Raw genomic sequence first — 72,089 nt, 5'->3', positions numbered from 1 at the left:
ATTGTTCTCCTCCACTCCATCTCCTCCTCTCCTCCACCATACTCCCCTCCTCCTCTCCGGCGACCTCCTCCTCCTCCCTCCTCTCCTCCCCTCCCCTCACGGTTTCTCCTCCCTCCTCTCCGGTGAGCTCCTCCTCCCTCCTCTCCGGTGATCTCCTCCTCCCTCTTCTCTGGTGATCTCCTCCTCCCTCCTCTCCGGTGAGCTCCTCCTCCCTCCTCTCCTCCCCTCCCCTCACGGTTTCTCCTCCCTCCTCTCCGGCGACCTCCTCCTCCTCTCCGGCGATGTAGGTGAGCTCCTCTCCGGTGACCTCCTCCTCCTCCTCTCCGGTGACCTCGGCCCCTCCTCTCCGGCGAATTCCTCTCCGGCAAAAGAACGTACAAGATCCAAAAACGAGAACAAAATTTGAAAAAATGTCGTGCAAAAAAACGAGCAAAAAAAGAGCAAAAAAAGGGCAAAAAAATCGCGATCCAGATCTAAATTCAAAATTCAAAAATAGCAATGGCGCACGGTGGGGGTTAGAGGGTGCGCCACTACTATTTTCCCGCCTTCAAAATTTAGAAAAAAATCAAAAAAAAAGTTACCAATGGCGCACCTGTAGCAATAGTAATGGCGCACTACAAGGTGCGCCACTATTACCTGCAATACTAATGGCGCACCTCTTGTACTGATTGCTAGTGGCGCACCTATAGTGCGCCATTAATGGCCAAAACAGGTGCGCCACTAATTAGCCTTTTTCTAGTAATGACCATGGCGTATATAGGATACTCTTGTACTGATTGCTGCATGCTTCCTGGGATCTGTTTAGCAGATTTTGCCTTGGAGTTGGGTTCTACATGCGTTTCGTTCTTGCGCCCGATCTGATCTTGTAGTATCTTGATGATACCTACCTACTACTAATTCAGCGTGTTTGGTGAGAGGGAATGGGAATTTGTCAAGGATTAGACATGGAAAATTTATTTGAAGTCCCATTCTTCTGTTTGGCATGTAAAGGCAATTAAAGGTAAGAATTTAAGAGATACTTAACTGCCCCTATTTAGTTGATGGGATTAGGCTAAGAAATAACGAACTTTCAACATGAAACGCCACCCTCACGGACGTGCCAACTAACAAAACATTTTTTTTCCCTGTCAATTCCCAATCCCCCGTTAAATTACCGGGGGTCCCCTAGGGAAGAGATTTGAAGGAGTTGGTCCTCTTTATTCTCCTTTCCCTTCCCTTCTATAATTTCATGTCCCTGAGTCAATCAAAGGATTTAAAGTGTCACTTAACTTAAACTTCCATTCAATGTCTCCAACTTTCCCCAACCAAACACGCTGTATAGTGCTAGCAAATATGAACGGCCCTACACCCCCCACTTCTCCTAGCCCAGCGCGGCCACACCTAGGCCGAGCGGAGACAAGCCGCCCGCACGCGCATACCTCCCCTCCTGGATCTGGCGGAAAACCGACGCCTCATCCATCATCGTTGGTGGCGCCATGCCTCTGTCTCCCTCGCACCTCGCCGAAGCCGCGACCTACCTCCTAACCGCCCCTACCTCCTCCCCCTAAACCGGCGGGAGCCAAGCGCCGCCACGCCAAGACCGGGCATAGAGTAGCCGCCCGTGCGTGCCTGCCATTGGGTGACTTCACCGCCTGGCCACGCCACAGGGAGCCGCACTCGTCATTGGCCCGAGCAAGGAGGTCGTGCACACAGAATGCCGTCTCCATTGTGGACGCACCGACGTCAAACCCAAGGACGCCTGTAGCTCACTCCACCGGAGGCGGGGCCAGGAAGAGGTCGTCGTGTGGCTATAGCGATGACGACGTTGATATCGTCATCTCCGTGTGGCCGATTTTCGTGTTTTGACCCTTTTGGTAAAGTTTAGCCGGACTTGACCCCGTGGTGGTAGAGTATAATATTTCAGGGTCTGGCCCTTTTGCTACGGACAGGGTCGATGGCGGTAGAGTATAATAGGCGAGTTGAACACATGTGGGTCGTTGATCTGAGACGAGGAGAACCCGCAGGGGTTAGGGTTGGTTAGCCAGGGGGCGAGGGCGCCGACGAGTGTTAGGACGGAACAGGGCCATACGCGGGCGATGTTGATGAGGGCAGAGAAGTTGTCGACGAGACTGTCGACGTCGGCATCGGCCTTCTGGAGAGGAAGTTGGAAGGGTGGCTTGCTCATCGCGGGTGGGTGTGGTAGCCGCGGTCGGGGACCCTTCGCCGAAGTTCGAAGTGCGGCAGGGGAGCTGTGGCTGCGAGGGTAGTGGAGGCACACACGTCTTATTAGCAGTAATCGTCTGTGTTATTATCGATCTTCGCACACATTCTGATTATAGACCCGTTTACCGCGTATCACACACATCATGTTAAATTGAACCGTTTTTTGTTCTCTTGGCTCAACGCAAATAGTTCATCCGAGTGAACTGTTTGCCCTCTAACGCACACACCTTGATCTGGCTGACCGTTTCTTTTGTTCCCCCTAATCACAAACAGTTCATCCGAGTGAACTGTATGCCGTATATCGCACACACCTTCATCCGGTTGCCCGTTTCCGTTGTCCGCCTCATCACAAACAGTTTATCCGAGTGAACTGTATGCCGTATATCGCACACACCTTCATCTGGCTACCGGCTTCTGTTGTTCTGCCTCATCACAAACAGTTCATTGAACTTAACCGTATGCCCCGCGTCGCACACACAACTAAAATCTAAACCGTGTTTGATGTATCCGCCATCCTGCAGTAGTAATGACGCACCAGGGCGCACCAGGGGACAGTGCGCCATTACTAGTTTTAACTAGTAATGGCGCATCATTAGTGTCCATATTACTAGTTGGCGCACCACATACTCTGTGCGCCACTACTAACAATTTTTTTTTACTTTTTTTTTCAAAACTAGTAATGGCTCACCAGGGATAGTGCGCCATTACTAGTTTTAACTAGTAATGGCGCACTGACCCGTGATGCGCCATTACTAGTTTTTACAAACCACACGTCTGAGCTTTACAAAAAATTCACCAAATGCACCCCCCTGGACCGCCTTTTCAGTTTCAAAAAATAAAAGAAATAAGATTCCCATGTGATATGTGGTCTAGTTGTTAGCAAAATTTACAAACATGAATTTTCGATTTTTTTGCAAAATCTCTCGAGAATTTGTAAAATGGGCATAACTTTTGCATACGAACTCCGATGAAAAAGTTTTTTTATATGAAAAATCATCCAATCGAAAAGTTACATCCGATTTCAACTGGGGAGCCCTGTTGAACATTTTCAAAATCCCCAAAAATCTAACAGAAAAAAGTTATGGGGCTTTCAAGATCTGGAGAGGCAAAAAAATTCAAAAAAATTAAAAAAAATCAAACTCAGTAATGGCGCACCTGCCCATGGTGCGCCATTACTATCTTCCCGCCTTCAAAATTCAAACTATATCAAAAAATAAAAAAATAGTAATGACGCACCTGCCCACGGTGCGCCATTACTATCTTCCCGCCTTCAAAATTCAAAATAAATCAAAAAAATGAAGAAAAATAATTAGTAATGGCGCATCTGCCCACGGTGCGCCATTACTATGCCGTATATATGGCTGGGCGGGGTCCTCTCCTCCTTACCTCTTCATTGTTCTCCTCCACTCCATCTCCTCCTCTCCTCCACCATACTCCCCTCCTCCTCTCCGGCGACCTCCTCCTCCTCCCTCCTCTCCTCCCCTCCCCTCACGGTTTCTCCTCCCTCCTCTCCGGTGAGCTCCTCCTCCCTCCTCTCCGGTGATCTCCTCCTCCCTCTTCTCTGGTGATCTCCTCCTCCCTCCTCTCCGGTGAGCTCCTCCTCCCTCCTCTCCTCCCCTCCCCTCACGGTTTCTCCTCCCTCCTCTCCGGCGACCTCCTCCTCCTCTCCGGCGATGTAGGTGAGCTCCTCTCCGGTGACCTCCTCCTCCTCCTCTCCGGTGACCTCGGCCCCTCCTCTCCGGCGAATTCCTCTCCGGCAAAAGAACGTACAAGATCCAAAAACGAGAACAAAATTTGAAAAAATGTCGTGCAAAAAAACGAGCAAAAAAAAGAGCAAAAAAAGGGCAAAAAAATCGCGATCCAGATCTAAATTCAAAATTCAAAAATAGCAATGGCGCACGGTGGGGGTTAGAGGGTGCGCCACTACTATTTTCCCGCCTTCAAAATTTAGAAAAAAATCAAAAAAAAAGTTACCAATGGCGCACCTGTAGCAATAGTAATGGCGCACTACAAGGTGCGCCACTATTACCTGCAATACTAATGGCGCACCTCTTGTACTGATTGCTAGTGGCGCACCTATAGTGCGCCATTAATGGCCAAAACAGGTGCGCCACTAATTAGCCTTTTTCTAGTAATGACCATGGCGTATATAGGATACTCTTGTACTGATTGCTGCATGCTTCCTGGGATCTGTTTAGCAGATTTTGCCTTGGAGTTGGGTTCTACATGCGTTTCGTTCTTGCGCCCGATCTGATCTTGTAGTATCTTGATGATACCTACCTACTACTAATTCAGCGTGTTTGGTGAGAGGGAATGGGAATTTGTCAAGGATTAGACATGGAAAATTTATTTGAAGTCCCATTCTTCTGTTTGGCATGTAAAGGCAATTAAAGGTAAGAATTTAAGAGATACTTAACTGCCCCTATTTAGTTGATGGGATTAGGCTAAGAAATAACGAACTTTCAACATGAAACGCCACCCTCACGGACGTGCCAACTAACAAAACATTTTTTTTCCCTGTCAATTCCCAATCCCCCGTTAAATTACCGGGGGTCCCCTAGGGAAGAGATTTGAAGGAGTTGGTCCTCTTTATTCTCCTTTCCCTTCCCTTCTATAATTTCATGTCCCTGAGTCAATCAAAGGATTTAAAGTGTCACTTAACTTAAACTTCCATTCAATGTCTCCAACTTTCCCCAACCAAACACGCTGTATAGTGCTAGCAAATATGAACGGCCCTACACCCCCCACTTCTCCTAGCCCAGCGCGGCCACACCTAGGCCGAGCGGAGACAAGCCGCCCGCACGCGCATACCTCCCCTCCTGGATCTGGCGGAAAACCGACGCCTCATCCATCATCGTTGGTGGCGCCATGCCTCTGTCTCCCTCGCACCTCGCCGAAGCCGCGACCTACCTCCTAACCGCCCCTACCTCCTCCCCCTAAACCGGCGGGAGCCAAGCGCCGCCACGCCAAGACCGGGCATAGAGTAGCCGCCCGTGCGTGCCTGCCATTGGGTGACTTCACCGCCTGGCCACGCCACAGGGAGCCGCACTCGTCATTGGCCCGAGCAAGGAGGTCGTGCACACAGAATGCCGTCTCCATTGTGGACGCACCGACGTCAAACCCAAGGACGCCTGTAGCTCACTCCACCGGAGGCGGGGCCAGGAAGAGGTCGTCGTGTGGCTATAGCGATGACGACGTTGATATCGTCATCTCCGTGTGGCCGATTTTCGTGTTTTGACCCTTTTGGTAAAGTTTAGCCGGACTTGACCCCGTGGTGGTAGAGTATAATATTTCAGGGTCTGGCCCTTTTGCTACGGACAGGGTCGATGGCGGTAGAGTATAATAGGCGAGTTGAACACATGTGGGTCGTTGATCTGAGACGAGGAGAACCCGCAGGGGTTAGGGTTGGTTAGCCAGGGGGCGAGGGCGCCGACGAGTGTTAGGACGGAACAGGGCCATACGCGGGCGATGTTGATGAGGGCAGAGAAGTTGTCGACGAGACTGTCGACGTCGGCATCGGCCTTCTGGAGAGGAAGTTGGAAGGGTGGCTTGCTCATCGCGGGTGGGTGTGGTAGCCGCGGTCGGGGACCCTTCGCCGAAGTTCGAAGTGCGGCAGGGGAGCTGTGGCTGCGAGGGTAGTGGAGGCACACACGTCTTATTAGCAGTAATCGTCTGTGTTATTATCGATCTTCGCACACATTCTGATTATAGACCCGTTTACCGCGTATCACACACATCATGTTAAATTGAACCGTTTTTTGTTCTCTTGGCTCAACGCAAATAGTTCATCCGAGTGAACTGTTTGCCCTCTAACGCACACACCTTGATCTGGCTGACCGTTTCTTTTGTTCCCCCTAATCACAAACAGTTCATCCGAGTGAACTGTATGCCGTATATCGCACACACCTTCATCCGGTTGCCCGTTTCCGTTGTCCGCCTCATCACAAACAGTTTATCCGAGTGAACTGTATGCCGTATATCGCACACACCTTCATCTGGCTACCGGCTTCTGTTGTTCTGCCTCATCACAAACAGTTCATTGAACTTAACCGTATGCCCCGCGTCGCACACACAACTAAAATCTAAACCGTGTTTGATGTATCCGCCATCGCAAATGTTTTACATCTTATTTGATGTTTTTTTACATCACCGTTTGTGATTAATGCATCGCACATAGTTTCGTCGAAGTGTAGTGTCGCGTTAGCAGCATCCTGCAGTAGTGAGACCTTCACCACAAACACTCCTATGGAGAATTTCCTTCGTGACCTGATCCTTGATCAAAAAGAAAATGGGGTGAAATTCTAGAAACATAGTATTGTCAAGAGCAATACGGTGGGCAGATAGCAAATTTTTGGAATCATTAGGAACATACAAGATATCATTGAGTTCAAGATCTTGTGTGGGGTTTTGATAAAAGATTGACCAACATGACTTATCTCCATACCTGCACCGTTTGCTGTAGTGTAGGCTTGATAATGGCCACGGTATTTTTCATGCGTTGTCAACTTATCTAGTTCTGAGTGATGTGATTTGTGGCGCATTGTGACGCCCCCGATTCAATCGTACACTAATCATACACGCAAACGTGTACGATCAAGATCAGGGACTCACGGGAAGATATCACAACACAACTCTAAAAATAAAATAAGTCATACAAGCATCATAATATAAGCCAGAGGGCTCGAATACAAGTGCTCGATCATAGACGAGTCAGCGGAAGCAACAATATCTGAGTACAGACATAAGTTAAACAAGTTGCCATAAGATGGCTAGCACAAACTGGGATACAGATCGAAAGAGGCGCAGGCCTCCTGCCTGGGATCCTCCTAAACTACTCCTGACCGTCGTCAGTGGCCTGCACGTAGTAGTAGGCACCTCCAGTGTAGTAGGAGTCGTCGTCGACGGTGGCGTCTGGCTCCTGGGCTCCAGCATCTGGTTGCGACAACCAGGAAGAAAGGAAAGGGGGGAAAGAGGGAGAAAAGCAACCGTGAGTACTCATCCAAACTACTGGCAAGCAAGGATCTACACTACATATGCATGGGTATCTGTGTAACTGGGCAATATCGATGGACTGAACTGCAGAATGCCAGAATAAGAGGGGGATAGCTATTCCTATCGAAGGCTACGCTTCTGGCAGCCTCCATCTTGCAGCATGTAGAAGAGAGTAGATGGTAAGTTCATCAAGTATCATCGCATAGCATAATCCTACCCGGCGATCCTCTCCTCGTCGCCCTGTGTGAGAGCGATCACCGGGTTATATCTGGCACTTGGAAGGGTGTGTTTTATTAAGTATCCGGTTCTAGTTGTCATAAGGTCAAGGTACAACTCCGGGTCGTCCTTTTACCGAGGAAAACGGCTATTCGAATAGATAAACTTCCCTGCAGGGGTGCACCACATTACCCAACACGCTCGATCCCCTATGGCCGGACACACTTTCCTGGGTCATGCCCAGCCTCGGAAGATCAACATGTCGCAGCCCTACCTAGGCACAACAGAGAGGCCAGCACGCCGGTCTAAATCCTATGGCGCAGGGGTCTGGGCCCATCGCCCATTGCACACCTGCACGTTGCGTGGGCGGCCGGAAGCAGACCTAGCCCCCTTAATACAAGCGCAGGCTTACGGTCCAATCCGGCGCGTGCCGCTCAGTCGCTGACGTCACGAAGGCTTCGGCCGATACCACAACGTCGAGTGCCCATCACTGTTCCCGCGTAGCTGGTTAGTGCGTATAGGCCAGTGGCCAGACTCAGATCAAATGCCAAGATTTCATTAAGCGTGTTATTTTAAAGTAACCGCGGACGCCGACCAGGGCCAGGCCCACCTCTCTCCCAGGTGGTCTCAACCTGCCCCGTCGCTCCGCCACAAAGTAACAGTCGGGGGCCATCGGGAACCCAGGCCCACCTCTACCGGGATGGAGCCACCTGCCCCTTCAGCCCCCATCTCCGAACAGTATCATAAGCAATGTAACTGTATAAAGTATATAGCATATGCCCGTGATCACCTCCCGAAGTGATCACGGCCCAGTAGTATAGCATGGCAGACGGACAAGAGTGTAGGGCCACTGATGGAACACTAGCGTCCTATACTAAGCATTAGGATAGCAGGTAAGGGTAACAACTGTAGCAACAATGACAGGCTATGCAGCAGAATAGGATTAACCGAAAGCAGTAACATGCTACACTACTCTAATGCAAGCAGTAGAGAGAAGGAATAGGCGATATCTAGTGATCAAGGGGAGGGGGGCTTGCCTGGTTGCTTTGGCAAGAAGGAGGGGTCATCAACACCGTAGTCGATCGGGCAGCGGGGACGTCACTCTCGTAGTCTACCGGAGAAGAAGAGGGGGAAGAAAACAATAAATACGGAGCAAACATAGCATCACAAAACATAACAAGGCAATACGCGGTGCTAGGGGTGACCTAACGCAGTACTAGGTGCTACCGATGAAGGGGGGAACCATTCGGGAAAGTGTTCCCGGTGTTTGGCATTTTCGGACAAATGAAATGGAGGGGGGCGGTTGCATGTTCGCTATGCTAGGGATGTGTGGCGGACGAACGGGCTACGTATTCGGATTCGTCTCGTCGTTCAGAGAAACTTTCATGTACGAAGTATTTTCATCCGAGCTACGGTTTATTTTATATTTATTTAAAAAGGATTTAATCATTTTCAGGAATTAACAGATTTATTTAAATTAAAAACATGTTTACAGCGTCAGTATGACGTCAGCCCGTTCTGTGACCGTTGACCGGTCAAACTGACAGGTGGGACCCGTCTGTCAATGACTGTTAGTACTAACTAACAGATTAGATATTTTAAGTAGTTAATTTCATTAACTAAGTTTAATTAGTTTAACTTAATCAGAATTAATTAAGTGAATTAATTATCTATTTAATTAATTGATATTTTTATTTATTTTTCGTTCTAATTCTCCTGGGGCGTGGGGCCCGCATGTCATTGGCCAGGGGCCCATAGTGGGCACCGGGTGTGGGGCGCACGTGGCGGGCAGAACCGTCCGGCGGATGCAGCGGGCGCGGCGGTGGTGCTTGGTAGCAACGGTGGAGGCGGTGGCGGGGGGCCGCGCGGGCGGAGCCGGGCGCTGGCTCGCGCGCGCTGAGCGGTAGTGAGCACCACGGGCGCAGCGGAGGGGGGTGCGGCTGCGCGGGCCGATGAGGCCGTAGCATCGCGACGAGGCGGGGCAGCATGCGCACGCGGGCGAGCGACGAGTAGCCAGAGGGGGCGCGGTTGCAGCCGCGGGCGACGGCGAGTGGCGCAGCGGGCGACGAGGCCACGCCGGACGGCGCGACTCGCGGCAGAGTGCGACGAGGCCACGACGGACGACGCGGGCGTAGGAGTAGAGCTCCGATGCGGCGGCTACGGCGATGGACCGGCGACTGGAACGAGGGTGAAGAGGGAGCCGGCCACACCGGTGATGTAGAGACCAGGGGCGGCGAGGCTCGATGGGGCCGGTGAGGGAGAGGTCGAGGGGCGACGGCGGAGCGGTTCGGCGAGGGCGCATTCCGGCAAGGCGGCGTCGTGGTGGTGGCGATGTAGCTCGAGGGGGTCCGGCGGGGAAGAGACGATGGGGCGGCGCCGGTGAGGTCCAGCGAGCGCCTGGCGTCGCCGGGGCGGCGTGGTAGGTAGCGGGGCGCCGAACGCCGCGGTCATTGCCCCGATCCAGAGGGGATCGGGAAGTGGGGGAGCGAGGGGAGTGGGGATGGGAAGTGGGGCGAGGGGGGTTAGGGTTTCTGTTGGGGTGGGGATAAGGGGAGTGGGGTCGGTCGGCCGGTTGGGCCAGGTGGGCCGAACTGGCGGCCTGCTGTGCCGTGGCCCAGTGGGGGGCTTTTCTCTTTTTCTTTTCTTTTCTTTTTTTTCCTTTTCTATTTTTATTTTAGTTTTTGTTAGTTTAGTTTCTTTAAAATACCAAGTTAGCACCTAAATTAGTATCATCAAAATAGGCCACTGCCAAACCTAGTTTGGACCCAAAATAACTTCGTTTAATATTTTTATATTTTCAAAAGCAATTACATTATTTTTTAGCCACTGTTTTTAATTAGTTTAGGGCATTTAGACACTTTGTAAAAGGTTGGTTCCACCACCAGAACTAGTTAGGGATTATTTGCCACATGATGAACATTTTAGTTTCAATGTTTGAAAACTTTTGTTGTTGGCCCCTATTTCAAATTTGAATTTGGACCGGTTATGAACTAATGTGAGATTGGCAACAATGATGGTGGTGACGTGGCATCATTAGCAGGGTATTACTGTAGCATAATTCTCCGGGCGTCACAATTCTCCTCCACTAGAAGAAATCTCGTCCCGAGATTTTAAGAGGTGGAGTAAAGGGGAAAGTCCTGGTTACGAAATTCTACGGTTCCTCTCGATCTTGGTTGCTCTTCTCGAAGAGGTCGATCCATTATATTGATGTCTTCATTTCTCTACTTCAGGTCATCATGATGAAGTCGGCATCCTTTCTTTGGGAATTCCATCGTACTTACGAAAGAATAAAGGGTGGGTATTCCGGGGGAACGAACCTGTGCAAGGTTGACTATCTGGTCAATAACATCGGGGAAGGTGGTGGGAAGTAACTCTCGAATTGAAACTTAAGAAAGTATCGAGAGCAAAGTAAGGAGGTATCATGGGAAATTTCGAGCGGGCAGGCAATCGTTTGATGCCTGTTACAAGGCGTGAAAGGGGTTCAAAGCAACGGGAATAAGTATTGTTTCTGATACCAGAATAGATCACTAGGAAGGTGGCTCGTGATCTTTCATACGAAGCCAAGCGTGAGGAATAGCTTTAGGAACAGGGGTGTACAGGAGAGTCAGGTTTCGATCCTGTGGAACTGTGGGTTATGGGCCCATCATGTGGGTTAAAAGTAGGAAGGGCGGAGACGTCTTGCGTGATCATGCAAGCAAGGCATGTTAGAGGGTAGCCTGTCGATTATGTCGGCAACAACGTCGGTACCAAGGGCGAGGGACGAAGAGAACCATTTTCCTGCTCGTTAGGACGAGGCAGACCAATAGGCAAAGTTCTCGTCCATCGGTGGTTACCGGAATGTCATCAACAATAGTAACGGGGTCTTACTGATAGAGTTGTACATCGAGGTGTTTACATAAGCAGTTAATTTTACTGCTTAGATCATATAGATCACAAGAAACATTAAACCAACCAATGGAAAGGAAAATATGATTATCAGATTAAACAGAACAATGGAAAGGAAAATGTGTTTAAACACATATTTCAAGGGTATATCCTTCCCAAGGACAAGCAGAGCATGATATCCATGACAGGATATAATGTAGAAAATTCTTTAGGTAGGGGAGAGAATTTTCATGACATTACCCATACAGCAGTGTTTGGATAATTGAGCAGGAAACATTTAACATTGGGCTTCAAATGTTCCTGTTAAAAATCGGAGTACCATAGACATGCTTCGAGATAGCATTGACATGGTCAACAGGTGAAGATCAGACTTTGGAAACAAAAAGGATCCATCAGGAACAACTTATAGAATAAGTCTTACAATTTCCTCATGGAAGAATGGATAATCTTGCTAAAAGGAAGAACTATAACAATAGGCCCTCCAGCCAGGTGTGCTAGGCATGAAATCACCTTACCGGGTCATATAAAGACCAACGTTATAACTCTTGGAAAATGCGTCTCAACCATCATATCTGACCGGGATTCATATCTGATTGGTGTTAGGATATCTCAGACTCGGGATGCCTGAGAAGAAGAGGTGCAACACAATTGACGAGATTATATGATTCTCGGGAAATAAACTATGGAAGCGAGTTTCGGACAAGGGTTCATCATTAAGCCAAAGGAGAGGATGAGGAGGTGGCTGATGGACTCAGCGACATATCATCGAGATTTCCAAAAAGATGGATTTCCACAATTATGTGAACAAGGAGATACCATTTGTCATATCAAATGATATAATGATGTTTGCTCAAGGAAAAACATACACACTTAAACATTGGTTGAAAGTTGCACCCGAAATATGGGCTTAGGGTGCATGATCAAGTTAGAATGGTGATCCAATAACCAATAGTCTAAGAACGAATGGTTGACCATTAACTTGAAAGCAATAGGGTCGCTAGAAGTTTTGAATTCACACATCATAGTTCAATTGTCGTTTTTCCGGTTAGAAACAACACGGGGACCAAGGAATGAACGGAGATGGCAGGAAGTATCACTTGTACCAAGAATGCATAAGAGGTGGTGAAATTCTCATGACATTATTGACACAAAAGATGGTAATACTCCAAGGTAAAGAAGAACAATTGCTGGATAGCATGGATCTCAAGGTATAACACGAAACACTAACAAGTTTGTGTTGAACGGAAGGCAATAAAGTGGTCCATGATAGCACAAATCATCGAGGGCAAGGATGGTATTTCTCATCATGAATTCAATTGATACCCTGGAAGAGCTCAGAATGCTGATGATGATCATGACACATTTGTCAAGAGATTTCATGAAGATGTAATCGATCGGCGATGACATCAAGTCAAAGGAATGATGAAGCAAAATGTTATTGGAACCATGGGTACGACACAAACTCGAAATCAAGTTTGTTGTTCAAGGAGAAATGATATGACAAGGAAGATCGACGTAAGATTAGCTCATCGTCGAAAGTTGTGCTCTGGGAATAAGGACCAGGTAGCACACAGTTGAAAAGTTGCACGATATTGATATAGTTGATCAGGCTAGGAATGACTTGAAGGATTTTTAAACTCATAAGCAATGAAAATTACTTAGAGTTATTGAATCGGAGTGTGGAATCGATTCACATATCGGTGTTCTCGAGTGACTATTAACTCAGAACCCGGGGGAAATCTGAAATCAGTGAGAAGCAATACTAGATGAAGACTCTTTGGAAGCAACACAGTTCTTTGATATTCTCGAGATACTGGAGGGTATTACTCGAAGGAAGATCGACATAGGGGTTGCGGAGATGTATTGATCTGCAGAAGACAAGTGTCTTCACTTGCCTGAGAAATGGTATTTAAAGGAGAACATGGTCGGAACCACGACTGCAAAGGGTCAATTCACCGATATCAGATGATATTATATCAAGGAAATAGTTATTATTACAACGAGCTTCCATGATAGGATCTACATCGTGTCCATGGGCATGAACACAAAGTTCAAGGTCGACTCCCACTTCCTCAATGCATAACCTTTCATTCACTTCTTGCTCTTATTAAAAATGAGTTGATTGTGGAAACCTACCTGGGGTATTAACAGAGGAGTACGACCCGTGAAAACTTTCGGGTTCACACAGATTAAGAAAGGCATAGGTTCAACCCATCGGGGTACCTTAGGAACATAAACCCCAGTCTTTTAGAAGTAATTAATACAAGCTCGAAAGTAGAGAATGGTCTAGAAAGCGGAGGATACAATTTACCAAAGGCATTATGTATCCGAGGAAAGGCTCACAAGGTTATTGAATATGGAGGACATTGTCGAACAATAATCCAATAAAGGATCTGACGGTCCATAGCGGAGCTGATGTGAGCATCGGCACACAACCAGTTGAAGAAAGGATGCAAGGGCATCAGATTATAGAACATCTGAATGATTCGATGCTTAGATATCAAAGGTATTATGATTTCCAAATCGAAGGATCAGAAGCAGACGCTCTGATCAAGGGTGGATAAGTTCAATAGACCTAAGGGCACAATTGAAGGCAAATAGATTGGTCGAGAACAAGCTCATGTTCAAAATGACGTCTGAGCCAGAAAGATAATTTAAAAGGATCAACTGATGATTGCGTGCATTCGCACTCATGTTGAATCAATAGGATCAAAATGACGGTGTCTAAGGATACTAACGAATATTGCCAGACATATGGAAAGCATCCATAATGCAAGCAGACAAGTATTGCAGAGCAATAAGCTACTGAGGAATGTTGGAGGATCGAATAGTATTTCGAAGACCATTGTGAAACACATGAACAACTGGGGATGAGTGGATACTTGATAAGGGCGAGAAATTATCCGTATGGGTATTCAGGTGGAAAGGAACTGCAAGGCAGTAGGCACAAAATATTCTCGGAACAATAGAGGGGATTTCAGGGTATCTTGTTATAACAAGATCAACTCGGAATAAAAGTAAGAACGGCAAGTGTATGTATTTATCCATAGGGATATTTCGGTGGTAGGGAATTGCAAAAGCAACAGGCTCAAAGTCTCGAGAGAACATCGGAGAGTATCTTCGAAATCCTTCGGTGCACCAAGTAATCATCTGGAGTAAGGGGCTCTCCGGGAGAAGTAGTTACGAGAACCTAGAGTCAGATTTAGTAAAATCATTTAACCCGAATAGAAGAGAGATCAGAGTCCAAGAGTAAGGATCGAGGAGTAAAAGATCCTAATACCACCCAATGGCGACGTGGGCCCATGGGCCGCACAACCATGTTAGTAAAACAGTTTTCATCGACTAGACTCAACTCCGGCCAAGGAGTGTGGAAGGGGGATTCCTACAGGCAGTTGGCTCTGATACCAACTTGCGACGCCCCCGATTCAATCGTACACTAATCATACACGCAAACGTGTACGATCAAGATCAGGGACTCATAGGAAGATATCACAACACAACTCTAAAAATAAAATAAGTCATACAAGCATCATAATACAAGCCAGGGGCCTCGAGGGCTCGAATACAAGTGCTCGATCATAGAACAGTCAGCGGAAGCAACAATATCTGAGTACAGACATAAGTTAAACAAGTTGCCATAAGATGGCTAGCACAAACTGGGATACAGATCGAAAGAGGCGCAGGCCTCCTGCCTGGGATCCTCCTAAACTACTCCTGACCGTCGTCAGCGGCCTGCACGTAGTAGTAGGCACCTCCAGTGTAGTAGGAGTCGTCGTCGACGGTGGCGTCTGGCTCCTAGGCTCCAGCATCTGGTTGCGACAACCAGGAAGAAAGGAAAGGGGGAAAGAGGGAGAAAAGCAACCGTGAGTACTCATCCAAAGTACTCGCAAGCAAGGATCTACACTACATATGCATGGGTATCTGTGTAAATGGGCAATATTGATGGACTGAACTGTAGAATGCCAGAATAAGAGGGGAATAGCTATTCCTATCGAAGACTACGCTTCTGGTAGCCTCCATCTTGCAGCATGTAGAAGAGAGTAGATGGTAAGTTCACCAAGTATCATCGCATAGCATAATCCTACCCGGCGATCCTCTCCTCGTCGCCCTGTGTGAGAGCGATCACCGGGTTATATCTGGCACTTGGAAGGGTGTGTTTTATTAACTATTCGGTTCTAGTTGTCATAAGGTCAAGGTACAACTGAGGGTCATCCTTTTACCGAGGGATACGGCTATTCGAATAGATAAACTTCCCTGTAGGGGTGCACCACATTACCCAACACGCTCGATCCCCTTTGGCCGGACACACTTTCCTGGGTCATGCCCAGCCTCGGAAGATCAACACGTCGCAGCCCTACCTAGGCACAACAGAGAGGTCAGCACGCTGGTCTAAATCCTATGGCGCAGGGGTCTGGGCCCATCGCCCATTGCACACCAGCACGTTGCATTGGCGGCCGGAAGCAGACCTAGCCCCCTTACAAGCGCGGGCTTACGGTCCAATCCGGCGCGCGCCGCTCAGTCGCTGACGTCACGAAGGCTTCGGCTGATACCACGACGTCGAGTGCCCATAAATGTTCCCGCGTAGCTGGTTAGTGCGTATAGGCCAGTGGCCAGACTCAGATCAAATACCAAGATCTCGTTAAGCGTGTTATTTTAAAGTAACCGCGGACGCCGACCAGGGCCAGGCCCACCTCTCTCCTAGGTGGTCTCAACCTGCCATGTCGCTCCGCCACAAAGTAACAGTCGGGGGCCGTCGGGAACCCAGGCCCACCTCAACCGGGATGGAGCCACCTGCCCCTTCAGCCCCCATCTCTGAACAGTATCATAAGTAATGTAACAGTATAAAGTATATAGCATATGCTCGTGATCACCTCCCGAAGTGATCACGGCCTGGTAGTATAGCATGGCAGACGGACAAGAGTGTAGGGCCACTGATGGAACACTAGCATCCTATACTAAGCATTAGGATAGCAGGTAAGGGTAACAACTGAAGCAACAATGACAGGCTATGCAGCAGAATAGGATTCACCGAAAGTAGTAACATGCTACACTACTCTAATGCAAGCAGTAGAGAGAAGGAATATGCGATATCTGGTTATCAAGGGGGGGGCTTGCCTGATTGCTTTGGCAAGAAGGAGGGGTCATCAACACCGTAGTTGATCGGGCAGCGGCGGCGTCACTCTCGTAGTCTACCAGAGAAATAGAGGGGGAAGAAAACAGTAAATACAGAGCAAACACAGCATCACAAAACATAACAAGGCAATACGCGGTGCTACGGGTGACCTAACGCAGTACTAGGTGCTACCGACGAAGGGGGGGAAACATTCGGGAAAGTGTTCCCGGTGTTTGGCATTTTTGGACAGATGAAATGGAGGGGGAGGTTGCATGTTCGCTATGCTAGGGATGTGTGGCGGACGAACGGGCTACGTATTCGGATTCGTCTCGTCGTTCTGAGAAACTTTCGTGTACAAAGTATTTTCATCCGAGCTACGGTTTATTTTATATTTATTTAAAAAGGATTTAATCATTTTCAGGAATTAACAGATTTATTTAAATTAAAAACATGTTTACTGCATCAGTATGACGTCAGCGGTCAACTATGACCGTTGATCGGTCAAACTGACAGGTGGGACCCGTTTGTCAATGACTATTAGTACGAACTAACAGATTAGATATTTTAAGTAGTTAATTAGATTAACTAAGTTTAATTAGTTTAACTTAATCAGAATTAATTAAGTAAATTAATTAATTAATATTTTTATTTATTTTTCGTTCTAATTCTCCTGGGGCGTGGGGCTCGCATGTCATTGGCCAGGGGCCCTTAGCGGGCACCGGTTGCGGGGCGCATGGGGCGGGCGGACCCGTCCGGCGGATGCGGCGGGCGCGGCGGTGGTGCTTGGCAGCAACGGTGGAGGCGGTGGCGGGGGGCCGTGCGGGCGGAGACGGGCGCTGGCTCGCGCGCGCTGGGCGGTAGTGAGCACCACGGGCGCAGCGGGGGTGGGGGGGTGCGGCTGCGCGGGCCGACGAGGCCGTAGCATCGCGGCGAGGCAGGGCAGCACACACACGCGGGCGAGCGACGAGTAGCCAGAGGGTGCGCGGTTGCAGCCGCGGGCGATGAGGCCATGACGGACGGCGCAACTCGCGGCTGAGTGCGACGAGGCCACGACGGACGACGTGGGCGCAGGAGCAGAGCTCCGATGCGGCGGCTACGGCGGTGGACCGGCGACTAGAACGAGGGTGAAGAGGGAGCCGGCCTCACCGGCGATGTAGAGACCAGGGGCGGCGAGGCTCGATGGGGCCGGTGAGGGAGAGGTCGAGGGGGTGACGGCGGAGCGGTTCGGCGAGGGCGCGTTCCGGCAAGGCGGCGTCGTGGTGGTTGCGACGTAGCTCGAGGGGGTCCCGCGGGGAAGAGACGATGGGGTAGCGTCGGCGAGGTCCAGCGAGCGCCTGGCGTCGCCGGGGCGGCGTGGTAGGTAGCGGGGCGCCGGACGCCGTGGTCGTTGCCCCGATCCAGAGGGGATCGGGGAGTGGGGGAGCGAGGGGAGTGGGGATGGGAAGTGGGGCGAGGGGGGTTAGGGTTTCTGTCGGGGTGGGGATAAGGGGAGTGGGATGGGTCGGCCGATTGGGCCAGGTGGGCCGGCCTGGCGGCCTGCTGGGCCGTGGCCCAGTGGGGGGCTTTCCTCTTTTTCTTTTTTTTTCTTTTCTTTTTTTATTTTAGTTTTTGTTAGTTTAGTTTCTTTAAAATTCCAAGTTAGCACCTAAATTAGTATCATCAAAATAGGCCACCAAACCTAGTTTGGACCCAAAATAACTTAGTTTAATATTTTTATATTTTCAAAAGCAATTAAATTATTATTTTACCATGGTCGTCTTGGAGCTTGTTACTAGGAGAAAGGCCACACATTTTGATAGTAACAACTTAGTAATGAATTTCCTTGAGAACCACCGGACCGGTAGGAAATCATTTGAGCTGTTTGACAAGGAAATTGCAGTGACAAGAGATTTGGAGCTTCTTGATAATCTGGCAGAAATTGCTGTGTTATGCCTTAACCATGATGAGGACATAAGACCGACCATGGTAGACATTGCAGACCACATTTCTATGTTGTATTGATCACGTAATGTGACTTGACAAGTTGATGCATTTACTAGTTTACTTTGGACAGCATGTATGTTGGGATTTTAAAGAACAGTTTACTTTCGACAGCATTTACTAATTTACTAGTTTACTAATTTAGTAATTTAGTAATTTACTACTTTCGACAGCAGAATAGTTTCAGCTCTAACGGTTGGCATTTACTAGTTTAATGCAAAGCCTGATTACTTGTTGCACTGTGTACTGTTGAGTACTATCTCCGTAGAGAACGCTCTTATATTTCTTTATTTATAGAGGAAGTAAGTTTGTTCATAGTGGGTTTTGGTTAAGGCTGATCAGCTGATGGACATAGGGCCGGCCCTAGGGTATGGCCAGAGGGGCGACGGGCCAGGGCCCAGGCCAGAGAGGGGCCCATGATGCAGTATAATATATAGTAGTACAGCCCAGAGAAAACTAAGGTAAGAAAAAAAAAAGGCCCATCAGAGAGCTAGGTAGCGAAGCGTCGCGCGAGACGGAAGGCACGGCCGCAGGGCGCACGCGTACACATGTGAAACAAGTCAATTGGGAGATCTCATTCTCATCGTTTCGCTTGTGCCTTCGTCGTCTGGTTGGCCGTCGCTTGCTCTCTCGGCGCCTCGGCCGCTCGTTGTCGCCGCGGCTGCGCGCAGCAGTCCGGGATCACGTGTACACATGTGAAACATTTCTAGGGTTCTTTCTTTTCTTCATAATTTAGGACATTAGCCTAGCAAGCTGCCTAAGAAGCATTTGTTGGGTGTTGAAAAGAGGAGAAACATTTTCTTAATATTGTCGTTAATGACTTTGCATCAAGAAACACCTGAAGGAACTTTTTATGAAGCACTCAAGTATTATTGTTGTCGATGGAGTCAGTCGAATTTGGTTTTTATTTGAGATAATCATGTCATGTTGATTTCATTTTGCTATCTTTTTAGTATTTCTGTCGTAATATGACATTGTCCTACAATTGTTATAGTCAAATCCAAAACTAAAGATGTGTGGTTGAAAGTTTGCTCTTAATATTATGCAAATGAAGTTATAGATATATGTTTATGTATCACACGCGCACATAAATATATATGGTCTTAGGACTTAGGGGCCATGTCTGCAAATTCGCCTAGGGCCTCCTGAAACATAGGGCCGGCCCTGGATGGACATCACGTTGCCAGCGATCGAACCGTTTGTCTGAATCCGTGTGGTGATACAGACATTTCATCAGTATACTAGCAGCATACGCAACTGAAACTGTTCTGCAGTTGGTAAGTACTCCCTCTGTCCCGTAATATAAGAGCGTTTTTGATACTACAATAGTAGAAAAAACGCTATTCTATTATGGGACGGAGGGAGTAGTTTCTACCCTCACTCTTGTGTAAAATGGTATTGTCCCGTAGGACTGATGCTTGTCCGAACTTTGCACAGGTGCAGCACGCAGCAAGCAAAAGCACGTACGGCAGAACAGAAGCATACAACACAATGAGCGAGATCTCGGCAGAAGCAGAAGCCCTCCCTGCAGCTTCTCCTATCTTTGCGTGGCATGCCGTGTGAGCAGTCAAACCAGCTGTGCGGCCCTCATTGACATGACAGGCAAACCATGCATATGAATTAGCGTTACGATATGCCAACATTACGCCTTGAGACGGCGATGTTGGAGAGAATAATGCATGGAAGCTGATGTTCTGTTGCCACCCATCGATCTCCTGGGAAAGGAAAATACTCTTCTTCTTCAGTTCACGCCATGGTTCGTACTCCCTCCATCTGTCTCGAAGCAGAGCCCATACTTGCTCTTGGCACATGGAAAGATCCCTTCTTTTGAACCAAGCAGACTTATCTGTTACCTGTAAAGGGGGAAAAAAAATCCCTAATTTCCCTATGCATGGATCGAAACCATTTTGAACCAATAAAGAGGACCTGACACCTTGGGATTTGTAGAGTCTCGTTTCCCCTTGCCGGGCATGCATGATCCGTCCGTCCATCCATCTCTACCAGACCACCACTACCAGTGGTGCTCCTCGATCTGGCCGCTGCAACTCCAATCAGCTAGCAGCCACAACCGACCGTGACGGCGGCGACCTCAGCCAAACAGATTTGGCTCAGCTTTGCAGCAGCAGTGAACCGAGATCCAGAGCAGTCGAGGGTGAGTTCCGTCAGATTCTCCGGCCGTCCAGTCATGTCACCCGGCAAACAAACCCAACCAATTTCGTTCCCGGTTCCTGCTGTACACGTCCGCCGTGTATTTTTTTTTTAGAAAAGGAGGATGACCCCCGGCCTCTGCATCTGGAAGATGCATATGGCCATGACTAAAAAAAATCTATTACAGACTACACGAAAACAGTTCCAGAATCACGGGAGAGGCGCAGGAATATGGACATGTATGATACATTGCATACTACCACTACTACTACGCTACTAAGTTCAAAAAAAAAAAGTTCCTAGTAACAGAGTCCTTGCGGACATGGAGCTTCTGCACCCAAACTCGCTCAGATGCATCCTCGTGAACTGTAAAAAACTAATACACAAATTTATTTATTTTTGAATTTCTTTGCAACAGGCTACATGCTTGCAAATTTCTGTGCATTTATTTTCCATAATTCTCTGGGTAAACAAGAAAGCAAAACCTATGCTGCAAAAAAAAAACATTTTGGAGACCTGTTTTCCTGTGCATCAAATAAGGTCCATGTTAATTCCGCGACTTTCATAACTGAGCAAAGGGGGTCCTGTGCAGCTATTTGCATATCATAGGATGGCACGTATGTAGGGGCATCGGCGTTGGCTGTGCAGGGAATGGTCGAGCCTGAAGTAGTAGAGGCCATGGCCGTTCGAGATGCCCTTGCGCTGGCTTTGGACTTGCATATTCACAAGATTCAGGTGGCAACAGATTGCAAATCAACGGTGAATCATCTGCAGGCAGAGTACAGAGGTCCAAGTGCAATGATTACCAACGACATCAAAGATATGATGAGTAGGTCTGCAGTAGCTCGTGTGCTGCATGAGCCTAGCGAAGCTAATAATAATAGGGAAGCTAATAATTTAGCTAAAGCTGTTTAATCACTTGATGTGGGGCTTTTACATCCCCCTTGCATGTATCCCAACTTGTGTTTTGGTTGAATAGTTAAGGTGGTGATACCCCTAAAAAAGGTAATTCTGTGGTTCCCCCTCAAAAGCAAAAAGTTAATTCTGTGGTTCACTTCATCTGAATCTTTCCTCTCTGAACGAGTTTCAGTCTCCCTGGCTGGATTCAGTTACCTTGTTCAGCTTGCTCCTCTTCCTCTACGATTCGCTGCTCTTGGTCAGCTTGCTCATCTCGGGCTGGTCTTGTGGGACCCTCGCACCGTGCCCACATCCTCGCGTCCATCTCCCCTCTCACCCCCTTCCTCCCTCGAGCGCCACCGGCCGCCGCGGTCTCCGCCACTTTCTCCGCCGGCCCCGCGCCCATCTCCTTACACCCGTCTTCCCCCTCCACGCGCGCGAAACTGGACGTCCTAAACGGCGACGGCAGCATCCCTCTCTTCATGCGACACCTGGCCGCGCGGGTCGTGTAGCAGAACGACCCGTCAGGTGCAAGGAGGGGCACCGGCAGCCGAAACGGCGGCCGCGGGATGGATCTCATCGGCGGCGGGAGCTCGGTCTGGCGGTGGGAAAGCTGGGCATCCTGGCGGCCTCTCGATCCAGCAGGAGCTGCAGTGGTGGCCGCGGATGGCGGTGTTTCTTCTCAGTCATCAAGGCCTCGCACCCTCGCTCAAGGCAGCTGCAGGAAAGAGATGTATCGGAGGCGGAGCTCGTCGGCGGCGTTTCCTCACGGGGTTGCCGCTCCGGGGGCGGAGCTCGTACGTGGAGGAAGGATAAGATGAAGATTGAATTCAAGATAGTCAAGGTACCAACAACTCCAACCATAACTAAATATTTTAGACCTTGTTGTTAGATTAGAGAACGGCGAACACGGCCGACCGAATTTCTTTATGTAAAACGAAATGACGTACGGACACTAATCGCATCATTACTTTAGTGGACGCAACGACCATCATCACCTCTACTATATGATTAGTTGGAGCTCAACCTGCTCTAAATCCCACACTAATCTTGCTGGAGAACATCTACCCTCCACCATCAAAGTGTTGACTGGGGTCGTCCTAGTCTTCCTCAAAGCTCAGCATCGAGCGCCGTGGTGATTCAGATCTCACCGATCCCTGCTCACCGGTCGCCGGGTTCTACAGGAACCTGTTACTAGTTCTTTATACTTCTGTCCATTCAGAACTTGTTAGTTCACAATACTTTGTCGCCGTGGTATGTATATATTTACATGTGGCGATCTTCTCTCTGTTAATTCCTGATATGAATCGCCTTTTGCTATCTATCAACACCCTACTGAATATACAATGTTTTGATTTCATCTTAACGAATTATGTTCTACCTCAATCTGTCCATTCCTCCTTTCTGAGGTTCCTAATATCCTGTTGTGCTGAAGCATGCTATACAGTAGACCAAGACCAACTAGTCAGCCTTGTGCTTGCAGGATGACCCAGATCAAACCATGCTAACTATATAAGAATCTTCAACTGTTGTTGCTGGATCTACTTTAAAACTGCTATAATTGTGTACCTAGCTATATAGAGAGTTGAGCTGCATATATCTGAGCTCTGCTCTCTCATTATAGCTAAAGCGTTGACCCCGCAAGCTAGGCAGCCTGGTTGAAGGTACTGCATCTTGGTATTGGTTGCAAATGGATAGCAAAACCAGTGCTAGACACAACGCCGACCTGCTGGAGCGCATGCTGCTTGATGGAAGAGCAGAGCCAACGTACCTGCCGTTATCACTTTTGGAAGACATCACAAATTGTTTCTGTGTTGATCAGGAAATTGGCAGAGGTGGATTTGCAGTGGTTTATAAGGTACTAACCAACCTCTAGTGAGCTTTTCTCAATCCTAATCGCACTTGATTGGAAAGAGAAACACCATATGAACATGACAGTAACAGCACTACACATGCATGCCCACACGTTAACACTGGCAAATACACGTTCTGACTGCAGGGAAAAGTGGGAAAAGGAATGGTCGCTGTGAAGAAGCTATCTAACACATTCAAGTTGCCTGAGGAAAAATTCCACAAAGAGGTTGAGTGTCTCACGAAGGCCAAGCACAAAAATATAGTGCGTTTCTTGGGCTATTGTTCTGAAACCCATGGCAGAATTGCAAACATTGACGGGAAGTTTGTCATGGCAGATACACGAGAGTGGTTACTATGTTTTGAGTATGTACCGAACGGAAGTCTCGATAAGTATATTACTGGTATGATCATAACATAATCGTAACGTTTATTGCCATGCTTATTATCTTTATTAAACATCATGTCATAGTCCAACCATCTCATGCAAACATTGCAACTATTTAAAATGAGAAATTTTAAGATGCTTTCAAATTATTTTTAATCGTCCATTCACTTTGATCCAACAAATGTTAAAGATGGTGACCTATTACATACAGGAGAGAACGACCCGTTAAGGATCTTAATGTGGCATTTACTGGACAAAATTATTCTTGCATAGTTCACAGTTGTATTCATATCCAGAGTATTTGTATTCATTTTTGTCTGTTGGTAAAAAAAACATTACATTTGATAGGACTGTTATCTGTTTGTATTTGCTCTGTTTTCATTCTTACTCAAGATCATAATTCATCAGCAAATACATGCTTTTGATCCATGACAAATATTTCGTCCCTAAAATAATATTTGCCCCCGACATGTGGGGCAACCAGCAATTCTGATCAAAAGTAGCGACGTTGGGTTTGCTTGAAATCTTCCTGGTCGTTTTTTTTTGTCGAAAAGGGGGTCAGGCCCCGGCCTCTGCATCAGAACGATGCATACGGCCATATTATTGATAAGCAAAAGGTTCAACAGAAGTCTTCAGGTCTCAAAAGTAAAGAGGCTCACAAAGAGCAAAAGCAACATGACAGGATAGCCACAACCGGCAGGCAAAAAGATAAGATAGTAAACTAAACACCTATCCTATTACATGACCGCCATCCAAACCGGTTGAAGATATCCCTAGCTACCGTCTCTCTTCGGATAGATCCAGTAACCAAACGCTCCCTGGCCTCCGTCGGAGTGAGTAGCGGACCACATACGGATGAGTGTAGTGGCCCGGAAGATAGCCTGCAAGAAATGAATATTTGTTGTTCTGTTAAAAACCAAATCGTTTCTGCAATTCCAGACTACCCATAATAAAGCACATACTCCTACACGGATATGTCTCGCTTTTTCGGAATCTAACCCATCTAACCACGTCCCGAATAACGTCTTGATGGTATTCGGAGGAGTAATATTAAAAGCTAAGTGGACTGTCCGCCACAAATTTTTTGCCAAGGGGCAGTCAAGAAAGAGGTGTTTGATCGATTTGTCCCTATCACAGAAACTACATCTTGTAGATCCTGTCCAATTGCGTTTTGCCAAATTGTCCTTAGTTAGAATGACTTGTTTATGGACAAACCACATAAACACTTTGATCTTTAAAGGCACTTTGACTTTCCAAACATGTTTCGAACGAGGAATAGAGCTAGAGTTGATGACATCCAAATACATGGATTTAATCGAAAACTCTCCATTCTTTGTTAGCTTCCAGCGCAACTGATCGGGCTGTTGAGAAAGGTGGACATCCATCAATCTTCTCACAAGATGGATCCAAGCTTCCCAACGATTTCCCGCAAGCGTCCTCCTGGTCGAAATACCAATTGGTAAAACTAGTAAAGCGATAAAATCTCCTACAGCGCGTTTGGCAATATTTGCGAAGGGGAATGGGAGTTTAGAGTAGGGAGTTGTATTGAGATTAGACATGGGATGAGATGTTTTATTCCCAATCCTCTATTTGGCACATAATAGGAATTGTGTGTGATATTTGAGGAGAAACTGTATTCCCTTGTTTGGTTCATGGGAATTGGTGACGGGCTGGACATGGGAAGTTAATGTAAGTTATGATGAAGGGCTAAGATTGACTCACTAAAACAATTCCCTTCCAAACGTTGGGAGTTAGTCTAAAGTCCCATGCCTGTTGCCTTATGAATTCCCAATCCCCCCAACCAAACAATAGACTTAAAGTCTCATACCCCTTCAATTACCATTCCCTAGATCTAATTACCCCTAACTAAAAAACGCTAAGATGGGAAATAACTTCCCTTTCCTTCCTTGGAGTAAACGCATACAACAGAATAGCAGATTTGGGGATGTTAACTTTTGCCCCATTTGTGAAAAGAAGAGGCGGCCTGTTTTAGCAGGTAAGTTACACATGGGCATAAATTTGGCTTCACCTATTTTAATAATGAACAGCTGACTGAGTTTAATTCGGTATTCTTAACTGTTTTGCATGGTTAGGCATTTGTAGATTTACATTACATTATCTGTTTCTAAGGGACGAAAATATGAAACCCCTTTCCTTGGAAGATGCATCTCACGGACTTGAATGGAGGGAACGATATGAGATTATCAAGGGAATTTGTGAGGGCTTAGTTCATCTTCACGAGAAACATATTCTGCACTTAGATCTGAAGCCTGGTATTATATTAGTGGATGATCACATGGTACCCAAAATTGTTGATTTTGGTCTCTTTTACTTTGAACATATGTGGATCACTGTAAGCTGGTCTCTTGAAAGCTCTTTTTGTGTTTGGTATAAATGTATATTTGTGTGAACATTCATTGGCCAGGATTTTAAAAAACTTTCTCGTAGGGGATATATGGCACCAGAATTCTTCAGTGGGCAAGTCGCGTTCGAATCGGACATATACAGTCTTGGTGTTATCATCTTGGAGATATTGACAGGACAGAAGGGGTGTCCAAAAGATGAAGATGTAAGAACAATTTAAGCGTTTGCTCCATGTTAAAGGATAGATATTCAAATAACTATATATATCTTATACTTTAGTTTAACTTGCATAAATTGTAAAATAATCCCCCAAAACAGAAAAGTTCAGATCACAAAAATGATCTCTCTTACAAGCATGGCAGTTTAAAACATCATCTACTTTGGTAGTACCCACCTTTAGTACCACATTGCTTTAATTAAACACGGGTTAAACTTGCACATAAGCCTCGTTGGCCTGAGATGTAGCACTAAGATCGCATTTGTAGCACTCCGCTTACAGTTTTGGACTTTCAAGAAAATGTGGGAAATGTGTTTATATATGCCAACTCGTTTCTGTCTTGTTGCTCCCTTGGGCCTGACGTGGACTTACGGTAGGCTTCTTTAAAACTGTGTTGTTCCCTTCTTGAACTCAAGACCTCTTTACATGGATACCGTGTTGTGTTTCATAACCAACCAGCTTACCCATTAGGTCAAACTATAGCTGACACGTGTGAGAAATGCACTTATGCTTCTACAAATATAACATCGAACTAACAGCATAGCTCAGTTTATATTAATGTTTATATGTGTTTCCATTTTAGAATTTCTAGTATGGTTTCCTTTTTTCTCTCTGTATAGTAGCTATAGATCGCTTGCTGCCATGGTTTACTATCTACGGAGTAGATCTTACAATTGCAATTTTGTAGGTAGTCGAGACTTGGATGAATCGGCTGGAGCAATCAGATCAATGGGAGACACAGTTGGAGCAAGTAAGTGTATGCATTAAGATAGGGATAGAGTGCATGGACCCGAGCCCAAAGAAGAAACCAGTTGCACGCGATATAAATGGTAGGCTTCAAAAAACAACAAGTACCGTAGAAACTGGCATCGATAGTTCATTAATTGCGCAGCAGGTTGGTTTTCTAAAGGAGCAATATTGTCACGAGAAAATTGCAAAGCTTTCATCTGAGTACCTCGGAAAGGACATCGAGGAACATGTTGGAACAGAAGAACTTGCGGAATATGTTGGGACACTTAAAGAAGATCATTGGCAGCAAGGTCGAGAAGAAGTTCCGTGTGATCGCAAGATACCACTAATAGAAAACTGGGCTTTGGTCACAGGGCAATATTCACATTAGTCCCGGTTCAGTCACGAACCGGGACTAATGTGAGCATTGGTCCCGGTTCGTGCGGCCAGGGGCCTGCCGGGCCTCGTGGGGGCATTGGTCCCGGTTCGTCCGGACCCTTTGGTCCCGGTTGGTGGGACACACCGGGACCAATGGGCCACGCTCCTGGCCCACCATCCTTTAGTCCCGGTTCATACCACAAACCGGGACTAAAGGGCTGGTCCTAGTTGCGGCCAGTGTTTAGTCCAACTCGCCAACCGAAGGGCGCTCACACCAGTTTATAAGCCTGTCCCTCTCTGCCTTGTTGAGCTCCTCTTAAAGTGAAAATAGATGCCCTTATACAGGAAATTTGACCTAAATTCACAGTAAATTTCATAGAAATTTATTATGAATTTAGGTTGAATTTCCTCTATAAGCGCATCTATGTTCATTTTTTATAATAAATAAACCTTAATAAAATAAATAAAAATAAATAAACCTTAATAAAATAAAATAAAATAAACTATAGTAACTAAAATAAATAAACCTTAATAAATTAAATAAAAAAGCTGCAGTAAAATAAATAAAAATAGCAGCAGTAAAATAAATAAAAATAAAATAATTAAAGTAAAATACATAAGTAATTAGAAATAAAATAAATAAGTTTTTTGTTGTAAGTAGAAACAAAACAAAACAAATAAAGCAAAAGAGAAAACAAAAAACAGAGAAAAAATTATGCCACCTACTGGGCCACCACGGCCTGAATACGACTTGAAACCCATCCATGGGCCAGGATTCAGGCCCGCAGAAGGCCCAGTAGGCCCCACAGGCAAAGAGAACGGTTAGGCCCGAAAGCCTGCAGTTGAGAGGAGCTCGAGAGGGTGGGCGCAGCAGCGCTTATAAACCACTCTCGAGCTCTCTCAACTAGCGAGGTGGGACTAAACTTTTGACGCGGGGCAGCACAAGGCCTTTGGTCCCGGTTGGTGCCACCAACCGGGACTAAAGGGGGCATTGGTCCCGGTTCGTGGCACCAACCGGGACCAAAGGCCTTTAGTCCCGGTTGGTGCCACGAACCGGGACCAAAGAGTTCCCTATATATACCCCATCGCCACAGCAGAGCACTCCACAGTGCTCTATTTTTTCTGGCCGGCAAGGGGAGGGCATTTGGGTGCTCTAGCTCACCTCCTATGCACATGAGGTGTTCGATGAAATGTCTGAGCCACACTAGTTAATCTTTCTCCTCTCGAAACTCGACCTCCGAGCTCCATTTTCCCCGAGATTTGTCTAGGTTTAGCGGTCCGTCACGTCCCGTCCCCGTCTTCACCGCCATCGATCGCCCGCGCCGATCTCGTCGCCAGCACCACCGTGGTGAGCCTCTTGTTCTTATCTTCTTTCTGAAAGGAAAAAATTCTAACTTTAGATAGTTACTTGTCTAATTTTGTTACTTTTATTATTCCTTCTTATTACATAGTGCGATGGTTTTGGTATCCGCCCCCGTCGGCCCTCGTCCTGTCTATGATTCGGATGTGGTATATATTATCTTTTTATAACTATTTGGTTCATTTATTATTTATGACAAATATACCGACCAACGTGACATAGATTTTATTTATCTAGGAGGTGGTTGAACCGGAAATTCTAACCGACCCTATTGTCGAGAGGTTAAATTTAGTTGAAGAAGAAAACAATTACTTGAAGGAAAAAATAAAAAAAATTGAAGAGGAGAAGATGATATTGGAGTTGCATGTTGCGGATGTCGTCGATGATCACAAGATCAAGATGGATGCAATGCGCTTGAAGATTAGAAAGCTTAGAAAATATGCCATTCATACCGAGGCTTGGTATCATTATGCCGTTGGATCAATTGTTACCTTGGTTGCGATTATGATCGCATTTGTTTTCGCATTGAAATGTTTTACATAATTTCAATGTATGGTTTAATTAATTAGATGCTCTGGAGAGCTATATATATGTTGTTAGGAGAACTATGTATGTACTTTGGTTTTAATGTGATGATGAACTTCTATTAATTTGGTCACTTAATTATCTATTCATGATGTTCTGTAATGGTTTTTGACACACTTAATTATATATAATGCACGTAGATGAATCGGCAATGGATGTACGGTGACAAACACACCTCCGAGTACGTTAAGGGCGTGCATGATTTTCTCGAAGTGGCTGAGGCAAACAAGCAGAATGGTTTTATGTGTTGTCCATGCCCTATATGTGGGAATACGAAGTCTTACTCTGACCGGAAAATCCTTCACACCCACCTGCTTTACAAGGGTTTCATGCCACACTATAATGTTTGGACGAGGCACGGAGAAATAGGGGTTATGATGGAAGACGGCGAAGAAGAAGAGGACGATGACAACTATGTGCCCCCTGAATACGGTGATGCTGCAACGGGGGAAGCTGCTGAAGATCAAGAGGAACCAGACGATGTGCCCAATGATGCTGCAAGGGGGGAAGCTGCTGAAGATCAAGAGGAACCAGTGCCCGATGATGATGATCTCCGTCGGGTCATTGTCGATGCAAGGACGCAATGCGAAAGTCAAAAGGAGAAGCTGAAGTTCGATCGCATGTTAGAGGATCACAAAAAAGGGTTGTACCCCAATTGCGAAGATGGCAACACAAAGCTCGGTACCGTACTGGAATTGCTGCAGTGGAAGGCAGAGAATGTTGTGCCTGACAAAGGATTTGAGAAGCTATTGAAAATATTGAAGAAGAAGCTTCCAAAGGATAACGAATTGCCCGACAGTACATACGCAGCAAAGAAGGTCGTATGCCCTCTAGGATTGGAGGTGCAGAAGATACATGCATGCCCTAATGACTGCATCCTCTACCGCGTTGCGTACAAGGATCTGAACGCATGCCCGGTATGTGGTGCATTGCGGTATAAGATCAGACGAGATGACCCTGGTGATGTTGACGGCGAGCCCCCCAGGAAGAGGGTTCCTGCGAAGGTGATGTGGTATGCTCCTATAATGCCACGGTTAAAACGTTTGTTCAGAAACGAAGAGCATGCCAAGTTGATGCGATGGCACAGTGAGGACCGTAAGAAAGACGGGAAGTTGAGAGCACCCGCTGACGGGTCGCAGTGGAGAAAAATCGAGAGAAAGTACTGGGCTGAGTTTGCAGCTGACCCAAGGAACGCATGGTTTGGTTTAAGCGCGGATGGCATTAATCCTTTCAGGGAGCAGAGCAGCAATCACAGCACCTGGCCCGTGACTCTATGTATGTATAACCTTCCTCCTTGGATGTGCATGAAGCGGAAGTTTGTTATGATGCCAGTTCTCATCCAAGGCCCCAAGCAACCCGGCAACGACATTGATGTGTACCTAAGGCCATTAGTTGAAGAACTTTTACAGCTGTGGAATGGAAACGGTGTACGTACGTGGGATGAGCACAAACAGGAGGAATTTAACCTGCACGCGTTGCTGTTTGTAACCATCAACGATTGGCCCGCTCTCAGTAACCTTTCAGGACAGACAAACAAGGGATACCACGCATGCATGCACTGTTTAGATGACACTGAAAGTATATACCTGGATAAATGCAGGAAGAATGTGTACCTGGGCCATCGTCGATTTCTTCCGACCAACCATCAATGTCGAAAGAAAGGCAAGCATTTCAAAGGCGAGGCAGATCACCGGAAGAAGCCCGCCATGCGTACCGGTGATCACGTACTTGCTATGGTCAATGATTTACACGTAATCTTTGGAAAGGGTCCCGGCGGACTAGCTGTTCTGAATGACGCTGAGGGAAACGCACCCATGTGGAAGAAGAAATCTATATTTTGGGACCTACCCTACTGGAAAGAGCTAGAGGTCCGCTCTTCAATCGACGTGATGCACGTGACGAAGAACCTTTGCGTGAACCTGCTAGGCTTCTTGGGCGTGTATGGGAAGACAAAAGATACACCTGAGGCACGGGAGGACCTGCAACGTTTGCACGAAAAAGAAGGCATGCCTCCGAAGCAGTATGAAGGTTTTGCCAGCTACGCTCTTACGAAAGAAGAGAAAGAAATCTTCTTTGAATGCCTGCTCAGTATGAAGGTCCCGACTGGCTTCTCGTCGAATATAAAGTGAATAATAAATATGCCAGAGAAAAAGTTTCAGAACCTAAAGTCTCATGACTGCCACGTGATTATGACGCAACTGCTTCCGGTTGCATTGAGGGGGCTTCTACCGGAAAACGTCCGATTAGCCATTGTGAAGCTATGTGCATTCCTCAATGCAATCTCTCAGAAGGTGATCGATCCATAAATCATACCAAGGCTAAGGAGTGATGTGGCGCAATGTCTTGTCAGTTTCGAGCTGGTGTTTCCACCATCCTTCTTCAATATCATGACGCACGTCCTAGTTCATCTAGTCGACGAGATTGTCATTCTGGGGCCCGTATTTCTACACAATATGTTCCCCTTTGAGAGGTTCATGGGAGTCCTGAAGAAATATGTCCGTAACTGCGCTAGGCCAGAAGGAAGCATCTCCATGGGCCATCAAACAGAGGATGTCATTGGGTTTTGTGTTGACTTCATTCCTGGCCTTAAGAAGATAGGTCTCCCTAAATCGCGGTATGAGGGGAGACTGACTGGAAAAGGCACGCTTGGAGGGGACTCAATAATATGCAGGGACGGATATTCTTGGTCTCAAGCACACTACACAGTTCTACAGAACTCTACCTTGGTGACCCCGTATGTCGATGAACACAAGAACAGTCTGCGCTCCAAACACCCGGAGCAGTGTGACGACTGGATTACATGTGAACACATCAGGACTTTCAGCAGTTGGTTGGAAACACGTCTGAGAGGTGACACCACTGTTTGTGATGAGTTGTACTCGTTGTCCAGGGGACCATCTTCGACTGTATTGACTTACAAAGGATACGAGATAAATGGGAATACATTTTACACGATCGCCCAAGATCAAAAGAGCACCAACCAAAACAGCGGTGTCCGCTTTGATGCAGCAACCGAGAGAGGAAAGGACACATATTATGGTTACATAATGGACATATGGGAACTTGACTACGGACATGATTTTAAGGTCCCTTTGTTTAAGTGCAAATGGGTCAATCTGTCAGGAGGCGGGGTACAGGTAGACCCACAGTACGGAATGACAACAGTGGATCTGAACAATCTTGGGTACACTCACGAACCGTTCGTCCTAGCCAATGATGTGGCACAGGTTATCTATGTGAAGGACATGTCTACCAGACCGAGGAAAAGAAAAGATAAGGAAGCGAATACATCATACGATGAGCCAAAGCGCCACATAGTTCTTTCGGGAAAAAGGGACATTGTGGGAGTGGAGGGCAAGACAGACATGTCTGAAGATTATGAAAAGTTTCATGAAATTCCTCCCTTCAAAGTCAAGGCTGACCCAAGCATCCTGATAAACGATGAAAATTATCCATGGTTACGGCGCAATAAGCAAATGGCACAAGAGAAGAAAAAGTGAAGACTTTCTCCCGCAACTATTATGATGATACCATGCCAACTTTGTAACAGACGAGTATGATACCATTGTCCGTTTTGTACAAGAAGTGCATCTAGTTTTTGCCGTAACCCTCTCAACATTCTTGCACATGCTATGTGGATGAAATGATGATACCATGCCAACTTTCAACCTTTTCAGAGTTCATTTGAAATGCTTTTCAATTTTAGGGTCTTATAGCTCAAAATAATTAGTAAATGCATGAAAAATAACAGGCCAAAAATTAAAAATTATGCCACCTACTGGGCCACCACGGCCTGAATACGATTAGAAACCCATCCATGGGCCAGCATTCAGGCCCGCAGAAGGCCCAGTAGGCCCACATGCATGTACAGAGAGGTTAGGCCCATAAGCCTGCTTTAGAGAGGAGCTCGACAGCTCAGGCACACCGCACCTTATAAACAGGTGCAGCTCTCTCTCAGCTAGCGAGGTGGGACTAAACTCACCACCACGCCGCTGTGCAAGGCCATTGGTCCCGGTTGGTGGCACGAACCGGGATCAATTCCACCCTTTGGTCCCGGTTGGTGCCACGAACCGGTACTAATGAGGCTGTGGCCCCACGAGCACCTTTAGTACCGGTTCGTGGCACGAACCGGTACTAGAGTTTCTTACTAAGCAGTTTTTTAGTCCCACCTCGCTAGCTGAGAGGCACTGGGAGCGGTTTATAAGCCCTGAGTGCAGAGACGATGAAGAAGAGGCGCAATGCTCACGTTGCTTAGCTTCAAGCCTTGAGGAATAAGGTAGACTGCATGGAGCTATGTGCAGTGCAGTCTACACTATTCCGAAAGGCTTGAAGCAAATCAACGAGCATTGCGCCCCTTTTTTATTTTTAATAACTTATTACAACTCCGGACTTCTTGTGTTCCGACAAAATAAAATAAACTTTAATAAAATTTATGAAACTAAAATTACCAAAGTATTTTCTGTTCAAAACATTATAAGAAACATCTATTATTATTGAAACTAAAATCATATAAAGTTGATGCAACTAAAATTATCGAAGTATTTTCTGTTCAAAATCATTAAAAGCAAAAAGAATTTTCATAAAGAACTTTTTTTGATAGAAACTTTAATAGCAAAAAGAATTATCATAAAGTAAAATAAATAAGTAATTAGAAACAAAATAAAATAAAATAAATAAGTTTTTTGTTGTAAGTAGAAACAAAACAAAATAAATAAAGCAAAAAAGAAAACAAAAAAAACTAAATACAGCAAAAAGAATTTTCATAAAGAACTTTTTTTGATAGAAACTTTAATAGCAAAAAGAATTATCATAAAGTAAAATAAATAAGTAATTAGAAACAAAATAAAATAAAATAAATAAGTTTTTGTTGTAAGTAGAAACAAAAAAAAATAAATAAAACTAAAAACTAAAAACAGCAAAAAAAATTGTTGGGGCGCTGTCCGCTGGGCCCTCCAACCCTCGGGTTTGCAAATACAGGCCCAGAAGGGCTAGAGGGCTCAACGGGCAGCGCGCCAAAGTTAGGCCCAGAAGCCTGCTATAGAGAGGAGTTCGAGACAGCAGCCGCAGCGGGGCTTATAAACCACTCCGAGCCCTTCTCAACTAGCGAGGTGGGACTAAACTTTTGGCCGCGACGCGGGCAGCAAGAGGCCTTTGGTCCCGGTTGGTGCCACCAACCGGGACTAAAGGGGTGCATTGGTACCGGTTCGTGGCACCAACCGGGACCAATGCCCACCCTTTAGTCCCGGTTGGTGCCACCAACCGGGACCAAAGGCCGCCGCTTCCCGCCCTTTGCGCTGCTGAAAAGAGGGCTTTCGTCCCGGTTGGTGGCACCAACCGGGACTAATGCCTACCTTTAGTCCCGGTTGGTGCCACGAACCGGGACTAAAGGCTTTGCTATATAAGTTCACACTTAGGAAATTTTTAGAGTTACCTAGCAGTTGCCGCCCCGACGACGCCGACGCCGCCAGGCTGCCCCGACGCCGCCGGGCTGCCCCGACGCCGCCCACCGCCCCCACCGTCGCCGTCGCCGTTGCCCGCGCCCTCGCCGTCAGCCGCGCCCCTGCCCCGACGCGCGCCGCCCCGGCCCGTCCCCGTCGTCGCCGTCGCCATGCCCCGCCCTTCGCCGCCGACGCCTCTGCCCCTGCCCCGACCACGCAGCCGTCACCTCTGCCCCTGCCCCGACGCGCCGCCGTCGCCTTGGTCAGGGCCAGCACTGCCCCCTAATTCCTCCATGTTTTTTCTGCACATTTATATGCTTAATTATATGTATATGTATGAGTATATGTATGTGTGTATATCTGTTTATATGTCCTTTTTTTAGATCTTTTTTTGCATTTTCTCTGTGTATATGTATGTATATATGTTCTCTGTGTATATATGTTCATGTATATATGCAAAAGATAGATTTTTAGAAAAGTTAGGATTTTTTTCTGTTCATAGATTTTTTTGGTGATATTAATTATTGTAGAATATGCCAATGTTTGTATATTCATATGAACAATGCATTAGGCAAAACCTTTACTTTTTTCGAAATTTTCTATTTGAACATTTTTTTATGAATGAGAGGAAAAAGGAAAATAAGAAGAGGAAGAAAGGAGAAGAAGAGGAGAGGAAGAAGAGGAGAAATAAATAAGAAGAGGAAAAAAGAAGAAAAAGAAGAGGAGAAGAAGAAAGGAATAGAAGAGAAGAAGAAAAAATAGAAAAATTCTATTTTTTCTTCTTCTCTCCTCTATTCCTTTCTTCTTCTCCTCTTTTTTTTCTTCTTTTTTTCTTCGATCTTCTCCTCTATTCCTTTTCTTCTTCTCCTCTTTTTGTTTCTTCTTCGTTTTCTTATGTTTTATCGGGTCTGTCGTCGTCGATATACCCCTCTTCCGATAACTTCAACACGAGGGGGGTCAATATACCCCCTCCCCGATAATATTATTTTCCCATGTACGTTCATTGTCGTTGTCGATATAACCCCCTCCCGATAACTTCAACACGTGGGGGGGGGGGTCGATATACCCCCTCCCCGATCACATTATTTTCCCATGTATGTATGTCGTCGTTGTCGATATATATAACTCCCTCCCAGATAACTTTGACATGATGGACGGTCGATATTTATACCCCCTCTCGACCGTGATAACTTATACCACGGGAGCACCCCCCGGCCATCTCGCTCGACCAAAACTCTCGATCACACCCAAACCGTAAAAAAACGATGTCGGTCTCCTACCCCCTCCCGCCGCGCCCCTACCCTTGAAGCGTTGCTGAGGCCACCCCAAACCTAGAATAAGCTAGGTCTACGTTTGCACTAACCACCTGCTGTCATGTTTGTGTAATAATTGCCATGTTGTAATATTTGCAGAAACAATGGAGCACGGACGAGACAAGCAAGCAGAAGAGGTGTTGGGGGACATAATCTTAGCCGGAGGTGATATCTTGTCGTATCTTAACGACAATGATGGTCTGGAAGAACAGGGTGAAGAAGCAGGCTACGGTGATCGAAGAGTGGAGGAGGAAAGACATGATTATGATGGCTCCGGTGACCCAATGCTGGTGCAAGAAGGAGCCCGTGGTGATTGCTCCGGTGACCGAACAGAGTCCGGCCAGGTAAATATATTAGTTAAGCCTTTGCTGACTAGCTAATTGATGCATTCATTGTTTTGGTATGTACACATACTAATTAACACTCGTCTTTCTTCTTTTTTCTAGCCCTCCAGATCGAGCACAACTGCGGTAAAGAGACGAGGCCCGAAGAGAAAGTTGCGCTCGGATGAAAGGTTTGAGATCACAGCAATCGCGCACGACGGCCAGCCGATTGAACCCATCCGGACAAAGGATGCATTTGCTGCTCAGCGCGGGGTTCTAATTAGGGACAAGGTCCCGATCAGCATCCACCAATGGTATAAGCCTAAGAAGGAAGACCCTGAGGTGTCTTATGTCAATGATATGCAGAAAGATGATCTTTGGACTGAGCTGAAGGCAAATTTCACCCTACCGCTAGAGGAGGATCCGGAGAAGCCAGTTAAAGAGAAATTAATCAAGTCTCATGCTCTTAAGAAGATGGCAGACCTATTCAGGAGGTGGAAGAATGAGCTGAAAACGTTTGTCGACAAAGAAGAGACACCCGAATTCATCGCCCGGTATGAGAAGATCAGAGATCACTGGCCCGCATTTGTGGCCCACAAGACATCGGAAAAGAGTAAGAAGATGTCAGCGACAAACAAGAAGAATGCTGCGAAGAAGAAGCTTCACCATCGCACGGGGTCAGGTGGCTACCTCAAAGCCCGGCCTAAGTGGGCCAAGGCTGAGAATGATCTGCTTGAAAAAGGGATCGAACCACAGACAATGAACTGGACAGACCGTTGCCGGACTTGGTTCTTCGGGGCTGGCGGAACCTTGGACCCTGTATCAGGGAGGTGCGTTTGGACGAACGAGCTTTTGAGAATACCAGTCAAGAAGATTCAGCAATATATCGATGCAGCGCAGGAAGGGACGTTCGTTCCAGACAGAGAGAACGACGAGCTCAGAATAGCCCTCGGGAATCTTGAGCACCCTGGACGGACACGAGGCACGCCAGGCTCCGTTCCGTGGAAGGCTGGTTTTCCGGACGCAGGCAGTTACAAAAGCCAGGAGAGGAGGAAAAAAATGGAGCAGACCCAAATTCAGAAGCTGCACGAAAGGGTTCAAGCGCTAGAGGAACGAGACAGCAATCGACATGCCGAAACTACCCCCGAAGCTACCCCGCCATCTCAGCGGAGAAGCAACGTGGCTTCCACCGAGCTGCTTCAGCTGGAGCATGTCTTGACGGCTCCTGCTAGCTACCCCATGGATGCTATCACGGAGTCTCAACATTGCCACCTTATGGCGCAATGGCAGAACTTCAAAGTCAAGGCGGCTGTTGGCTCTGTTTTACCTCCTGAACCCGGCGCAACCTACCATTGCCGGCCGATTCCAGAAGGATATGCTAGGGTGATGGTGGATGAAATAACGGAGGGATTTGAGAACCTCCAGCTTGACCACCCTACCGGTGAAGCGGAGACTCGGTTGGGTTTAGCTCTGAAGACTCCGTGTCTATGGCGGAAGGAGCTCATCAACCTTCTGAACTGGACGGCTCCGGCGAGTAAGGGCAGTCCGCCTCCTCCTCCGGCGAGTGATCAGGGCACTCAGCCTCCTTCTCCGGCATGTGGCGGCACTCCGCCTCCTCCTCCGGCGAGTGATCAGGGCACTCAGCCTCCTTCTCCGGCGCGTGGCGGCACTCCGCCTCCTTCTCCGCCTGCGCCGGCGCGCCAGAGTAGCCAGCCTCCTCCTTCTCCGCCTCGTCAGCAAGGGCGGAAGAGACCCGCCGCCGCTGCGGCTGCTCCGGCACGTCGTAGTCCTTCTCCTCCGCCTCGTAAGCAAGGAAAGAAGACAGCCGCAGCCGCTCCGTCTGCTCTGCCGGCGTCTAGTAGTACAGCTGCCAGAGGCGGGAGGCAATGCAGATTCGGTCCTTCTCTGAAGACTCCAGAGAAGTTACCATACGAGAGGACCGAGGAGGAAACCAGGAAGATCATGCGAGCCGAAGTGACAAACTTCTTTGAAGGGGTGAAAGCAAAGAAACATCCACCTCCGGAGGAGAAGGTAGATCCGGTGAAAGCAAAGCGCACTCTGGCTGCCCTGACAAAACCACCAAAGTCTCCGTCGAGAGGCAACTATGAGCGCATTCTTGCAAAGACATATGCCGAAGCGGAGCGGTCGGGAAGTACTGTCAGTGATCAAAGGTTAAAAGAACGACGAGCTGGGAAAAAAATTGCCCAGCTCGGCGAACAAGCGAACCAATCGTGCCCCCCGCTCAAGGTGTCAAAAGACATCGTCGCTAATGATCCGAGGATGGTGCCCGGTTATAGCAATCTTGGAGATTACCTGCCCGACGATGTACATTATGAAATCATGGAGGTGGACGAACACAAATACCATACAGGAAGCCTCTCGTCAAAGATGAAAGATCTCTAACAACGATGATGCAAAGATTACATGATTGGTACATGAAAACCTGCAGAGAGTCTGATGGGACGAGTACTTTGACGCTGAGAGTTAAACCGAAGCATGACCTCGTTGGAATTGAACTGCTGAATGTTCCATTTGAGGATTTCTTCCAGTTTTACAATCAAAAGGCCCTCGATAAAACAACGATCACTTGCTACTGTCTGTAAGTAGTACTACTTCTGTCATTAAGTCTCTCTATATAGGTCAACTCTTTCATTGCATGTATTTATAATTACCTCACTATATTATGCAGATTGAAGATCGCCGAATTGAAGAAAATACAAATCGGTGATATTGGGTTCATTAACACAAATCTCATAGATGCATATACGGTTGAAAAACATCCCAAAGAAGCCGAGGCCAACTTGCTACAATCGTTGGTATTAAATCAAAATAAAGATATAATAGTCTTTCCTTACAACTTCAAGTGAGTACTACTGTCTTGTGCATATTCGGTTTCCCTTATTAGTCCAGGTTATGGTAATGTAATTGATGACTTATGCATGCATGTGCAGCTTCCACTATATTCTCCTAGAGATTAAGCTTGAGCAGGGAGTAGTAACCGTCTTAGGCTCGAGACGAAAAGATCCCCAGGACTATGCGAACATGACTCAAATGCTCCAGAAGTAAGTTAAATCGATCATTATCCACCATATCAGCAACTTTGTTCATTTCCTGATATCAAGTAATTGTTTTCTTTGTCTGGCAGGGTTTGGAGAAAATTCACCACAAAAACTCCGGGACTGCCGAAGAAGCTGCAATTTAAACACCCGAAAGTAAGTACTATAGTAGCATGTTCCGCGCATCTCCTAGTGATTCAAGCGCTAGTTTCATCAATACCATTTAGCATGCTTGCTTATCAGTTTGATTGACCTCTATTTCTTGTAAAGTGGTTGTGGCGGGAACCCGGGAATAATTACTGTGGATACTACGTTTGCGAGTCCATCCGCTACACGACCTGTGAGCGGGGCTACACTGAAGAACAATATGAAGTGCGTAAGCAATAATATTCACAATTTTATTTTATTACCATCATTTGTGTTGAGTTTCATTTATTCATATATATATGTATTGACCCCCTTCTTCAAATTAGATGTTTCGGAAGCGGGATGAAGTCCTAGCACCAGATCGTATGCGAGGAATTCAAGAGGAATTGGCGGCATTCTTCCTTGACCACGTGATCGCTGAAAACGGAGAATACTATATGGACCCTGTGTTCTTACAATTTAATTAGGAGATTGTATTGTAAGAGATAATTATTGTATATATGTAGCCGGTAGTGTCGGATAGATATACGAGAACTTGTTGTTCGACCAATCTCTCGGAGAAGGAGAGGTGGTCGATATCACTTCTCTCTGTATGCATATGTTCATGACGATCTTCTGTTTCCTTCATTTGATTACTAGCTAGCGTGTCTAGTCCTCTCCATACGTATATAGTACGTAGCGTCGACCAAGCACGGAGATAAGAGAGGACACTACTCTTTATTAATTAGCTAGCTAACACAATATATGAAACACCTAAATTAACCCCCCAACCCCCCCCCCCCCCTTCAAAAAAAAAACAAAAACCCCAGCCCCTGAAATGCTGACGCGTGGATGCCTATTGGTCCAGGTTGGTGACACCAACCGGGATAAAAAGCCCTGCCTATTGGTCCCGGTTGGTGGCACCAACCGGGACCAAAGGCCGCCTGCCTGGGCTGGCAGCAACGACCACGTGGAGGACCTTCTGTCCCGGTTCGTGTAAGAACCGGGACTAAAGGGTTAGGGCTTTAGTAACGACCCTTTAGTTCCGGTTCGAAAACCGGGACAAAAGGCCCTTACAAACCAAAAGCCCCTTTTCCTACTAGTGTAGGAAGCAAAATTTCATCTAACAAGGTGCAAGCATTTCTAGCTCTAGCTCTGGTTTGCTTTACAAGTTGAACAATTTGGACATCTTCAACACAAAAGCACGCACGAACTACCTGCGGTACGGTGGGCTTATATTGGAGAAAGTGACAGGAATTAAACTTTTCAAAAAGGGAGAGCTCAAGACATTTTTGAAGGACAAGAATTTGATTGGAAAAGATGGCTTTGGAGAAGTTTACAGGGGACATGTTGGTGGTAAGAAAATCGTAGTAAGGAAGCTGATTAGTGGTACTGTGCTAGAGACAGAACAATTTACATATGAAGTCATCATCCAAAGTAAGATAATTCACAGAAACATCGTTAGGCTCATAGGTTGTTGCCTTGAATTTGACACCCCGATGCTAGTCTATGAGTTTGTCTCCAGAGGTAGCCTCCATGGCATTCTTCACAGCAACAAAAGGGCGCCTCTAAACTTGGATTTGCGTTTAAGTATTGCTGCAGAATCAGCAGATGTTCTAGCTTATATGCATTCACAGACCCATAGCACAATCTTACATGGTGATTTTAAACCAGAAAATATACTCTTGGACGACAACTTTACGCCTAAGATCTCAGACTTTGGCGTTTCAAGGATGGTTGACTATAAACACACCGGAATAATCGTCAGTAACATGGCTTATACGGATCCTGTATATCTCCATACAGGCCGGCTGACCAAAAAAGTGATGTCTACAGTTTTAGAGTAGTCATGTTGGAGCTCCTTACTCGGAAGAAGGCGACGGATGCAAACAATAACAGCTTAGTAAGGGGTTTCCTTGAGAATCACAAGCAGCGGAGGAATTCAACTCAGTTGTTTGATAAGGAAATTGCAGCGGCAAGAGATTTGGAGCTTCTTGACAATCTGACAGAACTTGCCGTGGAGTGTCTTGACCTTGATGTGGACCGAAGACGTACAATGATGGAGGTTGCAAGGCGTATTCGTGCGCTGGATCGATCCCGTAGAGAAGTTGGGAGTTGACGTGTTGAAGACCATATCGTATTGTTTGCTCTGCTTGCTCTTTTTTTGACTACTCTGCTTAGTTTTCTGGCGCTTAACCCTTGCGTACTTACCTTGTGAGGGTATATGTGTATCCATTTATCTGGCCCATCCTTGTGTGATGTTAGAGCAGCACTACAAGGCCTTTAATGCAAGCGTGAGTACTTGTTGCAGTGTGTACTGTTGAGTATGTTTGTTCATAGGGGCTTGGTTAAGGCTGATGGAGATCACACCACGTTGCCACCGAACCGTTTGTCTGAATTCATGTGATGATATAAAACATTCCGTGAGTATACTGTATACCTAGCAGCATACGTAACTGAAACTATTTTTCAGTCCGTGAGTATACTGTATACCTACCCCTTTGCTGTAAAGTGATGTACTGTTCATAGTAGTACGCAGCTTCTGTGCTTTCGCACAGCTGTTTGGTTAAGGCTTCTCTGACCTTTGCGCAGCTGTAGTACGCAGCCTCTGTGCAGCAAGCGAAAGCACGGCAGAAGCATACAGCCGGCAGGCAGACGCATTCTTTAACAGCGACGGTTTTTTTCTTTCAAGAAACTGGCAGGAGCGCTGCCGTTCAATTAGAAGAAAAAGAGGACGTTACAATGATTTACATGAGGTTTCCATGGAGTGGAAACCGATCGGCCACAAACGGCATGCGGACTACTCTTGAAAAAGAAAACAGCTAGAGCGAACATCCGCCAAGGCTAGATTTGCCACTTCTCGGTAGGTCGTCCTCTTGCCGGTGAATACGCGGCGGTTTCTCTCCTTCCAAATGTTCCATAGCGAGTATATTACGATCCCACTGCGTTCCCATGCACTCCGCTCGGAGGCATCCGTGAGGAACCCTTCTGACCACAGGTTCACAGAAGAATTTGCGTTAGGCGGGGTCGGGATGGTCATCCCCTTGGAGGCATTGATAGTATAGTACTCCATACCTTCTGGGAAAAGGGGCAACCTCGGCATAGGTGTGCGGCATTCTCATCGGATGCAAGGCAAAGGCGACAAATTGTATTGAGGGGACATCCACGAATTGCCAAATTTTCCGCCGTGAGGATTCTACCTTACAGTGCCAGTCAGGCGAAGAGCATTTGGGGGATGGCCTGGGCCTTCCAAACCTTAGAAGAGAGAAAACGCAACACTCTTCCAGAGAATTGCTTCCCATAGGCAGATTCAGAGGACTATTCCGCGGAAGTCGTCCAGTTCCACCGGAAGGAGTCCAGGCGAGAGGGATCCATGCCGGTGTCCTGCAGAAGCTGCCAGATGTTGATGAATTAGCGGAGCTTGTCCGCGTTGCACAACCGGGCGATGGACGTAATCCATCGATCTCCCTCAAGGTCCTTGAAGATTGTGCTGTTTTTTTTTTGTCGCGATCTTGTAAAGCTCGGGGGCATAGATGCACAGGGGAGAATCCCCAATCGATATCCTTCCAGAAACTGGTGTGTTTTTCATCGCTGATGGTGAAAGTGGTAGAGGCTCTGGAGAGCGCCATGTTAGAGTCACTCCAGAGTAGATCGGTGCCCACCCATGGCCGGTCGGAGTCCGTCCATTCGTACCATGGTCACGTCAGGTGCAAGGCCCGACCGAAGTGATCTAGATCGGCCACGACAAGGCCACCCAAACTTTTAAGGGTGCAAAATATCGTCCAATTAACCAGAGAGAGCACGCAATAGTGTTTTTGTTGTCATCGACATTCCAGATAAAATTCCTAGCAAGCTTGTCTAACTTCTTGAGCACCCATTTTGGCTGCGAGATGACCGCCAAATGGTAAGTGAGAATAGGAGTGAGGACCGTCTTTGCCAGATCCACCCATCCAGCCCACGTGAGTTTTCTTCCCCTCCAGTCTGGAATGCGAGCACCGTACTTGTCGATGAGAGGTTGCGAGTCAACCTTTCGGAGAAGTTGGATATGTAGGGGGAGATCATTGTATTTTTCCTGGGAGGGAGGCTAGATAGAGAGGGTATCGTCCAGATCGATGTGCTCGCAGTTGCTTTACGTGCACACATGCCCCGCTCCATGCCCCCCCCCCCCCCTCTCTTTGCACGGCACACGCTGTGAGCAGCCATACCAGCTGTGCGACCCTCGTTGACAAGCCAAACCATTCATTATGGATTAGCGTTGCGGTACATCGAAACATTACGCCTTTTGAGACGACGATGCTCGAGACAATTATGGATGTTGACAGCATGTTGTTGCCCATCCCCTGGGAAAGGAAAACTATTCTTCTTCTTCAGTTCACAATTCCTACTCCCTTCCACTGTTGAAAAAGAAGTAATTACACCAGTAATGCTTGAACTTGCCACCTATATTCAGTTTAGTGTGTGAACTTGAAAAATATGCAAAAGTGGTTCCAATTCTTGGCATTCTTGTTCGAATATGGTCTCCAATTCTTGGCACTCTTGTTCGAATACGGTCAAACCACGTAACCAATTCACCATGGTACATCACGCTCAAGGGGTTAAATGGGATGCAGTCAGTGCGGCCCATTTTCCATATGTCAGTTAGTTTCCTATTTTAGAAATTACAAAAATATGTAAATTTTAAGGGAAATGATTAGCTTCAACCGACTGATCTTTCATCGCCCATCCGCCTCCTCACGCTTGCGACACGTGTCCTCGTGGGACCAGCTCGTTCTTATCCTCGCGCCAACGTCCACACCTCCCATTCCTGAAGCTTCTCGGTGGAATCGTTTTCTTCTCCTTTCGTCCGCCCCGTCTGCTTCCATCTCCCCCCACTCTCTCTCCTTGAGCCGGCGCTGCTCATCCATATCGCTCATCTCCCCTCTCCTCCATACTATCCTGCTGCATCGGGGACAAGCCTCATGCATGGGACATGCCTTGTTGGTCAGATCCATGGCATGCCTACTTCAAGGCTCCGGCTTGTAGGCTAGGCCCCGGATGCTACATGCGTGTGTTACTCATCATCGAGGTTTGGATGAAATTCATTACATGATACTACAAGTGCTTCAAGCGGAATTTTCGCAACAAAGGTCTTGTTGCAGGAATACGGAGAAGAGGTCGTAGATGTTGTAATTTTTGGAACAAAGGTCTTGTTGCAGGAATACATAGAAGTGTTTTTTTGCGACAATGGTCTTGTTGCAGGAATTCATAGATGAGGCCGGAGATGTTGTTGCAATTTTTGCATATCTTGTTGCAGGAATCTAGGGAAGAGGCCGGAGATGTTCTTGCAATTTTTGCAACAATGATCTTGTTGCAGGAATACGACAAAGGGGAACAAGCGCATTACTTGCCCGCGCGCGCCGGCGTCAGCTGATTTTTTGCGGTGGTTAGGGGTGGCATCGTGCTGGCAGGTCTGTCGGGGACGGTGGACTGGGGAGTCTGTTTCTAAAACAGAGCCATTGTTGTGGGAATTAAAGAGGGGTTAACCGGCGTGAGGTGGTTACATCAAACGGCTGTCCAACCGGCGGATCATTATAACACGTCCGCCGGCCGACGCATAGCGCCGCCCAATTTTTAAATATAATAATATTTATGTAGTTTAAAAATATTTATGTAATTATGTGAATACTCATGAATTAAAAATGTTTATATAATTTTTAAAAAAGTGTCCATATATGTAAAAACAATACTCTCTTCGTTCCATAATGCAAAGTGTATAGATTTTGAAAAAAAGTAAAACTAAGCAAACTTTGACTGAGTTTACAGAGAAAACTATTTTTATATATACAACTCCAAACGTATACGACATGAAGATATAACTGATGATGTATCCATGATATGCATTGGGTATTTCAAATGTACATATTTTTTTCTATAAACATGGTCAAAGCTTTTAATGTTTCACTTTTGAGGACAAGATCTATACTCACTACATTATGAGGAGGAGGGAGTAATAAATTTGTAAAAAGTTTATATATTTTTATTATAAATATTAATAACATTTTAAAAATCTTCATGTTTTTAAATAATATAAATGTAGTATATAGAGTTTCCATGATTTTAGGAAATGTATTTCTAGTTTTGAAAAGTGTTCACGTGTTTTACTAAAGTTTATGTGGTTGTCAAAATATATATTTTTAATCAACATAAATTGAAAAATATATGTGCCAAAATATTTAAAAGCCTAGTGTTCCCCAAAGATTATAGATGCTGAAATGGACACTTTTTAAATTATACATACACTTTTGTAAACCATAAAATTATTTTACCTACATGATTGTTTCTAAATAATACGTAAACATTTTTAAAAATTAAATTAAACATGTTCAAAAAGTAAGTTATTTTTTTATCATATTATTCATTAAACAATGACATTCTAAATTTACTTTTAGTACTACTACCATAATTTACCTAATTTGTACAAATTTCCCAAAAAAGGAAAACACTAACATGAGGAAGGGCCACATGTAAAAGGAAAAAAAACACTAACATTAAAAAAAGGACCGCATGAATATTATTATTTGAAAACGAAAATTAGATTAAAATTTTGAGTTTATAAAAACTTCTTGAAATCTTACAGTTATTTTTCATTGATATATAAAAATGCTTTTAAAATTATGAGGTTTTTCTATTAAATATTATTTGAGTTACTGAATATTGAAAACTACATGAAAATGTATTTATTATTCTGATCGTAGTTTACATTTTTTTTATATAATTTCTAAAGAAGAGAAAAAACTAACATGTGGTAAGTGGGTCCCGCTGAGTGCAGCCCATTGAAATCCACAGTGGCGTTAGTATAGATAAAAATTATCTGTGCATGCTGGACATGAAAGTTATCCGGAGGATGTGCCTGCCGCCATGCGTGAACCGTCCGTCCGTCCATCTCTACCAGACCAGTGGCGCTCCTCGTCGAGATCTGGGCTGTGCTGCAGCCTCTCGCAGCAAAAGCAAGGCATAGATATAGGGACATGGTCACATTGGTTAGGCAGCGACGGCGACGGGCGAGTGCTGGGCAGCTTCTTTCTTTCTCTCCGTGTGCATGTTGCCTGCCTGAGTTTGCGAGTGGCCGAAGCGAAGCAACCTCTTCTCTGCTGCCTGCAACTTGCCGGACAAGTCTGAATCTGCAATCCAGTGCGAACCAATCGCATCGATCCGATCCGATCCGATCGGAACGGCCGGACCAACCAATCAATCAATGCCGCTGATGCTGCGTGCAAGGAACATCCAGGTTAGTCTAGCACCACTGCTGACAGAAAGATAGTACTCCAATGGGTGTGCGTGCACTCCACCGCGTGCGCCAGATAGATAGATAGATAGATAGATCAATCAATTATCGTGGATCCATCATCCACCCATGCGTGTCGCTCACAGACCATAACGTCTGCATTATCAGTTGTTGTTGATAGCACTAATAACTCCCCTGCCAAGATATTCACAAGCTAAGCTCTCGGCGTTGAGCATCGCGTCGCTGGCTTCTCATGCCTGCCTTCCAATCCAAACCCAGAAAGGGGAAAGATGCAGGCTCACACGGCTGCTGCTGCTGCTATACCAGGTTCAGGTTAATTAGGTGTTTAAAGTTGAGTGAGTGACTACACCGAGCCACCAGCGGTTGTTGGAGCTTTCAAGGCAAAAACTTTGCTTAGCCAGGGAAGGAAGAGAAGGCTCCAACAACAAGCCGCGCCGACCTCGATCCAACAGATTCACCTCACTTTGCAACAGATAAAAAAGAGTGGAGCCGTCGAGATTCAGAGCTAGTTGAGGCACGCAGGATTCAGTCAGACCCTCCGGCCGTCCATGCAGTCACCGTCCTAGTGTTATTTTTGCTGCTAAGATGATATCCGGATTACTTGCTCTCCTTCAGAAGCTAGCTAGCCACACGCTCTACCGGTCTCTCTCGGCGCTCAGAACCGATCGAGTCACATCGCTCGCTTCTCCTGCCGTCCAAGCCACAGCCCACATTCAGAAAGGCTGAAAGGGGAAAGAGATTCAGGCTCACACGGCTGCTCATACACGTCTACTACACAAGTACAGTACAGGTTAACTCAAGTAGGTATGTCAGTAAAGCTGAGCGGCCGACCGACCAGTGGTTGTTGCGGCCTTCAACCCAAAGCCTGCTGGTGCTATTGCTGCCAGGAGAAGACTCCAACAAGCCACAACCGACGGTGACCTCGCTCTTCTCTCGACCCGGCCAACAAGATTCAGCTCAGCTTGCGACAGCAGCCAAAAAAAGAGCGGAACGGTCGAGATCCACAGACCAGAGCACGCAGTCCAGAATGAGCGAGAGTCCAGTCAAGAGTCTCCGGCCGTCCGGCCCATGCAGATGCAGTCACCCGCCAAACAAACCCAACCGATTTCCTCCACATGCTAGTGCTACTACGCGTAATGGCGAAAAATTCTGTTGCGGCCGACACGAAAACAGTTCCAGAATCAATGGATGGCCGGCTCTCGCATTGGTGTCCATGTTCTGATCTCCCTGTCCATGAGCAGATGCCGGGAGGAAATTTACGGGTCAGTGTTGGATCGCTGGGAGGTGTATGAAGGGTGGTGTGTCCCTAGATCTGTTCTCTAGGCAAGGGTTTGTTTTTTCTTCTACATGTTTGTCTCGGTGGTGCTATCCCGCGGAGTAGATAGCGCGACTTTGTCCATCGGCTCCAGTTCCGACCAATGAAGATTGGCCAACTTAGACCTCGCCGGGGAGTGGGTGAGAGTTGCGTTTTTTGTTCTCGAGACGGTGATTTGCTACACAGATTACCGGCCGGCACCTTTTGGTCTATATTGACAACTTCTCGTACGGTACTTGTACAAGCTCATGGGTTTAATCAAGTTTGCTCCGATGAGACAAAAACTCAGGGGCGGCAACGAGTTTTCCTCGTGACGCGTCGTGGATCGATGTGGGACCAGAGGTTGGCATAGCTAAGAATTTGAATGTATTTACTCGAGGTTGGCATGACTAAGAATCCGTAGTACTCTTATTGTAAAAAGATATAAGAGCGTTTAGATCACTCGAGGAATAATAAAACTCGCCGGTTTGTCCGAAAAGATAATTTTGCTTTGCTGATTTATGCCCAGCTTCCCTGGATCTGGGAAGTTTCTTTCTCACGGTAGGTACGGGCACCGTCTGATCTACTCCATCGTGCACCATGATTCGGATCAGGATTAGGACTTTTATATCAGAGTTATTAACAACTAAATAACACGCTGACATTATACAAAGCAGTTCGTGTCCAAATACAAAAGGAAAGGAAAAAAGAATTTAAAAAGCAGAGGAATCTCATCTCAGGAGGCGCTTCCAAGCCAAGTCAAGAACAGAGCACAGCACTAGCCGCAGTCCGTTGCAAGCTCCTCCCCACGCACGCTATAAATTCCCGTGGAGAGTGGACGGAACCTCCGCCAAATCCCCACGAAACCGTCCTCCACCATCACAATGGCGACCACCTCGCGTCTCCTGCTCCTCCTCGCTGCCGTCTGCCTCCTCGCCGGCGCGGCGGACGCGCTCCGGCTGCCCCCGGACGCCAGCTTCCCGGGCGCGCAGGCGGAGCGCCTCATCCGCGCGCTCAACCTGCTCCCCGGGGCGTCCTCCGGCCGCGGCGGCAAGGTCGGTGCGGGGGCAGAGGACGTCGCGCCCGGGCAGCTGCTGGAGCGGCGGGTCACGCTCCCCGGGCTCCCCGAGGGCGTCAGCGACCTCGGCCACCACGCCGGTTACTACCGCCTCCCCAACACCCACGACGCCAGGTCAGTCGGTCAGAGACACTCCGGCCGTCGCGCCTTGGTTTTCGCCACTTAGCTCCGGCCGTCGCGCCTTGGTTTCCGCTCCTTTTTAGCTCCGGCGGATCCGTGATCTTTTGATGCCAATCCGCTCTGTTATTGCGCCAAATTTCAAGGCTTTTTATATAGCCCGTAACGGCCGGCGGCCCGGTGCGCCGGCGTTTGGGGAACGGTTTACGGAGCTGAAACTGATGGAAATTTCTTTTTGCAGGATGTTCTACTTCTTCTTCGAGTCGCGGGGCAAGAAGGAGGAGCCCGTGGTGATCTGGCTCACCGGCGGCCCCGGCTGCAGCAGCGAGCTCGCCGTCTTCTACGAGAACGGGCCCTTCGCCATCGCCAACAACATGTCCCTCGTCTGGAACAAGTTCGGATGGGACAAGGTAGGCAATCTCATCCCCTTTAATTACCATTGTGCACTTTATTAATCATCTTCAAATGCTTTGTGTGTTTCGTCGAGAAAGGAAGAAAGTAACCGAGTGCTTTGCTTACATAGCACGTAACCGCAAAAAAATATTCACCTGAAATTTTGTACGTCTGAAACTGTCGCCTAATTCTGGGTGAAAGCAACTGCTCTGAACTGAACTGAAGTGTTTTTCCTGTGCCTGACTAGCGGTTCAGAATTTAGTAACTGTATATATCCATGGACCATGGTTAAATTAACGGTGACGAGAAGGTCAGTTTGAGGTCCTTGGGCTGCAGACAGACAGTCAACTCCTGGATTATGTCAGCTATAATTACTAAGCCACTGTGGTTTCGTCTGCCTCCTCCTGTGCTGATGGTACTTATATCCATGGACTATTGTTGTGCCTGCAGATCTCGAACATCATATTCGTTGATCAGCCCACCGGGACTGGGTTCAGCTACAGCTCCGACGACCGCGATACCCGTCACGACGAGGCAGGGGTCAGCAACGACCTGTATGACTTTCTCCAGGTACTGTTTTCGGTCCAAGATGCAGTTTACTTCTTCTGTACTTTATAAATTGATGGTGACGAGATGATACGCTACTGTAGAAACTTGGTTAATTCATTCAGTAAGGCACAACAATTCAGGGCACTCTTTTATTTATGGTAGTTTGGCACGTATCAGTTAATAATATGCTCATATATAGTGCAGTTCTACCTTCTTAAGGCACAACAATTCCGTTACGATTGGATACTCCCACTCCCACTCCAACCGGAGCATAACCCATTTTTATCTTATTAAGTGCATTACAAGATGTTTTCCGTACACTCTGCATTTAGTGCTAGCTATTTCTGCACCCCTTGATCCACCAGAACAACAAATATGTACCCCATCCACCTCTTTTGGCTAACTGTCCAAGAGTTAGGCAGGTACCCTCCGACTGATATGCCTAACCGTGTGTCCTCTTCAATCTGTCGGTAGTGTGCATTGATGCCCATGCCTGATAGTGTGCGTCTGTACCGCATAAATTGTTCAGGCTGGAATTGGGAACTTGCTTACGCAAAAATATGAATATAGCCCTAAAATTGACTGCATATCTTCGTTAGAGGTGGTAAACGATAATTTACCTAAAATTTAGCCCTCAGATCGGACCAGAAGAATCATGTAATGTAATATAGCTGCATGTTGTAGTATTGTTCTAAGGTCTGATTATTTAGATTTTGTTGACTTCAGCAAAAACAGAGAAGTACTGTGTAGTAATTATCTGTTCTTAACCCCCATTTCAGGTCTTCTTCAAGAAGCACCCGGAGTTTGTAAAGAACGACTTCTTTATAACTGGAGAGTCCTATGCTGGGCACTACATTCCAGCATTTGCAAGCCGAGTTCACCAGGGAAACAAGAAAAATGAGGGCACTCACATAAACTTGAAGGTAAGATCCTTACCGAAGTTCGTGTTGCCTTTAATTCTCTATTGATGATTTGATTCTCTGTTGATATGCATCTCTCTTATTTGTATTATAGGGATTTGCGATCGGTAATGGTCTCACAGATCCAGCAATCCAATACAAAGCCTACACAGACTATGCATTGGACATGAACCTTATTCAGAAAGCTGACTATGACAGGATCAACAAATTCATCCCACCATGTGAATTTGCAATCAAACTTTGTGGTCAGTACCACATAAATGCTTTTGAACTACATGCTCTGTTTCCTTGTTATCATTTGCAAAAGATAAGAGCATTGTGATGCCATTGCCTGAGAATAACATGTATACATTTCTAAACTGTCAAACTTCTTGAAAGATGAATGCATCCATTTATAGGGTGTAAATGAGGTTAACTAATGTTGCATACACTTTTTTGGTTAAATAAAATAAAGTTGTCCACACAGTATCTAGGAGTATTTTCTAAAAAACAAGACATTTGTTTCTAACAACCAAACAACACATTCAAATCACATCCTGATACCTGAGGATTTATCCAAGTTAAAAGAAAATGTCTCCCTGACGACATACTTATGTTTTCAGGTACAGATGGGAAAGCATCTTGCATGGCAGCATATATGGTCTGCAATACCATCTTCAACTCTATCATGAAGCTTGTTGGTACAAAGAATGTACGTGAGAAATTGATGTTAACTTTGCTAATAGCATAAGTAGACTAAGACTAAGAAACATATTATTCGCGGTTATAAACTGAAACTTGTTGATGGCCTCTTTACAGTATTACGACGTTAGGAAGGAGTGCGAAGGGAAACTCTGCTACGACTTCTCAAACTTGGAGAAGTTCTTCGGCGATAAAGCAGTCAGACAGGCGATTGGAGTGGGTGACATTGAATTCGTCTCATGCAGCACTTCAGTTTATCAAGCAATGCTCACAGACTGGATGAGGAACTTGGAAGTCGGCATCCCAGCTCTACTTGAGGATGGGATCAATGTGCTCATATATGCTGGGGAATATGACCTTATATGCAATTGGCTCGGTAAGGATATGTTGAAAAAGACGATATGTTTTTTGGAATCATTTTGCAAATTTTCTTCGTCATGACTAATTACGTACTGCAATGTTGTCCCCCATTTATAAGTAGCTGCATATTGCTCGCTGTTTCATGACAGGATCTTTACATGTCATTTTTTAGATGAATAGGAACACCAGCATCCCAGTTTCTGAATTCTACTTAACCTAACATGTTAAAATAAAGTTTATGCTTGGCCTCATGTTCTGAATTGTCTTACACATTGTCAGATTATTTGATGTATGTCATGTAATATGTCAAGTGTAACATTGTTTATGTTTGAGCAGGAAACTCAAGGTGGGTCCACTCCATGGAATGGTCTGGTCAGAAAGACTTTGCCAAAACTGCTGAATCATCGTTTTTAGTAGACGATGCCCAAGCTGGAGTCTTGAAGAGCCACGGGGCACTCAGCTTCCTCAAGGTTTGCGATCAAGCACCTTTTTCACTTTAACTCGATACCTACCGCTCCCAAAAATTAATCCGAAAGAAGTTGGCCCTTTCATTTTTCGAAGAAACTTGGTTGATCAGTAAACATGCCTAGATGGCCTAGTAAAGCACGGTTACGCCGACATGACCCAAACTGATACTACTTAACCACTAGATTAAGGATGAGCAGAAGCGAGTCTAGATAGATGTCTAGATTACTGACATCTGTGTGTGCGCGCAAATGCAGGTTCACAATGCTGGCCACATGGTTCCGATGGACCAACCGAAGGCCGCCCTTGAAATGCTGAGGAGATTCACCCAGGGGAAACTCAAGGAGGCGGTTCCTGAAGAAGAGTCATCTACGACCACGTTTTACACCGCGATGTGATCGTCAACACCGACCAAAAAGGGAAAAGAAACTGGCTAGGTAGCCTGCACGCGTCGCCCTTGCGGTCTCAAGGAGTGTCTGCTGTAGCTTCCTGTTTTCCATGTATCTTTTTCTCCGCTGTTTCAACTGGATATGTAGTCCCTAATAACAAGAAAAGAAAGTTGCCCCCAAAATGTAACTGCAGGATGTATGGTTTATGATGTTGATGAAGGACGGAATACACCATGGGGGGCGATGTTTGAGAGCCATGCCTCATGTTTTAATCATGCCGATGTGTGTGTGTGTGTGTGTGTGTGTGTGTGTGTGTGTGTGTGTGTGTGTGTGTGTGTCCCTCTCTCTCTCTGATCTGGCCAAAGGAAATACCCTCTGGGCAGCACCGCCACTCACACACAAATTATGGCTCATCATCCCTTTCTTCCAAGCAAAAAGCGATCAACGAATCGATGTTCAGATGTATGATGGGAAACAAAGTGGTCCTCAGATTTGCCAACAAGCAGTTATGGTCTAACTGACTGGCATGCGTGCAACAGGATAATCCTTAGGCATGAATGCGGAGAGACCAGAACACAAATGGTAATTGAGTTGGATGATGAAGAAAACAGAATGGTAGAAATGCCAACTTGTCAGTCAGGATGACAGTTTCTGAAGCGTGGAGGAGGGGGGGTGGGGGGGGGGGGGTGAATTTGCAGAACTGTCATGGAAGTTTGCTTAAATCACGTGAGTTTTTGGTGTAGAACTGCCGCCGTCTGATCCCCGTCAGATGGCTTTGGGGCGTTCACGTTCGCCAGATAGCTACTCCGACGTCAAAGGGTTACAACATCGGCCAAAAAATTCCAAATGCAGTTACAAGGCATAAAGTCGATTCTTTCAACATTTACAGAGCAGCTTTATCCCATGGTCTTACTCCATCCATGTAACAAGTAGCAGCGATCTCAGCAACTACAGTTATGAAAGTCAAATCCGCCTCCAGGGAGCTCCCCTACCGATTCGTCCACGTAGGCAAATACTCGACAATAGGGTTCAGGGAAGTAGATGATTGCGCCAAGGACCAGACATCTATCACAGAAGATTTGACGATTCAAGATAGCTCGGATATAGATGGCGTGTGGGCGTGTATATTAGTGTTGAATATATGGTTTGTGCATGTATATTGTATAGTCCGGCCCACCTCCTAGTCATTGTATAATTGAGGTTGTGGCCCACCTTGTACTTCATATATACGTGCGCTATGCACCGATCAATACATCGAGTAGCATTGCCAAAATATTCGTTTCCAACATGGTATCATACCTACGATCCTAACCCTAACCCTTGCCGCCGCCGCCGCCGCGATCCCATCGCCGCCGCCGCCACCCGCCGCCCCCCGTGTGCCGCCGCCGCCTCGCGCTTCCGCCCGCACCCCGCAGCGCCGCCACCCGCCGCGCCGCCATCCCCCTAGCCGCGCCGCTTCACCACGCGCCCCCGCACCCCCCTCTCGGCTATGGCCTCCCCCGGTTCCACCGGTACCACCCGCAGCCGCCGCACCAACCCCTTCGAAGGCCCCGATCCCGTCGTCATCCGCGATCTCAATATTCACGCTCGGGTTCCCGTCGTCCTCGATCACCTCACCTCCACCTACTATGCCTGGAAGACGTACTTCTCCCTTGTGTTCCGTGAGCACAATCTCCGGGATCACATCGATGGCTCCGTGGACTCCCGCTTCATGGAGGACGATGAGGAATGGACGTCCATTGACGCCACTCTCATCCGCTGGTTCTACACCACCATCTCGAAGGACCTCTTCCACACGGTGGTCTCCGCCGATGATGACGCTCACGCCGTTTGGACTAAGCTCAACGGCCTCTTCACCGACAACGCGCTCCAACGCAAGGTTTTCTTGCACGGCGAGTTTTTTGGGTGCTAGCAGCTTGACTCGTCTGTTGACGATTATTGCATGCGCCTCAAGAAGCTTGTTGACGAGCTCCGTGACCTCGGCGAGAAGGTCTCCGACGAGTTTCTCCTCAGCACCCTCATCGCCGGCCTGAACGAAGACTTCGGGAACGCCGCCTCCAACATCCCTCTCATCACCAACCCAACCTTCCCCAAGATCGTCGCGTACCTGAAGCTGGAGGAGAGGAGGATGCGGATGTCGCGCACCCGGGCCACTCATACGGCTCTCATCGCCGGCACCCGCGGCGGTGCGCCGCCCACCGCCCCGGCTCCCCCGCCGCGGCCCGCCCCGAGCCCCTTCCAGGTGCCACCGCCGCCCGGGTTCCCCTACCCGGCGCCGCCGCAGGCCCCTCCGCCGCCCCCCGCCGAGCAGCACCAGCGCCGGGGCGGGCATCGCGGCCGAGGTGGCCGCAAGCCGCAGCAGCAGCCGTTGTCTGCCCACGGCGGGACGCCTCGCCAGCCGCAGCAACGGCTCCCGCCGGCGCCCTGGCAGGCCGGCCAGAACCCCCGTCCCCGGGTTTTTTGGCGCCCGCCCGGCCCCTCATCAGGCTCTGTACGCGGCCCCTCCGTCGTATCCGCCGGCGCCACTCCACGGCCCCTCGGCGGCCTATGGGCTGCCTTTGGCCGGTGGGTTCGTGGCGCCGCCGCCACAGCCGCTGCCGTCGCGCCTTGGGACCCCGCGCTGCTAGCGGCCCTCCACACCGCCCCCACGTCATAGCAGTACACTAGTGGTGGCGACTGGTATATGGACACCGGAGCCACGGCTCACATGGCCGCCAACCCCGGTAACCTTCTTACTGCTCACCCTGTTCACACCGCTGCTCGCATTACTGTGGGCGACGGTTCCTCTATGCCTATCACTCATGTCGGCCATGCTGCTTTTCCTTCTAACTTCATGCCATTATATCTTTCTAACGTACTCGTTTCACCTAACATCATTAAAAATCTAGTTTCCGTTCGTTCTCTTACACGTGAAAATCCTGTCACCGTTGAATTTGACATGTTTGGCTTTTCTGTTAAGGATGCCCGTACGGATGGTGCTCCACCGATGTGACAGCCCCGACGAGCTCTACCCGGTCCACTCATCCACATCCTCCGTCGCTGCACCCATGGCGCTTTCCGCCGGAGTGGACCTTTGGCATGCTCGTCTCGGTCATCCCAACACCGCCACCCTTCGTCATATTCTTCGCAGTTTTTCATTCGCGTGTAATAAGATCGACAATCACACTTGTCATGCTTGTCGTCTCGGCAAACATGTTCGTCTACCCTTTAGCACTTCCTCGCATGTTGCATCATACCCATTTGAGTTAATTCATAGTGATGTTTGGACCTCTCCTGTTGCAAGTAACACGGGCTATCTTTATTATCTTGTTATACTTGATGGTTTTTCGCACTATGTGTGGACCTTCCCGTTGCGGCGAAAGTCGGATTCTGTTGCCACTCTCATCGCATTCTACTCCTATGTCTCCACGCAGTTTGGTCGCCCCATTCATGCGTTGCAAACAGACAACGGGAAGGAGTTCGATAATCTTGCGATCCGCAACCTTCTCGCCACACACGGCACGATTTTTTGTCTCACTTGCCCGTACACTTCGCAACAAAATGGCCGCGCTGAGCGCGTGCTTCGCACTCTTAATGACTGCGTTCGCACCCTCCTCTTTCACGCCAACGTGCCACCACGTTTCTGGCCCGACGCGCTCGCCACCGCATCACTACTCCTCAACATCCGTCCCTGTCGCACTCGCGGGAATTTTGCTCCTCATCATCTTTTGTTTGGCACGCCACCTTCCTACACCGAGCTCCGCATCTTCGATTGCCTGTGCTACCCTAGCATCGCTTCCACTACACCTCATAAGCTCGCACCACGGTCCGTGGCATGTATTTTTCTTGGCTATCCCCCCAACACCAAAGGCTACCGCTGCTATGATCCTATCTCACATCGGGTGATCACTTCCCGACACGTTTACTTTTTGATGAGATGGTTTTTCCGTTTCAGCAGGTACCTTCGGATGTTGCGGACTTGCCCGGTGACGGCCGCTCGCGAGCTTCTCTCGGGCCGCCTCCCGGCTTTGAGGGTGCCCCCCGCGCCACGGGTCAAGTTCCTCCCCGGCTGGCTGCCTTAGGGGCTGCACCCCTCCCGGCGCCCGCGATGTCCCCTACGCCGCCATCGGCCTCCTCGGCTGCCGCGCGGGCCTCCTCGGTGCCCCCGCGCCCTCGCCTGTGGCCTCGCCCGCGACCACACCCACGGCGGCCTCACCCGTGGCCTTGCCCGTGGCATCGGCGGTGGCGGGCTCTTCTTCGTCTTCGCCCGTCGCCCCCCCGGACTCGCTGCCCCGCCCTTTGACTCGCTCTCGGGCTGGCACCTTACGCCCGAGTACGCGGTACACCAGCGATGAGTATCTTCTCGCTGCTTTCTCCGAGTCGTCCCCTCTCCCATCGTCAGCTCGAGCCGCCCTTCGGGATCCTCATTGGCTCGCTGCGATGCAGGAAGAGTTCGACGCGCTCCAATGGAACCGTACCTGGCAGCTTGTCCCTCGGCCGCCTCGTGCCAACATCATCACGGGCAAGTGGGTCTTTCGGGACAAGACTTGTCCGGATGGCACTCTCGAGCGCTACAAAGCTCGCTAGGTGGTTCGAGGCTTTCGGCAACGTGCGGGCGTGGACTTCACCGACACTTTTGCCCCGGTTGTTAAACCGGGCACGATCCGCACCGTGCTTCAGCTGGCCGTCTCTCGAGCTTGGCCTGTGCATCAGTTGGACGTCTCCAACGCCTTCTTGCACGGCCACCTCGCCGAGCAGGTGTTCTGTGAGCAGCCCACCGGCTTCGTCGACGCCACACATCCGGACCATGTGTGTTTGCTCTCCCGTTCTCTTTACGGGTTGAAGCAGTCGCCTCGGGCCTGGTACCAGCGCATCGCTGCCTTCCTGCAGACTCTCGGATTTACATCGACTCGCTCCGACGTGTCCCTCTTCGTGTACCATCACGGGTTTGACACGGCCTACTTGTTGCTCTACGTCGACGACATCATCCTGACGGCATCCTCTGTCGCGCTCCTCCAGCGGCTTACTGCTCGTCTTCGCGATGAGTTTGCCCTGAAGGACTTGGGGCCCCTCCACTACTTCCTCGGCATTGAGGTGGTTCGACGGCCAGATGGGTTCTTTCTGCACCAGCAGCGTTACGCCCATGAGCTTCTCGATCGTGCTGGCATGCTTAACTGCAAGCCCGCTCCCACGCCTGTTGACACCAAGGCCAAGGTTTTAGCTCTGGAGGGCTCTCCCGCATCCGACGCAGCCTTCTATCGCTCCATTGTGGGTGCTTTGCAGTACCTTACTCTGACGCGCCCCGACTTGCAGTATGCCGTTCAGCAGGTCTATCTTCACATGCATGCTCCGCGTGACTCTCACTGGACCTTGGTGAAGCGTATCCTTCATAACATACGCGGCACCCCGTCCATGGGACTTACACTGACGGCCTCCGCCTCCACCGACCTGGTCGCCTACTCTGATGCGGACTGGGCTGGCTGCCCGGACACACGGCGCTCCACTTCGAGGTACTGTGTCTACCTTGGGCCGTCTCTGATCTCTTGGTCTTCCAAGCAACAGCCCACAGTCTCCCGCTCGAGTGCCGAGGCAGAGTATCGGGCAATGGCTAACGCCGTTGCCGAATGCTCTTGGCTTCGTCAGTTGCTCCAAGAGTTGCTTTGTGATGTTCACAAGGCCACGCTCGTCTACTTCGACAACGTCTCCGCCGTGTACCTCTTCGCCAACCCGGTCCACCATCGACGAACGAAGCACATTGAGCTCGACATACACTTTGTTCGTGAGCAGGTGGCCCTTGGGCACATCCGGGTCCTCCACGTCCCGAAGGCGCAACAGTTTGCCGATGTTATGACAAAAGGACTGCCTACTTCTGTTTTCGAGGAGTTTAGGTCCAGTCTTTGCGTCTCCGGCGACGCTTCGACTGCGGGGGGTGTTGAATATATGGTTTGTGCATGTATATTGTATAGTCCGGCCCACCTCCTAGTCATTATATAGTTGAGGTTGTGGCCCACCTTGTACTCCATATATACGTGCGCTATGCACCAATCAATACATCGAGTAGCATTGCCAAAATATTCGTTTCCAACAGTTAGCTATGAGCATCCGATCATGGAATGGTAGGCAAAATTAGTGAGGACGAGATAGATCATAGGGAACTTCTTGACGCCTCCCATGCTCAGGATAGAGTAATTAATAGGCCAAAACACAAGGAGGAGATGTAACACTTTTTTTATTTTTATTTTTGCGGGGAGAGATGTAACATGTTGTTTGGACGAGGAGGGGAGTTGTATGCGAGCACAATACTTGGCTCGCGGCACGAGAAGAGGAAGTATATATGCATCTAGCGAGCTAAATGAATCTGTCCAAGGATATGTATCATCTCTCTCTCTCTCTCTCTCTCAAGGAAGGGAGGCAGGTGGCCAAATGAATCTATCGTAAATAAATCATAAATAAAGATATATTGAATAATGTCCCATGGTGGGACATCAGCACAAACCATCTTTGGAATTAAATGCCCAAGATTTTAATATTGATAGCTAAGTATGTTACATGTCCAAATAATAACCGTGAATAATAAAAATGAATGCTAGCACATACTTATAAAGATATATTGAAGTGGAAGTCAATATGTTTTTAGAGTGCCTTCCATTTGTAAGTAGCCGCACATAGCTGGATGTTTCTACCATCACAACTCCCAGGCCATAATAACTAGCATAACAGTTTAGCATCTTGCTTTCTTGTTTTGAGACTGATGAAAAAACATGCTAATAAGACAGTTGCCTTTTGGGAAAAGGTTGAGAATATCATTATATCAAGACGTTGAGATTTCACTGCAAATTGCAACTTCCGTATAGATGCTCCAAAGGCGAACAAGACACAAAGACTGTATCCCAGTTTATGAAGCATGTGTGACACTTAAAATACAATTTATGCTTAGCTAGCATCATGTTCTTCATTGTCTTGTACTCCCTCCGTCCCGAAATACTTGTCGGATAGATGGATAAAATTGGATGCATCTATAACTAAAATACGTCTAGATTCATCCATTTCTCCGACAAGTATTTCCGGACGGAGGGAGTATGACATCTGAATGTATCCCAATTAATGAAGCACGCGTGACACTTAAAATACAGTTTATGCTTAGCCTCATGTTCTTCATTGTCTTGTATACGTCCATCGTCAGATTATTTGATCTATTGCAGTTAATATATCAACTCATCGCGTGTAATAACATTGCTTATATTTGAGCAGGAAACTCAAGGTGGACATGATGCTTCGGAGCCTTGGCTGATGTCTTAATCATGTCCATGTCCATATATTTGAGCAGGAAACTCAAGGAGCCGTGCCTGATGTTTTAATCATGTCCATGTCCATGTATGTGCGTCTCTCTCTTTCTCGCTCTGATCTGGCAAAAAAGAAATACTTTCTGGTTTATTTCATCTTGGGAAGGACTATTCCCTGGGACTCGCACACAAAGGCTCATCATCCCCTTCTTTCAAACGAAATGCTGATCAATGTTTACACCTATGATGGGAGACAAAGTTGTCCTCAGATTTTGCCAACAAGAAAACTGACAGGATGCTTGCTTGGATGATGAAGCGTTGTGACATGAAGAAATGGAAGTCTGTAGGATGCTTGCTTGGATGGGGACGAATAAGAAAACAGAATGAGGAGAAGCAAAAGGACAAAAAAACAATAGAAAGTGAAGCCCCCGGTGAGGATCGAACTCACGACCTTTCCCTTACGAAGGGAACGCACTACCACTATGCTACGGAGGCTTTGACGTACTGCGTTGGTATTTATCAGAACATTACAAACGCAGTTACAAGGCTGCATTTTTACAGAGCAGCTTTGTCCCATGATTCATAGTTTGGTACCCTATCACATCCCAGTAACGAGCAGCAGCGACCTCAGCGGCTTCAGACATCGAAGCCATATCCGCCTCCAGGGAGCTCCTCCTGCCGATCACCCACGTACGCAAGCAGACTCAGAATGGCGATGGTATGGGTCAGCCAAGTAGATGAGTGCGCCAAGGACCAGACATCGGTCACAGCCAAGTCGACGATTCATGGCAGCTCAGATACAGATGGCGGTTGGGCTTGTACAACATGGTTGTATACCACGGTGTGTGAGCCGTGAGAATCCGGTCGTGGAATGGTGGGCCAAATGAGCGAGGACGAGACTGATCATAGGGAACTTCTTGATGCCTCCCATGCTCAGCATAGAGTAATTAATGGGCCAAAAAACACAAGGAGGAGGTGTAACATGTTGTTTGGACGAGGAGGGGAGTTGTAATTGTGAGCACAATGCTTAGCTCGCGGCATGAGAAGAGGAAGTATATATGGCATCTAAGGAGTTAAGGATATGTACCATATCTCTCTCTCTAGGGAGGGAGGCAGGTGGCCAAATGAATCTGTCATAAATAAATCATAAATTAAGATTTATTGGATAATGTCCAATGGTGGTACATCAACACAAACCATCTTAGGAATTAAATGGCCAAGATATTAATGTTGATAGCAAAATATGTTAAATGTCCAAATAATAATCGTGAATAATATAAATGAATGCTATTGGTTGCACATGCTTATGAAGATATGTTGAAGTGGAGGTCAATATGTTTTTAGAGTCATTGCAATGCCTTCCATTTGTAAGTAGCCGAACATAGCTGGATGTTTCTACGATCACAACTCCCAGGCCATAATAACTAGCATAATAGTTTAGCATCTTGTTCTGAGATTGAAAAAACATGCTAATAAGATGTTGCCTTGGGAAAAGGTTGAGAATATCAAGACGTTGAGATTTCACTGCAAATTGCAACTTCCATATAGATGCTTCAAAGGTTTTTTTTTTGACGGTGCTACGGCGGGCTTACGCCTGCCTGAACCATTTTCATTATCATAAGAGGGACTGAGATACAACACAACGGCTACAGGAAGTAGCACCCAACACACACAAGAAGGAATAAGGAACAACAGAGAAGAACCAGAAACAAGCTATGACAATTAGCCAACACCAAGAACTTAGCACCCAACACCATTAAGCAGGCCGAGAAGAAATGGGAAACTAGCATTGTTGGATCAGTCAAAGGGAGAATCAACACCGAGTAGACGTAGAGAAGAAGTTGCCTGCTGCACTGCGATCACTCTGCACCTTGAAGAGCTAGGAGAGTCGCAACCACCGTCGAAGGGCATCCCACTGCCGAGGCACGACGCGATAGAGAGAGCCGCCGACCGCGCCGAAGGGCAATGTTTCGCCGAGACAGCCCTTCACCTCCTCTGAGCCACACCACGGCCACCATCACAAATAGAGAGAACCAGAACACTATGCGAGGCAACCAAACCTCATGCGTCGCCGAAGGGCACTGAGCTCCGAGACTTCACCGGCCACGAGCCCCCAAAAGAGAGGTCAGCAGATAGCACCAGGATGACCAAGGCAGTAGCCATACCCATAGATCGCTTCCACCACCACCACCGGACACCCCACATCCCCAGCCTGACCAATCGTGCTCGAGCCAAGACTAGAAACGACCAACAACGGATCAATGGCTCCAAGACTGCGCCCCCAAGGGGGTAACGACATCAATGACATCGTCGTAGTCCGATCCAACCGTGGATCTTAGGCTTTCGCCCGAAGCACATTGTAAGGATGAGCCGCGGGAGCTTCACAATGACTCCTCCAAGAAGGAAAAAATGGCGCCCAAAGGCGTCACCGTCACCGCTGTCGACACAAGGCCGACACCAGGCTTTCGCCTGAAGCATCGCACCTCGAACCTCACCGCTTACGCCGGCCGCCCAGTCTGGCAAAGCAAAGAGCACGAGACCTTACCACCTCCTGCAACTCGTCGACGAGTGTCCCCGCCGGAGCAAGCAAAAAGGTACCTCTGGTGACGCCACCGCTCACCGCGAGCACCAGCGTCGACCAGAGTGGAGATCCAGTCATGCTGTATCCTGACCATCTCACCCCGACCACCACCAGCCAGATCCATCCCCGCCGCCAAGCACGCCTTGCCCGGATCCCCAGCGCGAGCCACAGGGCGACGCCGGCACGCGCCCTGGGCAGCACCACCGGAGCACGGGTGGCATGCACCGCGCCCCCATGGCCGTGGAGAGCCCCCAGCGCTGCCACGAACTCGCGCAGGGCGCCGCACCTTGAGGGATCCAGATCTGACCCCGCAGCCCGCCACAGGGCAACAGCCGCCGAGCAGCACCGCCACCGACGCCCTCTGTCGCGCGGCCCTCCCGCCAGGACGAGAGGCCGCCACCCCGGAGCGGCGCGGATCTAGAACCACCTAGCGACTGCGACACCGGCGCGGGAACATAGCCGACGAAGAGAGCCCCGCCGCCGCCTTCCCTGGGTCACGCACGGCTTCGCCTGCGTTCCCTCCGGCGGCGGCGAAGCAGGGGGAGGGGTGGGAAGTGGCCGGCGGCGGCGCAACTAGGGTTTCCTCCGAGTCGCCAGAGGAGGCGACGCGGGGGCTTGGTTTGTTCCCAAAGTGTGTCAGCCACCGGGCTGAAGGGGTGAGTCAGGTTGAGAGAGGAAGCCCGATGCTTCAAAGGTGAATAAGACACAAAGACTGTATCCCAGTTTATGAAGCATGTGACACTTAAAATACAATTTATGCTTAGCTAGCATCATGTTCTTCATTGTCTTGTATGACATCTGATGATCGGAATGTATCCCAATTTATGAAGCATGCGTGACACCCTTTTTTTTTGGAAATGGAGGCGTACCCCCCGCCTCTGCATCATGATAATGCATGCAACCATCTTATTAAGTGCTTATTAAAAAGTCTCGAAGTAACTCAAAGTCCATGCGTGACACTTAAAATACAGTTTATGATTAGCCTCATGTTCTTCATTGTCTTGTATACATCCATTGTCAGATTATTCGATCTATTGCAGTTAATATATCAACTCATCGCGTGTTATAACACTGTTTATATTTGAGCAGGAAACTCAATGTGGGTCCACTCCATGGAATGGTCCGGCCAGAAACACTTACCGAAATCTCCAGAGGCATCAGTTTTGGTTGATAATGCCATTACGTTGTAGTTCTGAAGAGCCATGTGGCACTCCATTTCCTCAAGGTGTGTGATCAAGCACCTTTTTCTCCCACTTCATATCTCGATACCTAACCTAGTTCCAAACAATTCAAAGAAGCAAGTTTAGGTATGGCCTGTCTAGATTTCTGACAAGTAACCTGTTGCTGTCCGTGCAAATGCAGGTTCACAATGCTGGCCACATGGTTCCGATGAACCAGCCAAAAGCCGCCCTTGAAATGCTGAGGAGATCACACAAGGGAACCAGCCAAAAGCCCCCGTCCCTTTGAAGATTAAGATCTTTGTGTGGCAGTTACTACGGGATCGCCTCCCCTCGGGGACAGAGGTACTTAAGCGGCACGGTCTATGCCCTCTCTGTGCGGTACCAGAGACCGGGACCCATATCCTCTTCTCGTGTACCGCGGCGAGGGTTCTTTGGACGTTTGTCCGCGAGGCGTTGGGGCCTGAATGGCAGGCCCTAAATCTCACTGAATTTCTCCAACTTAGAGCTTTTCAGCCCACACGTCATCGCCGCCTATTTTGTCTTATTTTTGCGGCGATGTCGTGGACTCTTTGGACGACTAGGAATAAGATGGTGATAGAGAAGGTTTTTCGGAGGAAGGCATCTGACTCCTTCAAATTCCTTGCTTTCCTGCAGCACTGGCACCCGCTCTCGAGGCAGCGTGATCGCGACCGGCTTGGCTTGATGATGGACGAGCTTTTGGCTTCGGCGCGTCGACTATCTTCCTCTTAGTGCCGCTTTGCGGCCGCCACTAGGTGTTTTTTTTTTCATATTTCTTTTATGCTTTCTTGGGCTTGATTGTGCTGTGGCCTCAGCCGTTGTATGTCGAGTGATGTGGAACTGAGATTGTACGGACCGTGGCTTTATTTATAAAGCGGGGCGAAAGCCTATTTCGAGGAAGGGAAACTCAGGGAAGCCGTTCCTGAAGAAGAGCCATCGACAGACGTTCTACACCGCTATGATGGACACCGACTCTTTAGGTAGCCGCACGCATCGCCTCGCCGTTGCGGTCTCAAGGGGTTACCGTCTGTAGCTTCCTGTTATTTACACGTATGATGGGAGACAAAGTTGTCCTCTGATTTGTCAACAAGATAACCGACAGGCTGTGGCAAGCAACAGCAGAATCCATGGGCTGCATTCGTATCCATGCTCCAACCAAGGTGGTCTTGAGATGCAACATGGGAGAAAAGGTTGGCCAAGCGAGACCAGAAATTGATTTGGATGATGAAGCGTGGTGACATGAACAAATGGAAGTCAGCTTGGATGCGGATGAAGAAGAAAACACACGACCCTTACAAAGGGAACGCACTACCACTATGCTACGGAGGCTTTGGCGAGCAAAGTTTTAGATAGCGCGCTAAGCCTCTTAGCGTCGGCCTGACCAAAAGCTATGAAACGCTATAGCTGCCTAAGCCCCATTTAGCGTTTCAGTATAAATCAATAAAAAATGAAAAAATAAACATAGAATCAGTCATCAACTTGACATATATATACTTGAAAATGGACATATATCAACTAGCATACAGCCAAGTTAATAGAAAAATGATACTGTATTATGTAGTTCCTACCATACTCATGCAAACAGCCACATAACATAGTGCAGTTCATAAACTATAGCAGCAAGTCCTAAACTCATAGTCATAATGCAAAGAACAGCTCCATATAGTACAATACATAATAAGGACATATATCAGGAGATGGTTCAATTCATTACATAACAGAGCAAAGTTTGGCATAGCAACTAGCAACATACCACCAGCACACTTTGAATAACAAAAGTGGTACATCAACAACATGAGATGGTCCGGTTTATAAGTTCAGCCAACTAACTTGACATAGCAACATAACGACATACCGCCAGCACACTTTGAAACAACAAAAGTGGTACACCCAACCATGCAATTAATCCGAGTCAGCAAGGGCCGAGGGAGACTCATCTTCTGATTCCGACGAAGAAGAATTGGAAGAGGCAGAAAGTATAGCTTCCTCATCGACACTATTAAGGAGAGATTGCAAGCTCTTCTTCCTCTTCTTTCTAGGGGGCGCAGTAGGCCTCTTCTTCTTTTTCCCTTGTTCTTGTGATGTTGAAGCTCTCTCTTGTTGAGTTTGATCTTCATCACCAACATGTTCAACAACATTATCATTTCCAACAATGCCGGTGATGAACTCGTTATCCTCGTCCTCAAGAACATCAACGATTGTCTTCTCTATTGGGTCTCTACTCTTGTTCTCTCTCTTATGCTTCATCCTAGAGTTGAACTTGATAAATACAAGATCACTCATCCTATCATGGAGTAGCCTGCTGCGTTTCTTTGTATGAACCTGTGTAAGTGAACAAAATCAAGTATGGAACACATGGCCTCAATTTGAGAAGTGCAAGGAACTATATTTTGTACTTGTGAACTTGTAATTGTCTTTCTTACTTGTTCAAATGCTGACCAATTTCTCTCACAAGCTGAGGAGCTACATGTCAAACTCAAAAACTTCATTGCCAAGTCCTTCAACAGGGGTGCACATGTGCCATAATTCAGCCACCATTTTGCTGCATTAAGACATTGAAACATTATATTAGTTAGGCAAGTACAAAGAGGGGAAACAGAGGAAGTGATATGAAATAACATCACAAGATTTCAGCAAACACTCACCTGGAGAAAAGTTTTTCCTTTTTCTCTGTCGTACAGCAATGTCCATTCCAAATGAATCTTCCTCCGCCTCATATTTGTCGAGTTCATCAATAAGCTCATCTTGAGTTTTTTGATCTTCAATCATCCTTGTGATGCAATGGACCACGGCTGCTCTAAATGATCCATCCCTCTCTATCACAACCTTGTTTGGATAATAATAGTAGGGGTTCAGAAAGTACCCAGCCAAATGTAGTGGCGACTTGAGTTTGCTGTCCCATCTCTTGTCAATGATATCAATAACACATTTGAAGCGACTCTCATCATTATCAAAACTCGCAGCAATTTCCTTTTTTGCATCCAACATACAACCATATAAGAATCCCATTGCGGGCACATCACTATCCATTCTTCTTAGCACATTAGCCATTGGCTCAAAGTAGTTGACAGCAACGCCAACACCTTTCCAGAAGGCTTCCGATTGCACCGTTTTGTGAGCCATCTTCCCCTTGTCCTTCTCTAAGTAACCCATTTCATGTAGCTCATCTGATCTGAATAGTTTAAGCATTTCCTTCTTGTTATCTTGCAAGCTTTTAAGATTGAGATAAGCCGTGGCAAACCTAGTAACACCTGACCGTACCAAGTCTTTCCCAAGTGTTTTCCTCATCAGAGCTAACACCCTTGTGTGAGCATACAAGAACACCATTACTTGTCTTGCTTGGGCAATTATTCTGTCAACCGATCCAAGCTTCCCTATGTCCTCCAACATGAGATCAATACAATGGGCTGCACATCCATTCCAAAAAATGGAAGGCCGCTTTGCTTTCATTAGACTTGCTGCTGCTACATTGACACTAGCATTGTCGGTCACCACTTGAACGACTTTGTCTGCCCCTATATCTTCAATGCAATTATCAACGAGGTCAAAGATGTATTTGCCATTTTTTTGGACAGATGAACAATCAACTGAATTCAAGAATATGACTCCCTGAGAACTATGCACAACTAGGTTCATTACTCCCCTGCCCTTTTTATCTGTCCATGCATCTGTCATTACGGTACAACCTGTGTGCTCCCATGCTTGCTTATGTGGTTTGAATGAATCTAACACCTTCTTCTTCCTTTTCTGCAAGAATGGTCCACTCATCTCATATGCAGTAGGCCCATCGAAGTTTGTGCCAACATCTCCAATGGCCTGAAGCATACATGCAAAGCTAGGAAGTGTGACAGTGTTATGTGGGATGCTAGCTTCATAGAAAAATTGACATATATATCCACAAGCTCTATCCCTCCTTTGTTGTCTTTGCTGAGTTGACACCTTCGACTGAACCTTTTCGGATTCACAATTTCTTTTTTGCTTCCTCTTGACAGTTTCTTCTATACCAGGCTTGCAGAATTTGTCCATAGGGCCACCCATTGAGCTGCTTGTGCCTGGTTTTGACCTCAAAATCACAACCTTATTGCCATCTTCTTCATCAGTTTCTTGTTCTCCATCGGAGTGATCTAAGTCAACACTAGATCTGAGCGCCTCCAATCCCTCGACCTTTTTTTCCTTCAGCTCAGCACTCTTCAGAAGCAAAGCTATCATCTCCAGCCTGACATCACTAGGAACCTTCTTGCATGGTAAGACACCACAATTCGTTATTTGTGAAAGGTGAAACTTTATCCTTGTAATGCCAGCTGTGCATATCTTGCCACAATAGTTGCATCGCTGCCAATGCTTCTTGTTCACATCTGGAAGAGTGCAATACTTCCACGCAGGGTCATCCGAATCAACAACTTGAGGGAGTGAAGGTGCTGCTACTGAGGCAGTGCTTGAGCCACCAACATCTATGCAAAAAGAAGCGAACAAAATAAAATTAGTTATTGTTTAGGCAGATTAAGGCAATCCAAAGTACGTGATAGAAAAATGTACATCAGTAGCAAATAAACTTTCAATGTATCTGTATTCTGTATATAACTGAAAACTTCAGCAGATTCATTTTTATTGCGAATCTTGAGCATTCAGCTATTCACCATTTTCCTGTAGCAGTACAAGCATCCACAAGAAGAGATAACAGAGGATAGATGAGCTTACCTGCTGACGGGATTTGCTGGCTCATGGTCGCCTGGTGGACACCGTCGCCGCGGGGTGCTCCGTCGCCTTGTGGATGCGGTCGTCGCCGTCAGCAGAGGAAGTGGCCAGGAGGAAGCAGCCGAGAGGAAACGTCCGGGAGCTGCGTCACCTGGTGGAATACCCCGTCGCTGGGAGGGAGTGGCGAGGAAGGTCAGTCGCCGGAGTGGCAGCTCAAGGTCGTCGCCATGGTTGGTCGTTGGTCGGCCGCCGCCATGGTTCCTGTTTGAGATGAGGACGGGAGTGGGGATAGGGTTTGGCTCGAGAGGAGGGTTGGGGGTATTCGACTATTGGTAGGCTTGGGCTTTGGCCCGCGCAGCGATTTCATTTTGGACCGAAAATTTTAGGTCAGAGACGCGGGACGCTAACGCTAGAGGCCCAATTTTAGCGCTAAGTGACATCTAGCGCGCTATTAGCACGCTAACTCTTCGTACGTGAAATCGAGCTTCGCGTAGCGCACCACAGTCAGGATGCGTGTAGCGCCGCTATAGCGCGCTATCTAAAACTTTGTTGGCGAGTGATGATAGTCTTTATCTACATACTCGATATGTCGTTACAAGGCTAAAAGGCAGATTTGTTTCTGCATTTTTATGGAGCAGCTTTGTCCCATGATCCGTAGTTCCGTACCACATTTCAGTAACGAGCAGCAGCGACCTCAGAAACTTCAGAAATCGAAGCCATATCCGCCTCCAGGGAGCTCCTCCTACCGATCGTCCACGTAGGCAAGTGGGGTTTGAATGTCGATGGTAGGTGTCAGAGAAGTGCATCAGTGCGCCAAGGACCATACATAGGTCACGGAAGAGCCGACGATTCATGGCAGCTCAGATATAGATGGCGGGTGGGCATGTACAGTGTCGTCGTATACCACCTCATGTAAGCCGTGAGAATCCGGCCGTGAAATGGTGGGCAAAATGACTGAGGACGAGATTGATCATAGGGAACTTCTTGATGCCTCCCATGCTCAGGATAGAGTAATTAATGGGCCAAAAACACAAGGAGGAGATGTAAAATGTTGTTTTGATGAGGAGGGGAAGTTGTATTTGAGCACAATGCGTAGCTTGTGGCACGAGAAGAGGAAGTATATATGGCATCTAAGGAGCTAAGGATATGTATCATCTCTCTCTAGGGAGGGAGGTAGGTGGCAGAATGAATTTGTCATAAATAAAGATATATATTGGATGATGTCCAGTGGTGGTACAACAAAAACCATCTTAGGACTTAAATGCCCAAGATTTTAATGTTGATAGAAAAATATGTTAATTGTCCAAATAATAATCGTGAACAATATAGTAAATGAATGCTAGCACATACTTAAACCATCTTAGGAATTCAATGCACATTTTAATGTTGAAGTCATTTTGCGTAATTGTTTCTTCATAATAACTAATTAAGTGATGCAGTGCCTTCCATTTGTAAGTAGCTAGCCGCACATGGCTGGATGTTTCCTCGACAGGATACTATAGCACCACTACTGTATTGCTACATAACCGGCGTTGCCAGTTTTCTACCATCACAACTCCCCAAGCTGGAGTTTAGCATCTTGTTTTTGGTAGATAATGCCCAAGCTGGAGTTCCGAAGAGCCACGAGGCACTCGGTTTCCTCAAGGTTTGTGGTCACACCTTTTTTCACTTCATCTCAGTACCTACTGTTCCAAAAATAATTCAAAAGAAGCGAGTCTGGTAGGTACATGGCCTATGTAGATTACTAACGAGTGACCTGTTTCTGCCCGTGCGAATGCAGGTTCACAATGTTGTCCACATGGTTCCAATCGACCAGCCGAACTCCGCCCTTGAAATGGCGAGGAGATTCACCCAGGGGAAACTCAGGGAAGCTGTTCCGGAAGAGGAGCAATTGACGATCACGTTTTATGCCACGATGTGATCGTCAACACTAACCAAAAAAGGAAAAGAAACTTGCTAGGTAGCCTACACGCATGACACGTTGCCGTTGCACTCTCAAGGAGTGTCTGCTGTAGATTATGGGTTTCCTTCCATGTATCCCTCTTTTTTCCACTACCGTTTCAGCTGGATATGTATATAGCCACCAATAACAAGAATCGTTGGCCCCGAAATGTATGCTTGATGATGATGAAGGATTGAATACACCATGGGGGCCGATGTTTCAGAGCCTTGCCCGATGTTTTAATCATGTCCATGTGTGTGCCTCTCTCTTTCTTGCTTTGATCTGGGCCCAAGAAATACTTTCTGATTTTATTTCATCCTTGGAGAGGACTACAGCCTGTTTGATTATCTTGGGCAGTTTGTTGCCTGATCTGCACGATTACTGACTGCGACTCGCATCGCAAAGGCTCATCACTCACCTCTTCGTCAGAAACAAAATTCAGGTCAGTAAATCGATGTTGAGGAGTTCAGATGTACGATGGGAAACAAAGTGGTCCTCAGAAAGGTTAATCATGGTATAACAAACAGACTGGCATGCAACAGGAAAATCCCTTTAGGCTGCATGCATGCGTATACATGTCTTGTGATCTTTGAGTGAGATGTGACAGGGAAGAAAAGGTTGGGACAATGTTGATTGTTGAACACAAAAGGTAATTATGTTGGATGTTCCCTTACGAAGGGAAGGGACTACCACTATGGTACGGAGGCTTCGACGTTCGGTGTTGGTATTTATCTGAACATTACAAACATAGTTACAAGGCATAAAGGCAGATTTCTTTCTGCATTTTTACAGAGCAGCTTTGTCCCATGATCCGTAGTTTCCTACGTACCCGCTCCCAGTATCGTGTAGCAGCGACCTCAGCAGCTTCAGAAATCGAAGCCATATCCGCCTGCAGGGAGCTCCTCCCGCCGATTGTCCATGTAGGCAAGTAGATTTGGAATGTCGATGGTAGTGGTGAGAGAAGTACATGACTGCGCCAAGGACCAGACATTGATCACAAATGAGTCGACGATTCATGGCAGCTCAGACGTAGATGGCGAGTGGGCCTGTACAAGTTGGTCGTAAACCACGGTATGTGAGCTGTGAGAATCGGGTCGTGGAATGGTGGGCAAAATGAGTGAGGATGAGATAGATCATAGGGAACTTCCGACGTCTCCCATGCTCAGGATAGAGTTATTAGTAGGCCAAAAACATGAGGAGATGTAACATGTTGTTTGGACGAGGAGGGGAGTTGTATTTGAGCACAATGCTTAGCTTGTGGAACGAGAAGAGGAAGTATATATGGCATCTATGGAGCTATGGATATGTCTAATCTCTC

General features: G+C 47.4%; 2 protein-coding genes, 1 non-coding gene and 1 pseudogene across 3 annotated transcripts; 2 read left to right on the top strand and 2 right to left on the bottom strand.

Moving 5' to 3' along the window:
* The first annotated feature begins 23,787 nt into the window (after positions 1-23,787).
* On the top strand, positions 23,788-41,680 carry LOC123142337 (putative wall-associated receptor kinase-like 16; annotated as a pseudogene).
* A 7,280-nt stretch (positions 41,681-48,960) lies between these two features.
* LOC123143145 (serine carboxypeptidase 3) lies at positions 48,961-53,367 on the top strand. The gene is made up of 9 exons (XM_044561979.1): positions 48,961-49,332; positions 49,577-49,745; positions 50,179-50,298; positions 51,057-51,200; positions 51,292-51,442; positions 51,800-51,888; positions 51,996-52,254; positions 52,575-52,708; positions 52,961-53,367. The coding sequence occupies exons 1-9, from the start codon at positions 49,025-49,027 to the stop codon at positions 53,099-53,101; spliced, it is 1,515 nt and encodes a 504-aa protein (XP_044417914.1). The 5' UTR covers positions 48,961-49,024; the 3' UTR covers positions 53,102-53,367.
* Positions 53,368-60,777: 7,410 nt separating this feature from the next.
* Positions 60,778-60,849, bottom strand: TRNAT-CGU (transfer RNA threonine (anticodon CGU)). Its single transcript has one exon. It is a non-coding gene; the product is annotated as a tRNA-Thr (tRNA).
* Positions 60,850-65,971: 5,122 nt separating this feature from the next.
* LOC123140825 (craniofacial development protein 1) lies at positions 65,972-66,667 on the bottom strand. Its single transcript, XM_044560100.1, has 2 exons — positions 66,558-66,667; positions 65,972-66,456 (listed from the first exon to the last, which is right to left on the bottom strand). The coding sequence occupies exons 1-2, from the start codon at positions 66,621-66,623 to the stop codon at positions 66,037-66,039; spliced, it is 486 nt and encodes a 161-aa protein (XP_044416035.1). The 5' UTR covers positions 66,624-66,667; the 3' UTR covers positions 65,972-66,036.
* Between the last annotated feature and the right edge of the window lie 5,422 nt (positions 66,668-72,089).

This window comes from Triticum aestivum, chromosome 6D (genome assembly GCF_018294505.1).
Source record: "Triticum aestivum cultivar Chinese Spring chromosome 6D, IWGSC CS RefSeq v2.1, whole genome shotgun sequence".
Classification (NCBI taxonomy): domain Eukaryota; kingdom Viridiplantae; phylum Streptophyta; class Magnoliopsida; order Poales; family Poaceae; genus Triticum; species Triticum aestivum.
Note: the sequence above shows the minus strand (reverse complement) of the source record. Positions and strands in the feature narration are given on the sequence as shown.

Bases quoted from the DNA above. Each gene is read 5' to 3' on its own strand.
- LOC123143145 (XM_044561979.1), top strand. From the start codon at position 49,025: ATGGCGACCACCTCGCGTCTCCTGCTCCTCCTCGCTGCCGTCTGCCTC. The intron at 51,201-51,291 runs GTAAGATCCTTA...TTTGTATTATAG, and splicing joins GCACTCACATAAACTTGAAG to GGATTTGCGATCGGTAATGG. The intron at 52,255-52,574 runs GTAAGGATATGT...ATGTTTGAGCAG, and splicing joins CCTTATATGCAATTGGCTCG to GAAACTCAAGGTGGGTCCAC.
- LOC123140825 (XM_044560100.1), bottom strand. From the start codon at position 66,623: ATGAAGTTTTTGAGTTTGACATGTAGCTCCTCAGCTTGTGAGAGAAAT. The intron at 66,457-66,557 runs GTAAGAAAGACA...TCACTTACACAG, and splicing joins ATTGGTCAGCATTTGAACAA to GTTCATACAAAGAAACGCAG.